The 72,089-nt window shown below is 40.3% G+C and overlaps 1 pseudogene and 5 gene segments (V, D, J or C); all 6 read right to left on the reverse strand.

The window, feature by feature from the left end:
- Positions 1-4,425: 4,425 nt before the first annotated feature.
- Positions 4,426-4,930, reverse strand: LOC100583150. The segment is given in 2 exon segments: positions 4,426-4,748; positions 4,873-4,930. Coding segments are annotated over 2 exon segments (378 nt in total).
- An 11,368-nt stretch (positions 4,931-16,298) lies between these two features.
- LOC100583480 lies at positions 16,299-26,270 on the reverse strand (the record flags this gene model as incomplete). The annotated part of the segment is given in 3 exon segments: positions 16,299-16,323; positions 25,494-25,812; positions 26,222-26,270. Coding segments are annotated over 3 exon segments (393 nt in total), but the record flags the coding sequence as incomplete, so codon positions are not given.
- Positions 26,271-35,053: 8,783 nt separating this feature from the next.
- Positions 35,054-35,549, reverse strand: LOC100583820. The segment is given in 2 exon segments: positions 35,054-35,370; positions 35,495-35,549. Coding segments are annotated over 2 exon segments (372 nt in total).
- A 3,894-nt stretch (positions 35,550-39,443) lies between these two features.
- On the reverse strand, positions 39,444-46,570 carry LOC100584148. The segment is given in 4 exon segments: positions 39,444-39,528; positions 42,207-42,332; positions 45,783-46,167; positions 46,522-46,570. Coding segments are annotated over 4 exon segments (645 nt in total).
- A 4,561-nt stretch (positions 46,571-51,131) lies between these two features.
- Positions 51,132-56,817, reverse strand: LOC101178858. The segment is given in 3 exon segments: positions 51,132-51,308; positions 56,066-56,385; positions 56,769-56,817. Coding segments are annotated over 3 exon segments (546 nt in total).
- Positions 56,818-71,689: 14,872 nt separating this feature from the next.
- Positions 71,690-72,089, reverse strand: part of LOC105738934 — a 4,214-nt pseudogene continuing 3,814 nt past the window's right edge. The window contains exon 3 of the transcript XR_004029030.1: positions 71,690-71,802. The product of XR_004029030.1 is annotated as an immunoglobulin kappa variable 1D-16-like (transcript). The remainder of the gene's footprint in view (positions 71,803-72,089) is intronic.

A 72,089-nucleotide genomic window follows, 5' to 3' on the forward strand; every position in this document is an offset into this window, starting at 1 on the left:
TCGTACATTCCCTTCATTTGGTTAGTGGACGTTTGTTGAAACCAGGCACTCAATGGTCAAACCATCTGTGCCCTCCAGTTGCTGACAGTCCTGCAGGAAGATGGACAAGAGGCCCAGTGCTGACAGTCACATGACTCTCACTGTACTTGAATGAGGGGACTGTGGGTGCAACTAGAAAATACGTTGATTCTTAGCCATTCCCACCTTGCCTTTCCATTCAAAACCCCAGCTGCAAGCTGTTTGTTTCCCTGCCTGGAAATGATGTTTTAGGCAGGTTCCTTAATTTCTCAGGTCTGTCTCAGATAATAAAAAGCCCTTTGTATGAGCCTCAGGAAAAAAAAAAAAAGTACTAGCTTTTCAACAATAATGGTTTGTAACAAACCACTCAAAATGCAGAGGCTTACAATAGTAGTATTTATTTTCATGTTTACAGATGTTCATATTAACAATAATTTAGCTGATCTAGGCAGGGCTCAGCTGTGTGGTTCTGCTATAGGTCCCTGAGCTTATCTCTAATATATGGATTTTTTTTTTTACTGGGGTCAAGATTGAAGGAGCAGTGATCAGCCTGTCAGGTAACAACATCCTGAGGTCAAGCTACATAAGCAAATTTAAGTCCAACAGCTCCAACACAAGTACGCAAAATGTGGGTTTCTTCTTTTGCTTTAGCAATTCCTCAAGGTTCTAAAACCTTTTCTCCAATTAAGTTTCAAGGTATGTGATCATGCCACTGACAAATAATTATGTTTTTCAAACTTCAGCATTAAAAAAGCAAATTTAATCTTAATTAAAATAAATTAAATTGCATAAAAAATAAAAATTAGATGTGTTTTCAACATGTGACTTTAATCGGATTTTCTTAAATTGACATGTTGGATAAAGACAACAAAAATTTAGCTGAAGTAAACATTCCCTAAAACATAGCTTCTTAAACTTTCAATAGATCATCTGTTATCTTATTAAAATACGGATTCCCATTTAGCTGATCTAAGGTGGTTTTGCTGTTTTGAATTGATAACATGCTCTGTGTTGCTAATGGGTTCTGGACAAATTTTGAGTAGCAAGGTTTTTATATTAAAGAAAAAGAATAAGAATGTTACATCTGTGTGTATATGCACACACAAACACACACACATATATATACAAACACATATAAACAAATGAACAAATATATATGTATGAACATATTTTATTTATGGAATGTGAACTTAATGATTTTCAATAAATCTATATTATACATATAAAATCCCTTTCTGATTATCTCTATATATATGCATACACACACAGACACACACATATACATACACAAACACCCACACATACATATTATATATATATAAAATATATATATAATATAATGTATACAATATATAGTATATATACATATACAGTATATATAATATATTGTATATAATATATAATATATAAGATATACAATATATAATATATAGTATATAATATATAATATATAGTATATTATATACAATATATAATATATAGTATATTATATACAACATATTATATATAGTATATTATATACAATATCTTATATATACAATATATAATATATAGTATATTATATACAATATATTATATATACAATATATAATATATAGTATATTATATACAATATATTATATATACAATATATAATATATTGTATATAATATACAATATATTATATATTGTATATATAATATATTGTATATAATATACAATATATTATATATACAATATATAATATATTGTATATAATATACAATATATTATATATAATGTATATATACATAAAATATAATATATAATATATGCATACATAAAATATAATATAATATATAGTATATTATATATAATGTATGTATACATAAAATATAATATAATATATAATATTATATATTATATAATATATATATATAATGTTTTCTTGTTTTTTCCTCAACTTTTACTTTAAGGTCCAGGATACATGTGCAGGTTTGTTACATAGGTAAACGTGTGCTGTGGTGCACACTCTGCACAGATCGTCCCATCACCTCAGTATTAAGCCCAGCATCGGTTAGCTATTCTTTCTGATATGCTCCCTCTCTTCCTCCTTCTCCTCTGTTAGTTTGCTGAGGATGGTGGCTTCCAGCTCTATCCATGTCCCTGCAAAGGACATGATCGCATTCCTTTTTATGGCTGTATAGTATTCCATGGTGTAATGTATCAGATTTTCTTTATCTATTGTATCATTGATGGGCATTTGAGTTGATTCCATGCCTTTGCTATTGTGAATACTGCTGTAGTGAACATATGCATGCATGTATCTTTACAGTAGAATGATTTATATTCCTTTGGGTATATACCCAGTAATGGGATTGCTGGGTCAAATGGTATTTCCAGTTCTAAATCTTTCAGGAATCGTCACACTGTCTTCCAGAATGGTTGAACTAATTTACATTCCCACTAAGAGTGTAGAAGTTCTCCTATTTCTCCACAACCTCACCAGCATCTGTTGTTTTTTGATTTTTTTTTTTTTAATCTGAGAAGAATATCGTTCTGTCACCCAGGCTGGAGTGCAGTGGCACCATCTCAACTCACTGCAACCTCCGTCTTCCAGGTTCAAGCGATTCTTGTGCCTCAGCCCCTCAAGGAACTGGGATTTCAGGCATCCACCACCACCTCTGGCTAATTTTTGCGTTTTTAGTAGAGATGAGGTTTCACCATATTGGCCAGGCTAGTCTTGAACTCCTGACCTCAAATGATCCACTTACCTCGGCTTCCCAAACTGCTGGGATTACAGGTGTAAGTCACCATGCCTAGCCTATTGTTTTTTGATTTTTTAATAATTGACATTCTCACAGGTGTGAGATAGTATCTCATTGTGTTTTTGATGTACATTTCTCCAATGATTAGTAATGTTGAGCTTTTTTTCATATGATTATTGGCCTCATGTATGTCTTCTTTTGAGAAGTGTCTGTTCATGTCCTTTGCCAACCTTTTAATAGGGCTGTTTATTTTTTCTTGTAAATTTGTTTAAGTTCCTTATAGACTCCAGATATTAGACCCTTGTCAGATGAAAAAATTGCAGAAAATTTTCTCCCATTCTTAATGTTGTCTGTTCACTCTGATGATAGTTTCTTTTGCTGTGCAGAGGCTGTTTAGTATAATTAGATCACATTTGTCAATTTTTGCTTTTGTTGCAATTGCTTTGGGCATTTTCGTCATGAAATCTCTACCTGTGTCTATGTCCTAAATGGTATTGCCTAGATTTTCTTCTAGGGTTTTTATAGTTTGGGGTTTTACACTTAAGTCTTTAATCCATCTTGAGTTCATTTTTGTATACAGTGTAAGGAAGGGGTCCAGTTTCAATTTTCTGCATATGGCTAGCCAGTTCTCCCACCATTCTCTATTAAATAGGGAGTACTTTTCTCATTGCTTGTTTTTGTCAAGGTTGTTGAAGATCAGATGGCTATAGGTCTCCAGCATTATTTGTGAGTTCCCTATTCTGTTCCATTTGTCTGTGTCTCTTTTTGTACCAGCACTATGCTGATTTGATTAATGTAGCCACGTAGTTCTATGTATCATATGACTAAATAAAATTTTCGTGCTGTGATTTCAAACTTACTCATAGTATATGGAAGTACATCCAAGTGTATTCTGAGGCCATTACTTCACCGACAAAATCCTGAGAGTCGAGATACGTGACCACACTAGGATGTCGGCTGTCACTTCCCCATCATCACTGTCATTCTGGAAGCACATTGGCCAGAAACCCGTTTCCTTCTCTGGTTTTTGGTAGAGTTGCCCAGTGAGGGGCCTGCCCTGAGATTGAGAAGTAAAAAGAGGAATATTCAATACTATCTATCAAGACCTGCAGCAAGACATTTGGACAGAGGTGAGGACTGCAGAAGCACCTGATGAAGTCCTCGAGGCAGCTGAGAGCATCTGCGCCCCCACCCATGGGCTTCTCAGAAAGGCCTGAGGACCACATGATTGGGAATTGTACCTTCTCTATCAGATGCCTTCTGGATTCTGGAAGAGAATTCCTCTTTTTTAGTATTTGCATCTTTGACTACTGTACTTGCAAGCCTTTAAAAGGCTGTAGTTTAGATTCTCACACCTTGTATTACAAAAAAAATCCTACTTGGAATACCTAGAGTGGCTCACTTTTGCTGCATGAATTCCAACTGATACCACAACTCAGACTCCTCAGGTGTAATCATTTCTTCTCAATGAAATCAGGAGAGGCATTGCCCTGTCTATGATACTGGGGATTAGGACAAGGAAAGACAGCTACGATGAAGTGAGCCTTCATGGCCCTTTTACAAAAACTCCCCAGTGACATTCAAAGTGTGACTGCAATTTGAGAAACACTCTCAGCAGGCAGAGGCATCAGAAGGGGCATCTGGGACAGCTGAGCTTCACACATCTGATCCCCTGGGTGATTTATGTTATGACTTGTAACACTGTGGGAGGGAGATTATCATACTGTAGACAGTAATATGTTGCAATATCTTCAGGCTGCAGGCTGCTGATGGTGAGAGCAAAATCTGTCCCAGATCCACTTCCACTGAACCTTGATGGGACCCCTGTTTCCAAACTGGATGCCCTATAGATCAGGAGCTTAGGGGCTTTCCCTGGTTTCTGCTGATACCAATTTAAATAGTTGCTAATGCCCTGACTTGCCCGGCAAGTGATGGTGACTCTGTCTCCTACAGATGCAGAGAGGGAGGATGGAGACTGCGTCATCTGGATGGCACATCTGATACCTGACATTGGAAACATAAACACAAATATTCATACTATTAGTCATATTATGGGAAGGCTCCCATCAAGAGCCAGGCTGTGCTGAGCACACTGGCTGAGTACATTCCTAGTGTTCTCCTTCCTTACCTGGGAGCCAGAGCAGCAGGAGCCCCAGGAGCTGAGCAGGGACCTTCATGTCCATGCTGTGTCCTGACTGTGACTGACTCCTGCACAGGGTGTGACCAGCCTATTAAGAAGACTTCAGGGCAGGGGGCTGTGCTCTGGGAACATGCAAATCAGCAGGGGATAGGGCAGGCTGGGCACAGCTGCAGGGCTGGCTCATCTCAGTAACTCAGCACAGGGGCAGTGCCCCCAGTGTCCCAGGTCAGACCAGGGCAGCACAGATTTGTCTGTAAATAAGTGTTTCTTCCTGGGGGCTGTTTTGTTACAAAGAACTTTTTTGAGTTAATTGTCAAAATTTGAAATATTCCTGAGGACTAGATGGAGTAATGTATTTTATTTGTGTATGGAGATTATTTTTTAAAAAATCCAATATGCACCCAAATGGAAGAAAGCACTTTGTGCTGTACTTACATTTCTGTTAGTGTGAAATTATTCTCTTTTGGGAAAGGAAATTAAATAGAAAATGTAACAAGATTGCAATCCCTGTCTACACGCTATGCCTTTCCCTTTCACTGTAACGCTGCTGACTTCCAATGGCCATCTATGCCCCTCACTGCTCTTTCTGAAGCTGGAGAAGGCAGCTCTGCCTGCATGCATAGCAGACCACAGGGGCTCGAATGAGCCTCTCTTTGGACAGTGTTATGGTTTTACTGTGTCCCTCAAAACCCATCTGTTGTTAACTTCATCTCAATGCAACAGAATTGGGAGGTGGGGCATAATGGGAAGCGTTGAAGTCATGAGAGCTCTGCCCTCATGAATGGATAAATGCCACTATAAACAGCGCTTGTGCTATGGAACTGAACTGGAGTCCACTCACTCAGCTCAATCAGATCAGATATTCACACCGAGTTTGCAGCAGGAGAAAGTAAGGGTTCGTTTGTTTGTTTGTTGTTTGTTTGTAGGGCGTCAGGTAAAGAGAATCAGGCAGTTAACACTCAAATCGTGGCATCACTGATGGCTTGCAGGTAAGGGTTTTTTAAGGCAGGAGTAAATTTCAGGAAAGCAGAAGTTACAGGTCAAATTGAAAATTAATACATGGAGGTCACATATTGGTTTTGGCCTAAAAGGGCAGGATATCTTGAAATAGGGGCTTACAGATCAAGAGTAGATTGCGAGATTTCTAATTTGCAATTGGTTAAGGAAGAAAAGCTTTGTTTAAACATTTGCGTTCAGCAGAAGAGAACATTAGCTCAGGTTTATGGATATGACTTTTGCCAGGTCCCTCTGTAAGATATTTAGAGCAAAGAAACATGGTCAGAACTCAGTCCCCAGTTCCCCATTTTGTGAGGTCTATGTGCTGGCAGATTCATTTGGAGGGGGTCTTGTTCTCTCAAAAACACCTCAGAGACACATATTAAAATGTCATCTTCAGTTTCTGTAGGGGAACCCACCATCCCGTGAGACCAGCTTATTTGGCTATTGTTTTAGGCTTTTATTACTTCCTTGCTTATCATGTTACTTACTTACTTCTTAAGGCTGGGTAGGTGCTTGGAATTTCCTTTGAAGAGACTCAAGGTTTTCTATTCTTTCCATGCTTGGGGTGTGGGGGTTGTAGAATCCTGAGAGTGAGTCCCTGCCCTTTCCCATTTGTGGGAGTAGGCTTTCTCTCTCTCTCTTTTCTGCTCTTCTGTCATGCTAGGACATGGACTTCCTCCCTTCTGGGGGACTCAGGATTCATAGTGCCATCTTGAAAGTAGATAAACCAAATCCTAATCCACCAGTTCCTTGATCTTAGACTTCCCATCCTCTAGAAATGTGAGAGAATAATTGTCTGCTTTTTATCAATTACAGTTTCAGGCATTCTGTTATACCAAGACACAACAGACTAAGAGAGACAACATCAGTAGATGATAACAGGAGTAGGAGTATACATACCCCGGCTCTCTCCCCTCAGATGGAATAGCACAGAGGCATTGTCCCTATGTTTCCACATGGGATAGAGCTTCAGTCATCCTAAGAGTTAGGTGGCTTTTGGGGGAGACTTTTGCCACCCATCTTCTATTTCCTGCTACACTTTCCTCCTTCCCTCCCAGTGTAAATAGGCTGCATGCACATAGTTTCTTCTTGCTGGTGAACCCAGTTCAAGATGGAACAAATCCCTACTCTTAGAAGAAGGTATCTCTGCTCTAAATTCTTATCACTTTTCCTTTCTTGGTGCACAAGAAAATCCAGCAAGCACTTAATTTTCCTTTACCAATCTCTCTTGGATTTGATTTATGCAGTTGATTTCTTTTGACTCACAAAACAAAAGGAGCCTTTAAAAATAGCTACACACAGCCAGGTGTGGTGGTTCATACCTGTAAGCTCAGCATTTTGAGAGGCTTAGATGGGCTGATTGCTTGAGCCCAGAAGTTCGAGACCAGCCTTGGCAACTTGGTAGCAAAACTCCATCTCTATGAGAAATACAAAAATTAGCCAGGCTTGGTGGCTAATTCCTGCAGTTCCATTTATCAGGAAGCTGAGGTGGGAAGATTGCTTGAGCTCAGGAGGTTGAGTCTGCAGTGAGCCGTGATTGCACTAATGCACTCTAGCCTGGTCCACAGAGTGAGATCCTGTCTCAAGAAACAAAACAATACAAAAATTCCACAACGCTACATACCATGAATTCCACACTGGAGGCAGTGGAATAAATAGGTCAGAGGGTTCCCAAGTCTCAATTTTTTTCCAGCTCTCTGACCTCATCAATCAGCCTTGTGATTTTTTTATTTTACTTTGAGAACAGTTGTGGAAAATCATAAGTGTTAACACAATAAATATTACCACACCCCAAAGACATTCACATCCTCATATCTGAAACCTATGAATGTTACCTTGTGTGTTGAAAGAAACTTAGCAAATGCGATTAGATTAAGGATTTTGAGGACAGGAGAGGATCCTGGATTATCTGGGTGAGAGAGCAGAATCACAAGATCCTATAATAGGGAGGGAGGAGGGCCACAGCGAGACAGCAGCTGGGACTATGGAAAGGGATGCATGAGTAACGGGGGATGAGGCTATAGAACAGACAATGTTGGGGCATCTTGAAGATGAAAAGCAGAAAATCAGATTTTCTTCCTTTGGAATCTCCAGAAGGAATGGAGCCCTACTGACTCCTTAATTTTAGCTCAGTGAGACTTCTGACCTTTAGAGCTATAGGATCATAAATTTGTGTTGTATCAATCCAGTATTGTTATAGTAATTTGTTTCATCAGCAATAGAAAACTAAGGCAAGAGGAAGAGATGGCTTCTATCTTTCTGAGTGCATGGCTGTCCTCTGATCTCCAAAATATTTCCACGTTGCTATCTTTTGTTGTCAATTTTGACAAAAGTTGGAGAACGCTATATTGTAATGGGAGGTAGCATCAGAATTCTTCTACGATAGAAAATCTCTGGGGTCAAATCCCTTGATTAGCTCTTGTACACTATGTGTATCTGAGAGCCTAGGGGTCAGCTCTCACAGTAGATGAGAAAGGCAGGGGTTATTCATTTTCATATTCAGAGGGCAAATTAAATTTGCATGACACAGTCTGAGAGGGAAGAATTGAGTCAGAGAGATTGGAAAAGAAAGAGGCATTTTGGAGGTCAAGGGAATCAAGATGTGTCCCAGCTCTGAAATGTAAAATAAAGTCATTTGCAGTTTGTAGAGGCTGAGAGATACTTGTGTTTTGATTAGAAAACTGCAGATAAAGCTAATTTAAGATTGAGGTGAGCACAGCATGAGTCAGAGGCAGCAGGGGGCTATGGATTCCACACTCTCATTATGGTTTCTTCTCCCTTTTTACAGGCCGTGGGCTCTTCTGTGAGATGAAAGTGGTCACATGGAAGGAACACACAAAGGACAGATAGATGTAGATTTAAATGCCAGCCCAGACCATGCTGACCATATGACTTTGGGCAAACCACCGACGAGCTCTGATAATTTATATACATTTATATATACTATGCATATATAATACATATATGCACTTTTCAACTGTGCAATGGAGCACTGTGTACAGCTGATGATTCGCTTTGAAATGTGTGTGTGTGATACAAATACATATATATCATATCATAGAATTAAGAGGCTATGTAATATGTTACTAGCCAGATGTTATTTAAAATCAGATTCTTCAATAGTTATTCTACAACTAACAGGTGCCTCACTGTAGGCAGTGGGGCTCCTTCTGCATTATTTTCACCATAAAATCTCCCACCAATATTTATGTGTAGCATTTGAAAGATAAGATTACAGTTGCCTATAACACCTTTAGTCTGGGTTTTCCCCGAGCCCATTTATGTTAGTGTCCACTCTTGGATTCCTAAGACTGTGGCCACAGGTCTGAGTTTTAAGTCCTTTCTTCCCACACTAGAGCCTTTCCTAGGACTTGCTCTGGCCTCCTCCATGCTGGAAATCTAGACCCAGCTACTCTCCTCAGAATCCAGCACTAATTGTCTGGAAGCTTTTCTTTGTAAACCCTCCAAATGCAATCTCTGCCATCCATCTTCTATTTCCTGCTTCACTTTCCTCCTTCCCTCCCAGTGTAAATAGGCTGCCTGCACATAGTTCCTTCTTGCTGGTGAACCCAGTTCAAGATAGTGAACAAATCCTTCAGGAACCCTTCAGCCAGGGTAAAAGTCTGAGAGACCAAAGCCATGGGGCAGGGCCTGGGATCCTAGGTCGACTTTCCTCAGTTCTGTCCTCACTGGTCCTGAGTGGCCAGGAACCTGCTAGTGCCAAAGAGGGAGGGTCATCAAATGTCTCCAGAGTCTTTACTCAGCCAGACTCTGTTATAGTTAGAAGAAAAAGAAGCACATGCTAAATAAATAAACATAAATTATTTGTATATGAATATATGTAATTGTAACACACTTTACAAATTAAATATATTTCTATGCTATTTCAGATGTAATTTGCATTAATACATTTATATATACTATGCATATGTAATACATATAATATGCACTTTTCATGTAAATAAATACAATATTAATTGTTATAAGGCATAATATGCACTTTTCATATATATAAATATAATATTAATTGTTGTTACAAGGCATGGTTTTAAACTTTGGTAAACTGAGCATGAACAAGAAAATCCAGCAATAGTGCCCCACCCCATGGCCCCTTCCCCACTACACAGTCCAATGGTCTGGAGGCTTGGGGGTCACTTCATTTCCTTTCTGGGTCAAGCCCTGACTCATAGATTGCTAAGGATGCTGAGGATTGCTGAGGATTGCTAAGATTGCTAAGGGTCTGGGGAACACAAAACAGCAGGTGCTGAGGAGGCAGGGAGTGGGCCTCGGCTCCTGGTAGAAAGATGTTTTGTGCCCAGAGCTCAGCGTGGACATTTTGTCCCCTGGGGGTCCCTGTAGGACAGAGCAGCACGTGTGGCTTATAGAATTAGGCTACACATGGCTTCTAAGAAAGGCTTACAGGCGTGGTCATGAGACAAAAGCACTCCACGGCTCGTTGGCAGCCTCCCCTCTAACTGGAGCCATATGGGATCTCTCTGCCCAGCTTCTATGGCACACACAGCTGCTGGAACTCTGTTCACAATGGACTATTTCTCCCCTATGCAAAACCTTCTGAATATTTGTTATTTTTATTATGTGTTATTCAAGGACGACAACTTGTTGACCATATTTCCAAAAGAGTTCATGGAGTGAAGTCAAAACTAGGGTGTCCACACTGTGACAGGATGTGAGAGAAACAAGGATCTCATCCCTGAAGACAAGGGCAGCTCATATGTGAGGTGAGGATAAATTGGCCTCATAAATTCAGAGCAGGATGTGGGAGAAAACACATTGACATTCTCTACTCTGTGATGCTCATCAGATGCTCAGGAGGTGCCCATATGGAAGGTGGGAAGCTAGTGGGAAGAGAAGGGGGTTTAAGATTTCAGAGCTGCCTCCCATTCTGCTCCACTGAGAAGGCCCCAGATCTTCAGCAGCACCCCAGGCAGAGCAGGAGCTGGGGCGAGGTTTGTGCACCAGTAATGACAGGAGGAGGGGGCATGTGCCCCTGAAGGCAGCTTGGATGCTGATAGTCAGAATAACATCTGTCCAAGCCCATGGCCCTTAACCAGGGCAGGCATGGTGTCCAGGGGATGGCAGGAGCTCAGAGCCAGGCCTGGGTTCTGTTGGAACTGGGCTAGGATGCTGTTCATACTCTGGTCAGCCCTGCTGGTGACAGTGACCCTCTCACTTGGGACCCCGGGATAGGGGCTGGATACAGGGTCCACACAATGTTGCCACTGGCATCTAAGTGGGGAACAAACATGAACATTCCCAAATATTAATACCAAAGGAGTAGTTCATTCAATTTGATTAAGTTTCAATCGGAAAGCAAAACAGGCTGAAAACAAGTAAATCTTTCTGCTTAATGCAAACGAACTGAGGATGAAGCCGGAGTCCTTCCTCCTCACCAGAGAGTCAGAACAGCAGCAGGAAGAGGAGCAAAGGCGGGCCCCATGTCCACGAGGGCTTCCTGATACTGCTCCTGCTCAGGGAGGGTAGGTAGGGTGGAGTGTCTGCAGGGATTGTGACACCAAAATCCCTGCAGATGTGGGGATGTGGCTGGATGGCTTAAACCACAGAAATGTATTTCTAACAGTTTAGGAGCCTGGAAAGGCAAAGCTCAAGGTCCAGAAAGGTTTTCTTGCTGGTGAGGACTCTCTCTTTAATTTGCAGATTTACCTTCTGGCCATGTCCCCACATGACCATCCCTCAGGGTGCGCAGGGAGGGTGGGGGAGGGAGAAAGCTCTATGGTGTCTCTCTTTATAAGGACAGTAATCTCGTGGTGTCAGGATCCCGCCCTGATCACCTCTTTAACCCTAGTTACCTCCTAACAGGCTTTCTCTCCATCTGCAGCCATATTGGAGGTAAGAGATTCCAAACAGGAATTTGTGAAACATAGTTCGGTCCGTAAGAGGAGGGCTTTGGGGACAAAGCCAAGGCAGTAGGGAGGGGCAAGATGAGGCTTCCAGTCTCAGAACACAGGGGATTTTCCCATCACTAAGCACGCTGGCAGCTCCTCCCAGGTGAACCATGTCACACAGGAGATGCCAGTCACGCCTTAGGGCCTCCCTGTCCATAAGGGGACATGATCACTTTTACTTCCTCATTGCTTCTAAGAGCAGGCTGCTATCTTTTGTTTATTATGGTGTTTGTCTGCCATCTATTGGCCAGTTTCTAACATAGCATCTTACAGGATTTTAGATACTAGGGTCCAATGAGTGTTGACTATGGATGAAATCTTTTCATAGGTATTCATGCAGTTGATCCTATGACATCCATCAATAGGACAGATTTTGTAGAAAACACGAAATGGCTCCTCCTCTCAATAAGCCAGTCATCTAGTTGAGGAAAAACGGTATGCAGGAAAAATATTTGTCACAAAACAATTAGGGTGGCTAGATTCTGGGATCCATGTGACATGCCAAAGATGTGGTTTTGGAAAAAAGAGGGCTGTAAAGGACCCTGTAGGGCATAATGGCAGGGACTGGGGTGAGAAGCTGAAGTCCCCTGGTTTGGATCTGTCAACCCAGCCTCATTCCTCCCGTCCCAGAAACACTTCCAGAGCAGCTCTGAGAACCACAGTAGCTTTCTGAGCTGAGGAAGCATCCGGGGACACCTGATCTTCTAAAAGAACAACTGCTGAGGTTTGTGCTCTCAGCTATAGCACTGTGAGTAATCAGATGTTGTCATTTACATCTGTGCTAAGCAAAGTCATTTTCTAAGATGATGAAAATGTCTGTATTTATGAAGTGCAATAGGCTAGTCATTAGTCATATGTGACTGCTGAGCACATGAAATGTACCTGATGTAACTGAGAAGCTACATTTCTAATTTTAAGTGTTTCTAATTAACACATTTGTGGCTATCGCTGCTAGTGTTTCCCACGTGGAACAGCACAGTTGTAGACAGTAATAACCAGTAATGTCATTGGGACACCCAAGCTTCTAACTGTTAAGCAAAGGTGTGTCCCCGGACCACTGTATCAATTTGGGGTGGACCATGGCCAAGGTAAACAGAGCACATGGGTGGATCTCTGGAACCTTCCCTGGATGCTTCCAGGCTGGTGATGGAAACTGTCCCTCTTGGAGACACTGATTGGGAAGCTGGAGACTGGGGCCTACATAGTTGCCTATGGAATCTGAGGTGGAAACAAAACACAGATCTTCCCCCGTTAATGATGTCCCTCTCCATAGGCTTCCCAGCAGAGTCCTGCTGGCTGATCAACTGGGAGGTGAATGCTGGGCTCCCTGAGCAATGGCGTCAATCTGAGCCATTGTCCCATGGGACATATGAACCCTGTCACGTGGAGCCCCCATAGCTGAAACCAGGGAACTAGAACTCAGAGGGCCAGAGCCCCATGTCCAGTGTCCAGTGCTGCCCCTGCCTATGGTGATCCCAACTCAAAGGCAGAGACCGACCCAGTGATAAGGGCTTGAGTGGCAGGGAAGGGCTTTGGGGAGCCTGCAAACTGTCAACAAAGGAAAGACCTGGGCTTCCAACTTCTGAACCAGGGAACATTCTATGCCATGGGTGTGACCGTGTGACCCAGACCAAGGTGTATGATGTAAGATATTACAGTAAATTTTATCTTTACGGGAATAAAAATCACAGAAGGCATCTGATTATTTTAGCACTTGTCGACTTTTTCAATGCACACTGGTCCCTGCCCTTCCCATAATGATCCCGTGGTCTTTGCTGTTTCTGTGGTCACCTGGCTGCCTCCTCACCACTCAGATGAATCTTCAGTACGACCTTGGGGCCTCCCCTGATCAGCACAAATATATGGCCTCAGCCTCCAGATACCACATACCATTCCTCATTTTTACACAATTTGTCAGCTACAGAAATTATTCTATGCACTTTTATTATGTGGTTATTCTTCCTTCATGGCTCTTTCCCCTACTGAATATCAGCACTTGGGACCCAAAATTGTCTTATTTACTCATGTGCACCTAATCTTCACTTGGTGGCTTTTACTTATTCCTGAAAATGCTGACATTAAGTGAAAATTTATTAAATGAAAAACTATGTTTGTTCTACTCTATTGGAAAAAAATATGGTGCATTTCCCTTAACTAAAGACATTTAACTACTTTTACAGTTGAAAAAGATCTACTGGACATGGAAAAACATATCTGTAGGAGTAACAAGCAAGTTCAGTAGCAGATCCACTACCACTGAACCTCGAGCACCCCGACATGGACTGGGAAGCATAACTGGTGAGAAGCTTTGGGGCCTGACCTTCTTTCTACTGATTCCAGTGTAAATAGTTGCTAATGCCCTGACTCACCCAGCAGGTGATGGTGACTGTGTCCCCTGGAGTCAGACAGGAAGGCTAGAGACTAGGTCAGCACAACCTCACACCTGGAGGCTGAAAACACACAGCAAGCATTAGCGCAGCAGAGCTCTATGTATATGGGAATCACCACTAATCTAGTAAGACAACAGGAAAGAATATGGATTTAAAATGTGGATTTAAAGAGCAAGCCAAAATTCACACAGTGCAGGGTTCCCAGTGAAAGAAATTATGGATTGAAATGATATCCCTGTCTAGCTTTGTGGAAATATTTTTACCGAGATCCCAGAGCAGCAGAAACCCAAGGAGTTGTGATGGCAACAATATCTTGCTGCCTTTACTTGTCAGTTTTTCTCATGCCACATTCCAGAGAAAGAATCTCTTATAACATACAGAATCACTTCAAATGTAAGAAGAACAATATATGCAATTATGGGCATGTCCTTATATAGGTTTAAATACCCAGACATCACTGTTGTCAGAAGAGCGCCCTCACCGCCCCTTCCGTGAATGTGAGAGGTGCCCTCAGCTGGCACCTGCAGATGAGCGATGCTGAGGCTCCCACAGGCCTTGACCAGACCCATGGCCCAGCTGCAGAGTGAAGGCAGAGTCTATCACAGTCTCTGGGAGGCTCTGCAGTCATCTGGGGTGAACAGCAGCTCACATCCTCAGTCTCGGCCCAGGGCTATGTTAACTCTCCTGCTCTCTGTCACAATGAGAACTGAAGAAACCTTGATCCTGTGGACACTTCACAAAGTATCACTATATAACACTATATTGATGTCATCATCTTGATTAGATATGATGAGCTGGACATTGTAAGGACTCTGGATTTCTTGTGAAAACATGTGCTCTAGAGGGTGAAAGGCAATCCCCCAAATTTCAAAAGCCTGTCACAGTGGGGAAGATGTAGGCTTTAGAAAAGGAGTGTGAGTCATCCTCTTCAAGGCAAGGACAAATAATTGCACTTTACATCTCCTACCACTGAGAATGCAGCACAGTGTTGGCAAGGCCTCACTAGAGTGTTGACACAACAAATTCCATGCTTGGGTCAACTAAATCACCCCATTTATTAAACTAACTTGGAAGGCTATCTCTTTGGAGTGGGCTCAGAGGAGGGAAAGGTTTTGATGCAGATTTTGGGTTTTGATACAAGTGGCTCTGTCACTTGAGCCAAATGATCCAGCACATTGCTTGGTGCCAGATGCATCTGCATTAGATAGGGGCACTTTGTGAACTCTCTTGCAAGCTTCAAAAAAAAAAAAAAAAGCCACAGCAGAAGACTCTAGGGTTCTAGAGCAAGACCATGAAATGCCCAGAAAACAAGCAAACAAACAAAAATCCCAAAAAATTCACTGTTCAAAATGAAACTTCCATAATGTCACAGGGTCCTGATGGACGTGCCTATGAGGAATTAAGTAGTTGTGTGACTAAGCTGGACCTTATAAACTGGGAATGTTATTCTCACCAATTTTTAAGGTCAGGTAAGTTTCAGCACCCCTCAATATTAGGATGGAGATGTTACTTTGGGGACTGAATTTAAGTAGATTCAGAGGGAATGCTTCATTTCCATGGACACGTGCTCCAGTTCCCTGCATCACTTCCTTCACTCACCCTAACACCTCTGCATCAGCTCACTCCTATAACATCATGGGTTTTCCCAATCAGCTAGACAAGGGAGTACAAAACAAACAAACAAAAACAATAAGAACAAGCTAGGCTTCTTCTTGAATTTATTACCACCATATATTTGTGGAAGTAATGTGGACTGTGCTCACACTATGGCCACAATCATAGGTGGCTCAGAAATATTCCTTGAGTTAGCCTGTACTTGAGCAGAGCACATGTTCATCAAATTATGTGGATAAAGAAGTGTCTTGAGTCAAGAATACACATGGATTCCTGAATAGCTGCTTGGCCAAGGTCCTGGAAAAGAAGCTTGGAAAATCAGAGACAAGAAACTCTAGAGAAATGGCATGGAGATGCACTCATGTGAGGAAAAAGTATGGCGGAGAATTTAATTTATTATGTCAATACAGCAGAGAATATTGATACAGATAAGACACCAAGGAATCATCCATACTGGAAGACTCATCTACCACTATGCAGATGAACTGTATCCAGCCTTGTCTCTTAACTTCCTCAGTATTTGCATAATAGATTCCTAAACAAAGTAGCCATATAGACCTGGGGGGGACTATGCACTTACACAATGATATGAGCCATGCCTTACCACTCCCATCTCCACCTGCACTGATCCTACTATTGCCACTTCTGGGTATCTGACTTCTCAGCAGTTGAGACAAGTGTCTTCAACAAGTGAGTGATAATTTGGGATATCAGATCACTGTCCCCCGGAGGTGGCTGTGATGCGTCTTCACCTGGATTCTTTTGTATTCTAGATCTATGTTTGCTTTTCCTGCCCACAGATAATTAGCTATTCCAGTCCTCAGAGAGTGTACATTTTACTGATATGGGAGTCTTTCCAAATAAGAAGTCTTTATTTTGAGGGGAAAGGGAAATTATAGACACCTGAGTAAGGCATCCATTGGTTCTACCAAATACATTATCCAAAGATGTCCACGTGGGTATAACATTCTGCAAACTTTAGATGATCTCCTTCAAGCAATGATGAATCTTTGAACAGATGACCATGATAACATGAATGAATGTTCCAGGAAGCAAATGGACAAAAGTAGGAGCAACTTCTCCAATCATCATTCACAGGAACACAGTTGGGGGATACGTGTTTCCAGTCATGCCATTCTAGACCTTGCTCACCACAGGTCCTGATACCCAGGGGCGGATGCTTCTAGTTGGGAACACTAGAGGAGATCCTAAAGCTATGGTAATGCAGGGTTCCTCAAGCAAGTACAGAAAAGGCAACCAAATAATTACCTATTTTAACAAAGTTAAATAGTAAAGCTAACATGTAGTGATAGTTTTCTGCTACTTCTTTGGTGAAAGGAGAATGTCTGGGAGTACATCTGGACTGAGGGACAGTGAAGAACACATGTCATAATCAGACGGTGACTGTCCACATGTTAATATAAAGTAAAATTGGGAATAATTAAAAGGAAGTAAGAAAGGGAAAACATCTTTAAGTAAATCCAGTACTAATGGGTGGCCAAGTCACAGCTCCAGCTCTGCCAGAAGGAGTGCTTATTTATAAGCAGGAGACTCCAGGGCTCAATAAATGCATGCTACTTTTTTTTTTTCAGTTGTGTGTTCTATGATATACTTCCCTCAGCCACATCTTTCATGTGTGCTCATTTTTGTTTGTAGATCTGGAAACTACAAATCACTGTTTTCACGGTAACCATAGCCACATTAAAATTATTGCTGCCTGCTCTTATCCTAGTTCAGTTGATTAAAAATATTTGACTGAAATCCGGGAAGTAGAATAGCAAATCGTTTATCTGATTAAATCTCTGCCTCTTTGCAGTCCAGCAGGCATGGCAGTGATATAAACAGGGAGCTTGTTAGACTTTCAAAATTTCGAGCTGGCACCATAACACAATATCCAAAATGTCCAGATATCAATCAAAAAGCACTCCTCATACCCCAAACTCGGAAAATCTCAACATGAGTGGGAAAAGTCAATCAGTAAATAGTAACCTCTACATAATAGGTGTGTAAAAATTATCTTGAAAGGATTTTAAAGCAGCCATTATAAAAATGCATCACGGAACAATTGCAAACATGCTTGAAAAATATTAAATAATAGAAAGCATCGGGAAGAAAATACAAAATGTAACCAAGGAAAAATTGAAATTTTAGAAATAAAAATAAGAAAACAAATCAACAGAAAAGACTAGCCAGAATAAAACCCCAGAGTGCAGATATAAAATATAAAGAATAAAATTAAATAGTTAAATTATGAAATTTGAAAAGAGACAGAGATTGGTGAATCTAAAAGAAGAGTCCCAACTATATGTTGTCTATAAGACACTCACATCAAATATAACAGTACAAGTAAGTTGAATACAAGAGAAAGAAAAAGTATATACCATACTAAGATTAATAAAAAGAAATCAGAGGTCATTAATATCAATATCAGATATATAGACTACAGAGCCAAAGAAAATGACCAGGGACAGAAAGGTATATTACATGAAGATAAAAGAGTTCTACAAGGAAACAAAGCAACTTTAAATGTGTATACACCAAACAACAGAACAACAAAGAGCATGTGGCAAAAACAAACAAACAAATAAACAAAAATTATACTTGGAGACTTCAATCCTTCTTCTCAACAACTGATAGGACAACTAGACAGAAATTGGTGAGGATAAAGACACATTCAACAACACTGTCAACCCACAGGATCAAACAGACAATTATAGAACACTCCAAACAACAATAGCGGAATTCAAATTTTTCCAATTGCCCACAGAACATGTACCAAGATAGGCTGATTCCTGCCCACAAAACACTTCAACACATTTAAAATAATTAAAATTATAATAAGTGTGTACTTTGACTGCAGAGAAATCAAACTAGAAGTCAATCTTGAAAATATAATCAGACAATTTCCAAACACTTGGAAGGTAAACAATATAGTTTTTTTTTTCCAAAGAACTAGCTTTTAGTTTGCCTCGTGTTCACTATTCCTTTTCTGTTTTTAATTTTATAATTTTTGTTCTAATTTTTATTATTTATTTTCTTTAGGTTTTAAACCTTTTGTTTTAAATCACTTCTGTTTCTGTAGTTTCATAAGGTGAAAGTTGAGATTATTGATTTTATGCTTTTAGTTGTACACACACACATGTTCATGTATATATATACAAATACATATGTATGTGCATGCCTGTATTAGTCTGTTTTGAATTAGTATAAAGGAATACCTGAAATTGGGCAATTTATAAAGAAAAGAGGTTTATGTGGCTCATGGTTGTGCAAGCTGAACTAACAAGGCACCAGCATCTGTTCAGCTTCTGGTGGGGCCTCTGGAAGCTTTTAATCATTGCAGAAAAGGAAGGGGAGCAAGAGCGTCACATGGTGAGAGAGAGAGCAAGAGAGTGAGGAAGAGGTGCCAGGCTCTTTAAAACAACCAGCTCTAGAGTCACCTAATATAGTGAGAACTCCCTCATTGCCTTGGGAAGGACTCCAAGCCATTCATGAGAGATCCGCCTGCATAACACAAACATCGCCCTCAGGACGTACGTCCAACAGAAGGGACATTTCAGCCTGAGGTTTGGAGGGGACAAACATCCAAATTATAACAATATGCACATGCATATATGCATTTGTTTTACCATAAATTTCCCTCTAAGCACTGGTGAACACCTGCATGTATTTTTTCCTCATACCCCAAACTCTACTCACCTGCAAACACGTCCACTTAATCTGCATGTTTATTGTCCTCTCAATCTAGAAATGAGCAACATTCACAAACTCCTCTTATATTACCCCTAATTTAGAAGGCCCCAAATCCATTTTGCATCAGTAAATCACAATGGAATAGCATATGGTAAAAACCTCCAGGTCACTCCTGATCCCTCTCTTTCCTTCTCTTCTCACATCCGGGAGGCTCATTGTCATTACTTCCAAAATAGGGTACCATCTTCTTATGGTTTCAACAATCTACACTAACCGAAGACTTCTCCAGGATTCACTTTACCCAGTGGACTGTATTCGTTGCTCCTCACAGCCCAACTACAATCATCAATCTTTTAAAAAATAAATACTATCATGAGAATGCTCTATTTTTAAAGTATCCCATAGTGTCCTACTATACTTAGAATTTGCTCCCCCAAATAAACCAAGGCCTATTTTATTTCTCACTTGTCATGTTTTATGATCTTTAGGACACTGAGATAAAACAGTTCTCACCTGCTTCCTTTCTTGCTGTGTCTGCAAACCCTAAGATCACAATGGGAAGAAGCCTGAGCCCATCTACTGACATCACTGCTCTTAGGTCCATTATTTACTCTTAACATGTGTGTTAATTTTCATGGTCTTGTAACAAATTACCACAAATTTATCAGCTTAAGACTACAACCATTTATAATCTCCCAGTTTCTGAGTCAGGAGTCTGCACATGGCTTAGTTGTTTCTGTCCTTAAGGTCTTTTATTTATTTGTCTGTTTATTTTTATTTCAATGGAGTTTTGGGGAGCAGCTGGTGTTTGGGTGTTTGGTTATATGAATGAGATCTTTAGTGGTGATTTCTGAGATTTTGTCACACTCATAACTGGAGTAATGTACCCTGTACCCAGTGTATAGTCTTTTATCTCTTGCCAGCCCCTTCACATTCCCCTGAGTCCCCAAAATCCAATGTATCATTCTTACACCTTTGTGTCCTCATAGCTTAGCTCCCACGTATCAGTGAGAACATATGACACTTGGTTTTCCATTCCTGAGTTACTTCACTTAGAATAATAGCCTCCAGTTCCATCCAAGTTGTGCAAATGACATTATTTCATTCCTTTTTATGGCTGAGTAGTATTCTACAGTATACATACACATATATACTGGTATATATGTACATATGTATATATACAGAGGTATATATGTACATAGGTATATATGTATATATAGGTATATATGTATATTGTATGTATATATATGTATATTGTATGTGTATATATGTATATATACATATATGTATATATATATATGGCATTTGAGCTGGTCTCATATTTTTGCAATTGCAAATTGTGCTGCTATAAACATGCATGTGCAAGTATCGTTTTTGTATAATAACTTCTTTTCCTCTGGGTAGATACCAGGTAGGGGGATTGCTGGATCAGATAGGTCTACTTTTAGTTCACTAAGGAATCACCACACTGTTTTCCATAGTGCTTATACTAGTTACCTTCCCACCAACAGTGTAAAAGCATTCCCATTTCACCGCATTCACCTCAACATCTATTACTTTTTGCTTTTCTGATTATGGCCATTCTTGCAGGAGTGAAGTGGTATTGCATTGTAGTTTTGATATGCATTTCCCTGATAATTAGTGTTGTTGAGTTTTTTCCATATGTTTGTTGACCATTTGTATGTCTTCTTTTGAGAATTGTCTATTCTTGTCCTTAGCCCACTTGTTGATGGGACTGTTTGTTTTTTCTCGCTGATTTGTTTGATTTCTTTGTAGATTCTGGATATTAGTCCTTTGTTGGTTGTATAGATCGTGAAGATTTTCTCCCCCTCTGTGGGTTGGCTGTTAACTCTGCTGATTATTTCTTTTGCTGTGCAGAAGCTTTTTAGTTTAAGTCCCATCTATTCATCTTTGTTTTTGTTGCATTTGCTTTGGGGTTTCTGGTCATGAAGTCTTTACCCAAGCCGATGTCTAGAAGGGTTTTTCCAATGTTGTCTCCTTGAATCTTTATTATTTCAGGTCTTAGATTTAAGTCTTTAATCCATCTTGAATTGATTTTTGTATAAGGTGAGAGATGATCCAAACAGGTCCTAGGATTGGTAAATGAATTCAGCAAAGTTTCAGGGTACAAAATTAACGTACACAAATCAGTAGCTCTGCTATATACCAATAGCGACCAAGCTGAGAGTCAAATCAAGAACTCAACCCCTTTCATGATAGCTCCAAAAAAGAAAAATACTTAGGAAAATACCTAAGGATGTGAAAGATCTCTACAAGGAAAACTACAAGAAATTGCTGAAAGAAATCATAGATGACACAAACAAATGGAAACATGTCCCATGCTCATAGATAGGTAGAATCAATATTGTGAAAATGGCCATACTGCCAAAAGTAATCTATAAATTCAATGCAATTGCCATAGGACTACCACCATAGTTCTTCACAGAACTAGAAAATAAACTGTCCTAAAATTCAAATGGAATCAAAAAAGAAGCCCAAATAACCAAGGCAAGACTAAGCCAAAAGAACAAATCTGGAGGCATCACCTTACCCAACTTCAAACTATACTACAAGGCCATAGTCACCCAAAGAGCATGGTACCGCTATAAAAATAGACACATAAACCAATGGAACAGAATGGAGAACCCATAAATAAAGTTAAATACATATAGAACACTAATCTTTGACAAAGCCAACAAAAACATGAAGTGGGGAAAGGACACTATTCAACAAATTGTGCTGGGATAATTGGCAAGTCACAGGTAGAAGAATGTCCATAAGGTTTCACAAGACTTTACCACAGTGTAGACTGCATTCTCACCTGAGACTCACCTGAGAACACACGCACTTTAAAGCTCTTTCAGATTGTTGCAGAACTAATTCCCTTGCATCTTTATGACCTAGGGCTTCAACTTTTTATTGGATCCTGGCTGAAGGCTGCTCTCAGGTCCTAGAGGCTGTAGGCAATTCCCTGCCATGAGATTTTCCCATAAGCAATGCACACATGGCTGTTTGCTGCTCGAGGAAAGCAGAGAGTGTCTCTCTTCAGTCTGCTAGGACAGAGGCTTATATAATATAATACAATCATTGGAAATACATCTCGTCACTCCTGCCGTACTATATTGGTTAGAAGTGAGTTTTAGATTCTGCCTGCTCTCTGTGGGAGTAGATTATACAAGGCTGTGACTCATCAGGGAGAGGGTCATGCTAGGGTGTTCCAGCATCTTCAGCTTTCTCAAGTATCAGAGTACTGATACTGGGTGAGAAATCTGTCCCACATCCACTGACACTGAGTAGACCTGGGACGCCAGGGCACACCTGGGAAGCATCCTTTATAAGAGATGTTTTAGGCTGACTCCTCTTCTGTTAGTGCAGTATAACATTAACAAAATATCTTAATTTGTCCTATTATGTTTATCCCAACATGTCTTTGAGGTTCCTTGACTGCAGGTAGCATAAGCCAATTCTGTCCAAATATATTCAAAATTTATATTTAATAATAGAAAAACAGATTATGAAATAGTCTGAAAACAAGACTCAGAGCAATAGTGTCAATACTCAACAGCTTCGGCCTAATTCTAGACTAGCTGAGACCATTTGCATGAGTGATAGAAGAGGTACTGGATGCCAGACACTGCTGTGAGCACTATTGGCCTGCTGCCTCTAGAAATGTGCACAGGGCCAAGGCTGCAACCATAGGTCTCAAAATATAGGTATAATATAGCATTTTTTTGTTTGTTAATTCAAATGCTTATTACTTCTACCATTACATAATACCACAATTGATAAAAATATTATTACAGCACTCTTTAAATGTGGTGTATCATTTAAAGCATACAGTTCTATGTATTTATTACTGGAATATAAAATCATATGTAGTATCAAGTATTGTAAACTCTGACATAGTTACCATAATTTTTTCAGATGTTTTCCTTCATTTTCAACATAGACGTGATCATGTCATGTGCATTTTATTGATTGTTCTCAACATAAATTTCTTCTAATAATAACAACAAAGTTGTCATTCTCCCATTTTAACTTAATTTAAAATTTAAAAGCAAAAGGAATAAGGCAGTGGTTCTTAGAAGAGAAACAAAAGCAATTCAACAAAAGCAGAAAAACAAATAATAAATTTTAAAAATCATGTTTATAATGACAACATAGTACTATAGACAAAATGAACCAAATTACCTAAAATTTCATGGGAGAAATGCACCATTTTAGGTCAATGCGTGTTTTTCTCTCATTGAGTTATTTTATGAAACTTGCCAACTCTTGAGTGTGAGTGGAGATTCCGACTTGGCCCAAGCAGAGGGACTCTATGAGGAAGGAGAATCCACATAAGTTTGGCAGTTCTTGGAGCTGCTTTAACAGAGTAGGCAAGAGCTGAGTTCCTATCACCAGGCTGGATTTCATTTTGAGACATTTGCTGAGGTCTGGGTTAGGAAGAGTCACTGGAGGCTCGATGAGAAAGGTAGAGTGAAAGCTCCCACATTCTCCTGAGTTTCCTTTATAATCCTTCACCGATTATACTTCATGCAGGTCTAAAATATAGGCCTTAGGCTCCTATCATGAATCTCCTACTGATCTTCCCGGCCATAGCTCAGCCCTGGTTAGCATCTTAACTATTTTGATATAAGGTATTTCCTGAACGATCATTCTCTCTCGTTTCATCCCCAGATATAGGACATAGGTGAAATCAATTTTTGGAAGCTCACCTATGTCTTGCTGGGTTGACTAGGAAGGTGTGACATGACTTAACCTTAGGTCCTAAGGTGACATGACCTAACCTCACTTTTGCACAGGACTGTGTTTAGCCCTTGTCCTTAGATCGTAAGGTGACATGACCTAACCTCACTAACCTTAGGTCCTAAGGTGACATGACCTAACCTCATTTTGCACAGGAAAGTCTGTAACCCTTGAGTCACTAAATTCCTAGAGCCCCCTCAAGAAGTACTGCCTCCCTATGAGCTTGCAGTGACATCAGGGCACAGCCTTGAAGGGCAGGCATGGGTCTATTCGACACTGTGATTCTTTCCAAGTAATACTTACAACTTTCCATCTGGGTTAGTAGCTCAACTCCAACTCCACCAGCATAGGGACCCCAGCAAACATGAGCAACAGAGCTGGGTTTTCACCAACAGTTGACCTCTGCCACATGTCCTTCATGCTTGCCTTCACTGCTGCTGCCCAAAATGTTAATATTCTTATTTTGTACTAGGCAAAAATTTGCCATGCATTATCTAATTTTTTTTTCAAAATTCTGTTGGGTATGGCATAAAACATGTATGCTGTCTAATTCTTCCAAACTTGAATATTTATTTTTAAAACCCTTGATTTGTAATGCAAAATCCTCACCTCTTATTTCAACCTGCTGTGCCTGAGACTCATCAAACACATTGGACACATGACTTTTGTTTTTAAGTGGATTTTAAAAAGTCAGCCTAGTAGCCCAAAACCAGGAATGTACACGGTTTTCCATGGGTAATTCCTGAAACCGTGCCCCTTTGCTGGAGAGAGACATAGGCTAAGAAAATGCAGAAGTGTGAAGGCGCGGGGGGGAAGAAGAGAAACAGTTTTATGTTACTAAACAAACCCAGCTGTGTCTATAACCAGTAACTATTCAACCAAAATAATATCCAAAAAACATATCACTTTTAGGTTGACATGAACCAGCCTTAATTATAAAGTTGTTACACTGAATGGTTTTAATTGAAAAACAGATATAGGAAAGGCTAGGAGGATTTAGATGGCCTTTCATTCAGCTTTCTCCATCATCATGTCTGCTTGTTCAGTGGGCACTTGGACTCCACCATTCTCCTGTAGGTTTGGCCTGAGGTGTAGCCCCCGGACACATGGGGGCAGTTTCCTGAAATTCATCTCCCTGAGTTCTCCATTGTCTTGCTCTCTATGGTGCCTGCTCCCTTGACAAACAACACATGTGGGAAGCTGGGCCACCCAGCAGGGAGGTTTGTGTTCGGGGCTGTACCACTGTGGGGAAACTTTTGTACTTTGCATGCAGTAATAAACGCCAACATCCTCAGCCTCCACCCTGCTGATTTTCAGTGTGAAATCTGTGCCTGACCCACTGCCACTGAACCTGTCTGGGATCTCAGAGGCTCTGTTGGAAACCTTATAAATCAGGAGCTGTGGAGACTGGCCTGGCTTCTGCAGGTACCAATGCAAATAGGTGTTTCCATTACTATGCAGGAGGCTCTGACTAGACCTGCAGGAGATGGAGGCCGGCTCTCCAGGAGTGACAGGCAAGGAGAGTGGAGTCTGGGTCATCACAACGTCCCCACTGGATCCTGAAGTAATGGGAGAGAAGTGCAAGTTTATAAGCAAACGTTAAGAGGCATTTGCATTATTTGTTTTCTGTTACATTTTTCATGATCAATCATTATTTTTGTGAGTGCATTTTTGGTTTGTATCCCAAAAACATCCAATTTCCACAAAGAATCAAGATTTTTGAGGCAAAAGGGAGTCAGTTGAATCCTCTCACACCATCCACCTCTTTCTGTGTCAGAGTCTTCTTCAGATCGCAGGCCCTTGCTCCTTCTAGAATCTTTCTCACTGTCACAAATTTAAACATCATATGCCCCATCCTGGAGGACAAGACACATCTAACACGTGGACAGAACACGCATGAAAGGCAGCAGGGCCCCAAGAGCTCACCCTCCCACTCCATTCTCCTCCCCGTCTCCCTTCTGTCCTTACCAGGGACCCAGAGCATCAACAGCCCCAGGAGCTGAGCAGGGAGCCTCATTGTGAGAAGGTGAACTGAGGAGTCCTGATTAGTCCAGGCAAGGCTAGAGCTCAGCTTTTATCTCAGACTCACAAGGGAAGGTCCTCCCTAGGGGACAGTATGCAAATTGCCTGGTGGGTGCATTGGGGTGGAAAGAGCCAAGGGGAGTGCGGAGGGGCTCTGTTATGAGCAAAGTGACATAAAATATCTTCTGCATTTGAAGGACCATAATAAAGACCATAATAATACACAATAATAAATATAATATAATAAATAAATAATAAATAATAATAAATAATAAAGGACCATAATAAAGCTGATATCTCCTGAGTGGCAGAAATGACATGTTTAAATGTTTCCTTTCATTTTCTCTAATAGATTTTTATTTTTTCTTACTTTCTCAGACACATTTTACACTTTTCTTCAATAGGTTGAGTTTTATTAATATTTGATTATTCTTTTTAACGTTAATTTAAGAGTCTGGTTTCTGTCTTTTTTTCTTTAATGGAGATAAAACACATAGAGTAAAACTCATCAAACTTAAAAGTGCAACTGACTAAAGTTTATATATATTCACTCTCCAGATGAAACCCTAGAAATTTCCAAATTCTCCTGATGCTTCCCTCACGCACCATCTTAGTTATTTCCCCTTCTATCCCGATCAAGGTAATTGGCATTCTAACATTCTGGTGTCTATCACAATAGATTGGGTTTTTCTGGGCTGGAAATTCACATGAATTGAAGGAAGAGCATTTTTTGGTTTGCTTTCATTTTTGTTTGTTGTCTAACTTCTTTCTTGCTGCTTTTTTTTTTTTTTTTTTTTTTTGTAGGGGGTGGCTTCTATCCTGCTTCTGGGCTTGAATTGCTGACTGCTTTTATTTCCTGAAGTTGTGAAGAATTTCCTCTTGAATATCTTCTAAGAAATATCTGCTGTTTATTTTTAGTTTTCTTTTCTTTCTTTTTTTTCTTTTCTTTTTGAGATAGAGTCTCACTCTTTTACCCAGGCCAGAGTGCAATGCCACCATCTCTGCTTACTGCAACCTCCACCTCTCAAGTACAAGCAATTCTCCTGCTGCAGCCTCCTAAGTAGCTGGGATTACAGGCACACACCACCATGCCCAGCTAATTTTTGTATGTTTAGTAGAGACTGGGTTTTACCATGTTGATCAGGCTGGTCTCGAACTCCTGACCTCATGATCCGCCCACCTTGGCCTCCCAAAGTGCTGGGATTACAGGCGTGAGCCACCACGCCTGGCCTTTTCTTTTATTGTTGAAGGATATTTTCACTGGAAATAGAATTCTTGGCTGCCGTTTTTTCCCCTAGAATTTAATTATCTTCTATACTCCCTGGGTTATAATAAAACATTAGTCAATGGTTTTATTATTTTTTCCATGAGTTTTTAGATTGAGTCAGTTTTTTTCTTGATGCATTAAGTTTTCCTCTTTGTCTTTCAACATTTTAACTATAATGTGTTTAGTTATGAATCTCATAGTGTTTATTCTAGCAGGTATTACTGAATTTCTTTAATCTGCACATTAATGCATTTCATTACTTTTGAAAAGTTGTTGCAGTCATTTCTTCAAATATTTTTTCAGGTACTTTTTCTCTTTTGTTTTATTCTCTCAATATTGATCACACTTCTCTTTTTCTTTGAACGTTTGTTTTTAATTTAAAACTGCACATTCTAGATCATGTGTTTCTGGATTCTATTTTATTGTCCTGAGCATTGTTAAATTTATTTTAATAACTTGCCTGGACCTACACTGAAGAATCTACTGCTAGCTCCCCCACCCCCCACCGTGATGTTTGATCACTGATATCTCTGTTAATTTTTCATTCTTATTTGTAATATTAACTTGGATTTATAAAAGCTGCCTATGTGTTTGCTTAGCAGTCACCGATGATTTGGGCAGAAGTTTTGCTCAAATATCTGGAACTCAAATCTACCTTCTGCCAATGCATCTGTGTGTGGCCTGAAAAGTGCATGCAAGATGCAATCAGTTCTTACCTCCCTCTGCATTTACTTACCACTGTGCCTCCTTCAATCTTTGTTATTCATATTTGCAGCTTTTAAGTCACCAGGAATGTGTGCAGAGATTATCTCAGCAATTCTATAACTCTCTTACACCAGAAATGGACCAGTAACTTTCAGCTGGGGTCCCACTGGCCCCAACCAGGGCCCTCACCTTAAACTAACAAAGCTGTGGGCTTGCTCAGTCCATTTCCTGCATAGTTCATCGCAGTTAGCCGGAAACACTAAAGGATCTTGTTCCACACTTGTCCACTCTCTTTGATGGCAAGCTGCTGGTTTCGGCAGCCATCCTCATGTTGGAAAAACTCCAGTTCTGCAATTCACGTTGACTAAGCTGGAGTGAAAGGAAGCTGTTCAAGGCAAAAGGTCTCAGACATTTCCTGTCCTTACCCAAAGCACTACACTTTCTTATAAAGATATACATTTAAAAATTTTTTTAAGCTTTGCCATTTTCCAGAGTGCTGAAATAGTATTGATAATTTTTAGCTTTATACTTATATTTGGGTTTGTTGTTTATTTTTGCTGAGGCTTTAATAAACTCTTTGTGACACCATAAACAGAGATGTCTTCTAAACTGAATTTAGATGAATATAATAGCCACATTGAAAGAGAATGGAGATATGTACAAAAATAAGTAATTTTGAAGTTGAGAATTTGAACTCTATGCCCTCAGTTTAAAGAGAAACCAAGCTCTTAACAAATAGGAAACTCTAATTCCTAGACTTCACATTCTCAGATGAATACACAATCAATTTGTAAGATGCCTTATATACATTATAGGATTGAGCGTATAAATAAATATACTCTACATAAAGAGAGCCAAGTTTGTCTTTAACAGACGTAAGAAACACAAATAGGGAAAGGTGGAAAATATGATGACTCTTGTGAAATTACTTAATTAGAATCCATATTTTTCTTATTTTTATTTATATATTTTAATTTTGAAATGCTTTTAAACTTAAAATTTAAATCATATAGTAAAGATTGTTTCCATATACTCTTCCTCTAGCTTCTTCTAATGTCAGCATCAAGCATAACTATGGTGTGCGTACCAATACCAGAAAATTAACTGGTACACTGTTATTAGTTAATATAATACTAATACTAATAAAATACTAATTATACTGTTATTAGTTAAGTAATTTGCAATCTCCTTCAGATTTCACTGATTTTTCCAGTGGTGCCCTTTTTACATTCCAGGATAAAATCCAAGATAGTATATTACAGTCAGTTATTGTGTCCTTACTATTTATCAAACTGTGACAACTTTTTAAAATTTTGTTTGTCTTTCATGATCTTGAAACTTTTGAAGTGTACTGGCCAGTTATTTTGGGGAATATCCCTTAATTTGGGTTTATTTGAAGTCTTCTATTGATTAGATTCACTTTTTTTATTTTCAGCAAAAGTATTACGGATGGGATATGTCTTCAATATATATCAGGAGTTATATAATGTCCACATGTCCTATTATTGGTGGTGATAAATGAATACAGCCAATGAAATCTGTTTTGGAAGGAAGTCTTGGACAAAGCTAACTGAGACAGCTGCTTCTACTACTCTTTTTATTTGGTCATTTGCGGACTTTCTGAGAAATAATTTATTCGTTATGTTTTCTAGGCTTTAATCCTTTTAAAGCTTACTGCACAATGGAGAATATTAAAGAAATAAATTAATATTGGCTTTAATAAATGAATAAAGAAATGTTAGCTCTTAAATGACCAAGATATCTATCAAGGCCATTTACCACTAAAATGTTAACAGTCTGAAGAAAAAAAAGAGAAATGGATTTATTAAAACGTGATAGTATCCACAAAAGAACAGCTGTTCCTGAGTCAACTATTTGGATAAACAAATAGAATTTTCTATCATTTGGAATATTGTAGGAACTAAATGGACAGCTGCAGCATGCACTGTGCTACTTCTACTGAGAAGATTCAGATACCATTGGTGTTGTATTAGGATGTACACAGTTCAGACACTATGTCTGGAAATATGAGATTATGACCCCTCAGTTAAAGAATGTATGGCTACATATGTGTGGCTACAATCATTTCTAGAAATATGTACTTTTCCAAATTTTTTTTTTATCTTAAGAGTCAATGGAATTATACCTTTGAATGGTAATGAAGCAAAAATATTATATGGAACTGGAAACTTTTGAGTATATACAGAGAGGATATCAGAGAAAGCTAACCGTACTTTACTGGGTGCAGTTAATCTGACTGGAAGTTTTGGAGGAAAAGGCTGAAAAGGAATGTGTTTTGAAGAAGTACGATGTGGTTTAAAAAAATCAAATACTTACAACTTGAACACTCTTGCCAGAGAAAGCAGATGACTTTACAAAGAGGTGAAGTGATGTATCAATTTTCCAAATCACCCTCATACATATGCTTTTGCTTTGCCCTTTTTACCTTTTCATTGGGTAAAATTTCGATAGTGAATGGTGAGAAGGAATGCATTGGACAGATTTGGGTGAGCATAATTAAAGGCTGAGCAATTTAGCATAGATCAAGACCAAATCATTAGAATTTTAAAATTTGTGAGCCGGTCAATGAATAAAACCCATCCAAGAATCTAATGCTGCTTGTAGACGAAACATACTTGGATTAGATTTAAAATTATGTCCCATAACTCTAGGCTAAGTTGGTCTAGTGGTGATAATGATGATTATTTTAACGCTAAATATAATAATTATAACAAAATTAATAGCAGCATATATTGTGTGTTGGATACGTTCTAAATGTTTTACATTGTTTAAATTGTAAAAAGATCCATAAGGTAGATCATAGTATTGTCACAGTTTCACAGATATGCAAACTGAGGGAGGGAGGTTAAGCAACTTTCCCAGTGTCATACACTCTGTAAGCGTTAAAGCCATGTCCTCATCTAAAAGAGTTTAACTTCAAGGTCTGCCAAGATAATGTCTGGACTATTGGATGCATATTGTCTGACTGTAATTCCAGAATGGATGCAGACTTCAGTGGTACTTGGAGTAGCATTAATAAAACTACGTCCTTGAGACCTAGAAAATGATTTGGAAAGCAAAACACATTAACTGCTTGAAGAAAAGAAGCAGATTTATAGAAAATGAAGTTCAGGAGTGTGAATAGAGGCTCCCAAAACTGTTAAGGCAAAGAGGGCCTGGTTTTGGGTTGATAGAAGTGTTTTACAGAATCAAGGGGCCTGTTAATGAGAAGATCACCCAAGGAATTGTCCCCTGCATGGACAGCATCATCGTCTGTCTTCAGGGAAATGGTATTGGTGCCCTGAGGGGTCAGAGTCTGGGCCCTGCTCTTCTGTACAATTGTGGTCTTCCTCGCACCCGCAGTGCTGGAGTTACTTGAGTGTTGCTCTTTGAGGCAGATTCAGGACCCTCGGGAAAGATCCCTAAGCAGTAAGGAAAAGGAGTGCTTGGAAGATAAAGTTCTGATCAACTCTTCATTTTAACCTAAGCCCATCATCTACCAAGGGAGACAGCTAGAGACATTTGGGACAGAAACAGAGAAATGGGACCACAGGTTTCTATTTTGTTCCTGGCACAAGACAAAAGTCTTCTGCCAAATGCCATTCACTGTATCTAGATGATTGGAACAGGAGGACACAGCAATACAATTCTGTGACCAAGGATAGAAATTCTACACTCAGGCTGAGATAACAGCCTTTTCTGACCCGACCACCTGGGTAAAAGATGACCAACATAATATTTACATATCCAATCATATAGATAGATGTATTTTATCAAATATGATGGTATAAATATGAACATTTAGAAACCATTTAGAAAGATATTGAGAAGAAATTAAACTAAATATTTGAATTACAAAAGTAAAATTTGTCTCACTTGTGGAAAAAGTGTTCATATGTATATATTACCTAAAACTCAGTGGCTAATAACACTGGGCATTTATTTTCCTCTTCATAGATGTTCATGAGAACAATTATCTGGCTAATCAAGAAAGGGCTTAGCAGGGTGGTTCTGCTGCAGGGCATTGAGCTTGTCTCCAGCCTTTGGATTGTGTTTGATCTGGGAACAAGGCAGAGCCTATCCAAGGTACAACATTCCTATGGCAGGTAGCAAAAGTAAACAAAATTTTCAAACAAAGCTGAACAGGCAAATGTAAGTCTAATGATCAGTAACACAAGTGCACACAATTCTAATTTATTGTTTCACTTTGCTAACTCTTAAAGTTTCTAAAGCTGTTTCCTGTACTTAATTAGTAAGTTATTTGCATCTTTAATGGAGAAATAATTATGTTTTCCAACTTTTAGAATATTAAAAATACTTTCAAATGTAATTTTGCATTAGTTACAAATAAAGCTGAGTATTTGTTCTTGTTGTTGTTGTTTGAGACAGAGTCTTGCACTGTCACCCAGGCTGGAGTGCAGTGGAATGATCTAGGCTAACTGCAACCTCTGCCTCCAGTGTTCAAACGATTCTCATTCCTCAGCATCCTGAGTAGCAGAGGTTATGGGCATGCACCACCATGCCCGGCTAATTTTTGTATTTTTAGTAGAGATGGGGTTTTACCATGTTGGCCAGGCTGGTATCAAACTCCTGACCTCAAGTGATCTGCCCGCCTCGGCCTCCCACAGTGCTAGGATTACAGGCATGAGCCACCGCACCTGGCCTAGATGTGTTTTTAACATGTGGCTTTAATGTAAATGGTCTTATTGTGAGGAAATACATTTGTAAATGTCTTCTAAAACACAGCTTCTTAAAACTCCTGCATATTACCTATATGCTTATTAAAATGCAGACTGTTATGCAATATGTCTAAGATTCATCTGCTATTTTGCATTTGTAACATGCTTACAGTGATGCTGATGATAAAGTTAGAGAAGACAGACAATGGTGCTGTCCATGCAGGCAGGTGACAATTCCTTGAGTGATCCTCTTATGGACACACCACTTTTTTCTGTACAACACTTTCATCAACCCAAAGTCAGGCTCTCTTCTCCTCAACAGTTTTGAGAACCTCTATTCACACTGCTGAACCTCATGTCTGGCTGGCAACTGGACAAATTTTGAGTAGCAAAGTGCTTTCATGCTAAGGAAACAATATATCCTATGCGTGTATAAGTATTCTTGTTTGTTTAGCCAGAAAAGGTTTTTTCATTTGTCAAATGATTTCTATGTATTGTAAGCTATGTTCTTATTTTTCTGTTTACTTTATGACTGAATGAAGTATTCTTGCAATGATTCCAGACTTGCTAATATTATGTGGAAGCACAAGAAAATGTATCCTGAAGCCAAGCCATAGCTGGAAAATTCTGAGATTTGGGAACATATTGACCTCATTTGGCTGTCAGCTCCCAATTCTCCATATTCACTGTCATTTCTAGAAGTACATTTCCCAAAACCCCTTTATCTCTCTATGGTTTCTCGTATAGTTACTCAGAGGAGCCCACCCATCATATTTGAAAGTAAGAAGACGGTGATTGAACACTGACACCTTCAGGCAGGCATGCAGACTGAGGTGAGGACTGGAGAGTCACCTGGAGTGATGCTCCATCAACCTGTAGCACCAGCACCCTTGTATCTGAACTTCCTAGACACAGCAGAAGACCTCATGGTTAGACAGCCCATGCGTTTAGGAACAAATGAACTCTGGCTTCTGGCAGACCAACAGAGATTTCCCTGTTTCTAGTGTCAGCTTCCTGACTACCATATCTCTTGGCTTGTATTTTCAAATCTAATTCTGTCGAGATAGTTATTATTAATAAGTCAAAAAAAACAACAGATGCTAGCGAGGCTACAGAGAAAATGTAATGCTTATACATTTCCTTTTGGGTGGTGTATAAATTAGTTCAGCCACTGTGGAAAACAATTTGGCAATTTCTCAAAGAACTTAAATCAGAACTACCATTCAACTGAGCAATCCCATTTTTTGGGATCCTTCTGTGTATACATAGCAAAAGGAATATAAATCATTCTACCATAAAGACATATGCACATGTATGTTAACTGCAGCACTATTCACAATACTGAAGACATGCTATCAGACTAAGTGCTCATCAATGGTATATTGGATAAAGAAAATGTGAACATACATACCATGGAATACTATGCAGCCATTAAAAAAGAATGATATAATGTCTTTCGCAGCAACATGGATGGAGCTGGAGACCATTATCCTAAGTGAACAAATGCTGGAACAGAAAACCAAACACCATGTGTTCTCACTTATAAGTGGGAGCAAAACATTGAATACATAGGGACACAAACAAGGGGACCAATGAACATCAGAGCCTGCTGGAGGGTGGATGGGGAAAGGAGAATAATGACTGAAAAACTACCTATTAGGTGCTATGCTTACTATCTGGGTGACAGAACAAAATATACACTAAACCCCCACAATACACAATTTATCTATAGTACCAACCCGTGCATGTACCCCGAAAAAAAATATTATAAATAATAAATTATATGACTTTGCAAGTTAAAAAATAAAACAATTTCTTCTTGAAATCATAGTTTCTCTTGAGTAGTTTCTCTTGTGATGTATGACCTGGACAGATGCAATAATTGAGATTCCTCAGGTATCATAATTGCTGTTCTTTATTAAATCAGGAAGGACGGTGTCATGTCTGTGCTGCAAGGACTGAGGAAGAAAAAATAGAGTTAGAATGCAGAGGAGCCTTCCTGGCCCTTTCTACCAAAACCTGCAAACCCTGGCTTAACTGGAAAAAAGCTGTCAGCAGAGGAAGGTACCAGAAGGAGCAGCTGGGGCAGCTGATCCTGACACTTCTGTTTCCCTTGGTGATTTATGTTCAGGCTTGTAATACTGTGGGAGGGAAAATATCATACTGTTGACAGTAATATGTTGTGCTATCTTCAGGCTGCAGGCTGCTGACGGTGAGAGTATAATCTGTCCCAGATCCACTTTCACTGAACCTTGATGGGACCCCTGTTTGCAAATTGGATGCCCCATAGATCAGATGCTTAGGGGCTTTCCCTGGTTTCTGCTGATACCAGGCTATCCAGTTGCTAATACCCTGACTGGTTCTGCAAGTGATGGTGACTCTGTCTCCTACAGATGCAGACAGGGAGGATGGAGACTGGGTCATCTGGATGGCACATCTGGCACCTGAGCTTGGAAACATAAACACAAATATTCATACTATTAGTCATATAATAGGAAGGCGTCCATCAAGAGCCAGGCTGTACTGAGCACACTGGTTGAGTAAATTCCTAGTGTTCTCCTTCCTTACCTGGGAGCCAGAGCAGCAGGAGCCCCAGGAGCTGAGCGGGGACCCTCATGTCCATGCTATGTCCTGACTGGGACTGACTCTTGCACAGGGTGTGACCAGCCTATTGAGAAGACTTCAGGGCAGGGGGCTGTGCTCTGGGAACATGCAAATCAGCAGGGGATGGGGCAGGTTGGGCACAGCTGCAGGGCTGGCTCATCTTAGTAACTCAGCACAGGGGCAGTGTCCCCAGGGTCCCAGGGTAGACCAGGGCAGCACAGATTTGCGTGAAGGGAAAGTATTTCTCTCTAGAGGGCCTATAGTTACAAAAGAGATTTTTGAGGCAATTGCCAACATTTAAAATGAACCTAAGGACTAGATCGAATAATGTATTGTTTGGTTGTATTGGAAGTATGTAGCAGACTGTCATTGTTTGTAGGGAATGCATAATAAAGTCTTAGAGGCTGGCAGTATCTGGTTTTCACATTACTCTCAAATCAATTCAGTAGATGTAAAAATCCTTTGTCCTGTACTAACATTTCTGTCAATGTGAAATTCTTTCCTTTTTTGAAATGAAAAGAAAGATTTTATCAGTATCATTTTAATCTATTGAAAAGCATTTTGTAATGTCCTTAAGCCACTGTTAGTACCAGCGTAAGGTCAAGCAATTCACTGCCAATGCACAAAGACGATACCATAATTCCTTATTACATGCATCACTCACAGACACACCAATATCCAAAGCTATAGGCCTCTTTAATATTTATGGGCTAAATGGGCTGCACTTTATTCTTAGTTTGTGGATCTCCATATACTACCCCCTTTTCTGCCACTGGGTATTATTTTCCGTAGTTCATCAGCATAACAGGTTGGTCAGTGATGCCAGATTTGATTACTTTAATAAAAATCTGTTTCTTCCTCCAAGTAGAGGAGCTTGGATTAGGATAAGCCTAAGACCCTGGAACAGTCTAGCCTCCTATGATCACTTGTCTCCAGAGTAAGAAGACCAAGAACACATGCCCTATGCAATGCTCTGAGCTGCACTCCCCACCACCACGTTTCTGGGAACTCGGGAGCAGTTCTGTTGGAGCATGGCTTTCTGGAGAGCAGGTGAAAGGGAAGCCCTGGGGAAAGGCCAGGTCAGTGAATCCTCTCTCCTAAGTGATGGCAGCTGCTACTTAGTGCATGTCCCTGCTGTGCACCCTTAATGCTACTTTCCTCTTTTACTTTTTAGCCATGGGTGGGGATATCATTCTGACCCAGTGACAGTCTACCTGTCTCATATCTAGGGAAGACAGTTTCCATCTCCTGCCAAGCCACTGCCCGTATACATAGAGATATTTCCTGAATCCAGATAAAACTCAGATGCATATTTGAAGCCTATACCTTACATAGATCACATGGATTACACTAGCTCTCCAGCAATGGTCCCTAACAGAAATGGAAACTCAAAAATGACAGATAAAGAATTCAAAGCATGGATTTCAAGGAAGCTCAGTGAGATCAAAGAGGAGGGTGAAAATCAACACAAAAAAATTTCCAGAAAACAAAGGAAGAGAAAAACATCTGAAAATGAAATCAACCAGAGGTACCGGAATTGAAACACTTAAGAAATTTAAGCATACAACTGAAAGCTTTATCAATAGATTAGACCAATCAGAAGAAAGAATTTCAGAATTGTTTGAAGACTGGTCACTTGAACTAAGCAGTCAGACAAAAATAAGAAAAATAATAATAATTTTTAAAAAATGAACTAAGTATCAGAGAAATATGGGACTATGTAAAGCAGCCAAACTTACTAAGTATTGGCATTTCTGAGAAAAAAAGGAGAAAATGAAAACAATCTGAAAAACATATTTGAGAGAATAATTCAAGAAAATGGCCCAGCAGTGGCTCACGCCTGTAATCCTAGCACATTGGGAGGCCAAGGCGGGTGGATCACCTGAGTTCAGAAGTTTGAGGCATCCTAGCCAACATGGTGAAACCCCATCTCTACTAAAAATACAAAAATTAGCTGGGCGTGGTGGTGCATGCCTGTAATCCCAGCTACTTGGGAGGCTGAGGCAGGAGAATCGCTTAAACCCAGGAGGCAGAGGTGGCAGTGAGCTGAGACCAGGCCACTGTACTCCAGCCTAGGCGACAGATAAGACTCCATCTCAATAATAATAATAATTCAAGAAAATTTCCTGGATCTTCCTAGAGAGGTAGATATCCAGATATAAGAAATCCAGAGAATAACTGCCAGTTACTATACAAAATGAATATCACCAAGGCATATAGTCACCAGACTGTCCAAGTCAATGCTAATGAAAAAATCTTAAAGACACCTAGAGAAAAGATCAGGTAACAATTGCAAACAAACAAAAAAAAAGACAAATGGGACCTAATTAAACTACAGGGCCTCTTCTGTGCAGAAAAGAAAAAATAGAAAGAAAACCTATCAGCAGAGTAAACAGAAAAATTATAGAATGAAAAAAATATTTGCAAACTACACATCCTGCAAAAATCTATTAGCTAGAATCTTAAAGAAAGCTTAAACAATTAAGCAAGCAAAAAATAAATACGCCTTTTAAAAAGTGGGCAAAGGAAATGAACAGACACTTCTCAAAAAATAGACGAGCAACCAACAAACATATGAAAAAGTGGCAGCATCACTATTTATTAGAGAAATGTAAATCAAAACCACTATGAGATACTGACTCATACCAGTAAGAATGGCTATGACTAAAAAGTAAAAAAAAAACAAAACCAAAAAATGAAAAAACAAACAAACAAAAAAAAACAGATGCTGGCAAGGTTGTAAAGAGAAATAAACACTTACAGACTGTTGGTATAAATGTAAATTAGATCAGCCACTGTGGAAAGCAGTTTGGATATTTCTCAAATAACTTAAAACACAATTACCATTCAATCCAGCAATCCTATTACAAGGAATATACCCAAAGGAAAATAAATTATTCTATCAAAAAGACATACGCACTTGTAGGTTCACTGCTGCACTATTCACAACAGCAAAGACATGGAATCAACCTAGATCGCCGTGAATTGTGGAGTGGATAAATAAAATACAGTATGTATATGCCAAGGATTACTACACAGTCAGAACAATAATGAAATCATGTCCTTTGCAGCAACATGAATGAAGTTGGAGGCCATTTTCTAAAGCGAAGTAACATAGGAACAGAAAACCAAATACCACATGTTCTCACTTAGAAGTGGGAGCTAAACATTGAGTACACATAAAGATGGGAAAGATAGACACTGGGGAATACTAGTGGGGGAGGGAGGGAAGGAGGGAGTGAAGATTGAAAAATGATTTGCTGTGTATTCTGCTCACTACTCACTACCTGGGTGAAGGGATAATTTTTACCCCAAATCTCAGTATCACACAATATACCCACATAACAAAACTGCACGGGTAATCTCTGATACTCGTGATTTTTCATTAGCATTGACTTGGACAGTCTGGTGACTATATGCCTTGGTGATATTCATTTTGTATAGTACCTGGCAGTTATTCTCTGGATTTCTTATATCTGGATAAATAAATCTTATATCTGGATAAATAAATAAAAGTTGAAGAACAACAAATTTGTTGACAGTATTGTGCATGTTTAAAACTAAAGGGAATTATTCACATTTCTCCAAAGAGATTTTTCCATTAACTCTAAGTACAACCAAGTAATATTGTTTCTTCTAGCTTCTCTTTGTGTTTTGCATATCCCCTTTCTTGCACTGCCACAGAGGCCTAAATAAAATAAAATAAAAGGATCAGCTGAAGAATCTATCTCCAGCTGAAAGGAACTTCACTTCTCCACTAGAAAACAGGACTTCCTCAAACTTGCCTATTGCATCCGGAGAAAATACTACAAAGAAGCATTCACTAGAAAGGTTTCCTTCTTCTGGCCCTGGGAAGGATCCAGATATGACCTGGGGAGAGATCTGAAATGAGAGAATCTGGTGATTCTGAGCTTTATGTCTGAATGGGTTGATTACAAAATTGAATCACCACCTGGAATGGCTGGTAAATTTGGTGCTCCTTCTTGGTGTCAGGGATCCTGTCAGTACAGGAAAGAAGGAAATATCCCACGGATAGGCCTGCTGGTTCATAAGGACTGGGAAGATGCCCCTTTTCTGAGTCCCCTAAAAATGCCTGGCGGTGTGTATGCCTCTTGTTCTACTTCACATAATTATAACTAACTGCTTGTGTTCCTTCTTCCTCCTTCCTCCTCATCCCTCTCCCAGAGAGCTGAGACTGTGCTATCTTGTTCTTCATTCCTCAGGTAACTTGGGTGCCCCCATAGCATGGTGGGAGCTCAATAATTTAATGAATGGGGAAAAGGTGTGCAGAGGTCATTTCTGCTGATTATCTGGTCCTCAGGTCTTTGAAGTGGAACATGAGGAGCCTCTGAGTGTCAGGTGAATGTCATCAAGATTCTCAATTTTTTCTCCTTTCCAAAAGCATATTTGAACAGAAATCAATTCACCTCCTCATTGGTGGTGCAGTGGGAAGATGATGGAGAAAGATGACCTTCAATAACAGCTTGGAGATCTCCATTATCCAAAAAAGGACTTCATGTGTTTCCCTTTCTCTCCCAGTTCCCATTGGCTTCCTTCTCAGCTTGGCTTCTGCCTCTCTTGCCATCCAGGTGTGCCTCCAGCTCCCGCACCTCAGGCAGCCTAAGTGTTCTCAAGCTCAACAAGCTCAGTGCCCAGTCTTTTTTTCAGATGCGGAACACAGGATAGTGAGGATAACCAGGTTGAGTTGGTTCCAGTGTGCAAGTGTTGAAAGAGACAAGTCTGTGTCCTAGAGCCGTCTAAAGCTCTTGAAAAGGCAGCTATTCCTCCTGGACAATTTCCCAGGACCAAAGCGATCCCGAGCTCCGCTCACTTCTAGTTTGGTGGCCTTGCAGGCCAAAGCCATTTTGAATGGAAAGAGGAATTCTGACCATTTCTGGAGTGACAATGGCACCCACAAGTGCTCTGCATTTTCAGGCTGCATTCAAGTTTCTCAAATGTCCATCTTGAGGACAAAAAGATATCACTAAGGTGACCTGCATGACCCTTCTGTGGGATGGCGTAGCCGCTATGTAAATTTCAAAGCACTTAAGGGAAGGCCATGTTAAAATATCTGGTCTCATTGGAGCCTCTTTACTTTGGGTTTGGGGGCTATTTCCAATAGAAACAAGATACAAACACACTGAAGAATTAACAGAGCCTATCATTTTACCTTTAGCCAAGTGGGGTCCTTAGGGTTTCAAAATATTGCTACCCATAAGCCTCCCCAGGTTTTAAAAATTATGCACCTCCCCACATATTTTTGGCAAATTAATTTTAACCTAAATTAAGCAAATGCTTTTCTTTGTGTTATAATTATTGACCTTTAAAAAGTGAAACTGACGCATCAGTCCTGAATATATCAAAGATCATAAATTCTGAATATTTTAATGCAGTTATTATTTATGAAAAATAAATATATGAACAAGCAAAACAAAAACACGAAGGAGGGGAAATTTGCAACACCATTTTGGTGTTGAGGAGATGCATACAAACCCCAGACACTAAGTCTTCTCCAAATTTTATGTCTGTTTTGTCTGTTTCTTAACCACAATTCTGTTTTTATGATCCTGGAGGAAGATAGAATTAAGAAGCACAAGGGGCTGTTTCATAGGACATCAAAAAAAAAAATGGAGATGGAGACATGAACAGAGCAGAATTTATAAACTCTTCCAAGTGCTTTGGGTTTCTCTAGCCATAGACATAGCAGGTTGAAGATGTCAGGGAAGCCCGTTGCTTATTACAGCTCCTGCCTTTCATGCCTCAGACTCCCACAAACACACACACACGTATGATACTACATTTCTTTTCCTAAAGATGAGGTCTATGGGCCAATCCAGGCCCCTTTCCTTAAGTATCTTTTCTGGATAAATTAAAATTGTTTTAGAAGAAATTCAAAGAAACTACAGCAATGGATTAAGCAAAGATAAGTTATCCAAAAGGTGGAGCATTTAGCATTGATGCAGCATCTTGGTAACAGCAGAAATTATCCAGGTTCTTTCTGCATTTCTGGTTTGGAATTTCATCATTTGAGATTTTCAGTCTTGAGCTTAATGCCTCATGATCTAAAAATGGCTGCAGTGACTCTAAGAATTATGTCCACTCATATCTGTTGCAGGAAAAAATGCTCTTCACCTTTCTCTCATTATGAGATGTCATAATCCTTCTAAGAAGCCCTGCCCACCCTTCACTCTCCTTAAAGCTCATTGTGGAGGTGATCTCATGTGCCCTTAATCCCTGGTCTTGTCCTATGCTAGGAGAACTAGTTGTCCTTTTCTTACACAGCAGAACAGAGCTAGTGTCCTATACATCAAAGGAGGAGCAAATAGCTGCTATGTAAGGGCCAACAGCTTTGCCACATGTAAATTTCACTGTGTGTCTAAGTTAAATTATATGGAGAGGAGAGATCATAAGGGCTTTTATACCTGGTGGGAGTTGGAACAAGCCAGGCCATGAGGATGACAAGAAAGTCACATTTCTAATCTTCCAGCTGACAATGTTAGATTTCACAGCTGTGGAAATGTGTCCTGTGCATTTAGGGCCAGGGAAGGCATTCAGGTACCAGAATAGGAGAAAAGAGATTTAGAATAGCATCCTGAATCCAGGACTAAGGTCAAGCTTGCATTGTCCAAGAGCTGCCTGGCTCTGGCCCTGGGCTGTGGAAGAAGCAGCTGCTCACCTGAACCCTGCTTCCAGTTTCAGAGCACAGAGAACAGAGTGGGTTTCCTCACACCTCAGCACACTGACAGCTCCTCCTACGTGCTCCAAGTCACACATGAGACCCCATTTCAACCTTGGGGACTCCCTATTGACAATAGGACACTGTCACCCTTACATTCCCGTATTTCTAAAAATCATGGTGCTGTTTCTTTTGTGGAACTTTTTTGCCATCTAGTGCCAGGCTTCAACATAGCAACCTCTCAGGTTTTTTTTTATTTTGTGATAATAAAAATAAACAGTGTATCACAAATAATAAATAAAACTTAATACATTAAATTGTACAAAAATAAGGCTAATCAAAGAGCTTAAAAGGTATCTGAGGGAATAAAAAGACATATTTCTTTCAAAGAAGAAGAGTTAGAATCATAGAGCACTGGTTTCCTTTTTTTTACAAATAACTTTTTAGCAGTAATTATCAAATGGTAAATAGCAATTTCAAATAGGCTGCCACAAATATAATTTGATAGTCAAAAAATTATTTTCAAGAATCATGTAAATACATTTTCAGATGAAAACAAGCAAACAAATGTGGGTTTACCAGCAGATCCACTAAATGGAAAATTTCTCAGTTGTGTGCTTAAGGCAAAATAACATTTGTCACTAATGAAAAGGATGAGTTTTGTTTAATCTTTAAGGAGAAAACATTTCTCTTCACTCAGTTCCAGCTCATGCTGCTGAGGAATGGGCATGGGGGCAGTGACTGTGAGGAAGGAGGGAAGCTGTGTGCTGAGGGTGGTCATGCCTCCTGACCACCTGAGTGACCTCATAGAGCAGAGCCACCGACACTACCAAGGCCACCTGCCTGCCTCTGCACTGACATGGCACAGACAGAAAAACCTAGTCACATTTGGTCTACCACATGTTGAAGATTCTTTGTAACAGCCAATTTCATTATCCTCTGATTCCCCTTGTATCCCCTTTCAGTTATTGGAATCATTTATTTTTGACCATTTTGTTTTGAGACTGTAGCCCCTTGAAATGTCAGAAATATGTAGGTTATATATTTGTTTGTTTTTAAAACATGTTATTTAATATCTCACCACTTTAAGTGGGTATAAGCCATATCCCCTGATTCACATTAAACTCAGAAACTCAAGGTCAATGTCAATCACGTAGATGCTGTCAATTACACGAGAGCTAAAGACGACTATAGCATTGCTTAGCTTGTGCTCTTGCTACTTACACTTTTTCTCTCCCTGCATTATGCAATAACTTCTAAGTTTCATAATGCATGTATTAATTAGTTGTTTAAATAACACGCTGAGCGTGTTATGTTTCTTAATTTGAGGGCTCCGGTCTCCTTGATTTCTATATAAATTTTGCCAGAAATCTTTTAAACCTAACAGAAATGACACATTGGAATTTAAGTTACCCTATCCATGGAATCCATGATCTTGGAATATGCAATCATCTAAAGTATATTGTATACTTTTAGCCTGAAGAAACAACTTCTTGTTCTATTGCTTCAATCACTCTTTGTGTCTTCCACACATTGTTATGACATGTAACAGATATCACTCGCTGTTCAGTGTGATATAATTTTAAAGCACTATTTTAAGGGAAATTTATGAAAAGTTTAAATTTTCTGTGCATTTATAACTAAAATGTAATAAGATTCATATTCATTTTGAGGAAATGATGGTTCATGTAAAAATAATGTGTTTTTGTATTGTATGAAACTTTTTCTTATGAAAACATAGAATAAAATTCGTCATATCTAAAATAGTGCTTAGTTTAAATACTTTAAAAATTCTTAAAATTTGTGAGGAAAGAAATCTTTCATATAATTCTGCATTTCTCTTTTTTTACTTTTCTCAACTTTTATTCTAGTTTCAGGAAGTACATGTGCAGGATTGTTACACGGGGAAATTGAGTGTCACTGGGGTTTGGTTTACAAATGATTTCATCACCCATATAGTGAGTAGAGTACCCAATAGGTAATTTTTTGACTCTCCTCCTCCTCCTATCCTCCCTCTTCTAGTAGGCCCAAGTGTTTTTTGTTCCCATCTTTATGCCTATGTGTACTCAGTGTTTAGCTCCCACTTGTAAGTGAGAACATGTGGTATTTGGTTTTATGTTCCTGTGTTAATTTGCTTAGAGTAATGGCCTCCAGCTGCATCCATGTTGATGAAAAGGATATTATTTCATATTTTTTATGGCAGTGTACCACATTTTCTTTATCCAATCCTTTGTTGATGGGCATCTAGGTTGCATGTCTTTGCTATTGTGAATAGCGTTGCAATGAACATATGAGTGCCTGTGTCTTTTTGGTGGGCAATTTATATTCGGTGGTCCACTTGATGGTGCAGCCACCGTTTTCTTTTTCAGTGTCTTTTTTTTTTTTGAGACGGAGTCTCGCTGTCGCCCAGACTGTAGTGCAATGGCGCGATCTCAGCTCACTGCAAGCTCCACCTCCCGGGTTCACACCATTCTCCTGCCTCAGCCTCCCGAGTAGCTGGGACTACAGGTGCCTGCCACTACGCCCGGCTAATTTTTTGTATTTTTAGTAGAGACGGGGTTTCACCGTGTTAGCCAGGATGGTCTCGATCTCCTGACCTTGTGATCCACCCGCCTCGGCCTCCCAAAGTGCTGGGATTACAGGTGTGAGCCACCGTGCCCGGCCTTCAGTGTCATTTTTAATAGCTTCTCTACTGTAGATCATTGCAGATAGTCCTGAAAGTAACGAGTGCCCACACTTGAAAGGCTTTTCAGTAATTGAATAAGATGACAGGCCTGAGATCCTACAACTCACATCAAGGAAATACAACAGCGGCCTAATTACTGATATATTGTATTCATTCTGCATTTCTCTTGTAGTAAATGAAGTAAACTTTATGTTCTCCATCTTTCAGTTTATGCTTTTTATTTTCAGAGTTCACTTTTGCAATTGCAAGAACTTCCTTTTCGCTGGGCAAAAGGTAATTGAATCAAATTTAAGATGTTTGGCATTAGGATTTTATATATGCAATGGATCTACAAAGTCTATGAATGGTCAACCAAACATATTCACTGATTATTCTTAGCCATTCTCTCCTGAGGACAGCTTGCATAGAATGCGATCTTGAACATGTTAATGAAAAGGGCAGTTTAGTTAAGTGATAAAGGAGATAGTATGTTCGGAAAGTGAGAAAATAATACTTTTCCCATGTTAGCAAGTATTAACTTGAATAAACTCACTTTCAAACTGTTTATTTCCAACATGTATTCCACTTGAGTTAGCACTAATTTGCTTCCATTGTCTGCTTGTTCTGCCAACTAAATGTACTTGACACATGTGGGCAAGACAGGGAGGGTGAGGATGAGCTTTCATTCACTCTCCCTTCATCAGAGCTGTTTGCTTCCAGGTCACTTGAACCATCTGAATACTTCTACTGCTGATGCAATCCCCAGGCTGTGACAGCTGATGGAGCGCTAGCGGGTGAGACTGAGGCTCAGCTGTGGCTCTCATGGGCCAGGGTCCTCAGCAGCAAGCTCTGCCCTGAGTTCTCCAACAGCCTCCTCTCTGCAGACTCAGAGACCCTGCTGAGCTGCTCACCAGACAAGCAGTGCATGTGGGCAGGTGGGCCATCCAAAGAGGGAGGTTTCTGCTAAGGGCTGTATCACTGTGGGAGGAGCTTGTAGATCTTGCATGCAGTAATAAACCCCAACATCCTCAGCCTCCACTCTGCTGATTTTCAGTGTGAAATCTGTGCCTGATCCACTGCCACTAAACCTGTCTGGCACTCCAGAGAACCGGTTGGAAACTCTATAGATCAGGAGCTGTGGAGACTGCCCTGGCTTCTGCAGGTACCAATACAAATAGGTGTTTCCATCACTATACCGGAGGCTCTGACTAGACCTGCAGGAGATGGAGGCCGGCTCTCCAGGGGTGATGGACAGGGAGAGTGGAGTCTGGGTCATCACAATATCCCCACTGGATCCTAAAACAATGAGAAAGAAGTGCAAGATTAGGTACAAATATTATGAGCAACTTTCATGAATTCTCTGCTATTAATTTGTGATTAATCTTTTTTCAAATTTTTATTCATATCATAAATAATAGGCTTTCTAAAATATATTAAAATAAGCACAAGGAACTTTTTTATTTTCTAAGATCTTAGAGCACTGGTCATTGTTCTTTTGAGATGATTTCTAATTATTCATAGGAAAAGTATAAATTCCCTTCCCTGAAAGTTAGAACATATTATATGGTTAAAATAAGCATGGGAGACTGTGGGGCTCCCAGAGCTCACCCTCTCACCCCATTCTCCTCCCTTCTCTCCTTCTGTCCTTACCAGGGACCCAGAGCATTAACAGCCCCAAGAGCTGAGCAGGGAACCTCATCTTGAGAAGGTGAACTGAGCAGTTCTGATCCGTCACTGCAAAGTTAGAGCTAAGCTTTTATCTGACTGCAAGGGAAGGTTCTCCCCAGGAAACAATATGCAAATCCCCTGGTAGGTGTAGTGATGTGGAAAAAGCCAGTGGCTGGGGCAGGTCTTCCTTTGTGAGCAATGTGATATAAAATGTGCCTTGGAGAAAAACAAACAGAGCTAAAGTCCATTTTGCCTGTAGTCGTGGAAAGAGGATCTAACTGTGAAATTTGGATCTGGAACAAAGACACATAGGGTGTGACACTCTGAGAGAGCACCAAGATCATGACAGTGTAAAAATGTGTATTTAGGATGAATCTCTGGGAGGTGAAGGCCATCCTGCTTGGCTCACTCCCAGCTTGTGTAGAGAAGGAAAGGGCCCTATCCCCACAAGCAGTGCAGGGCAGTGTGCTTGCACATAAAAAGGGAGACTTCCGCTAGCTCAAGAGGTATCTAGTATCTGCTGTTACCAGGATAACTGTTCAAGAACGTTAGATGCAAGTGTTAGAATCTGCCTTCCCCTGGAACCTTGTGATTTATCTACATAAGAGTGCTCTGTGGAAGGCCTTTACCTGGAGAATGCTATGTGTCTCTTGCATTTAGAAAGCATATAGTGCAACTTAAGTAAGAGGAAAGAATTTCATGCCTCAGGCAGTGAATAAAAAATTGATGGTGACCAATTATAGCAATCTGGTATATGTCTCATCATCATTATCTCACATATGTGAGATTAACTAGAGGGATTTATTAAGAGAAGAATTTCCTAGGATAATGATACAGAACAAATGAGAAATAACTTTGCATATGGTTTTTTGAATGCTGTGCAGGGAAACTCTTCCCACACAGTCTCCCTGGTCATGAGGAATCGGGTGCTGTCAGGGCTTCCAGGTTCTTGTCAACTCTGAGTAAGTCCTGAGTCTCCCCCAGCCTGGATGTGGTGCAGCCATAGCCCTGAGTCCATGGTTCAAATGGAGATGCTCTGTGTAAGAAGAGCAAGAACTGGATCCACAGTTTTATGTCTTAGCATAAAATTTACGTATGACTGCCGTCTTCCTGAGCTTCCATGCGAAAATGATCACAGCTCAGTAATGCGAATCTACCACACTGCTGATCATCAGATAGGGAAACAACTGAACTATTCTTCATTTTTCAGAGATGTGCTTAACATTTTGTTGAACTGCTCCTGAAAGGTGTTACCTACATCAAATCCCTTCACAAGGATAGACATTGTTTGGAAAAAAAAGTGGGGGCAGGTAAACAATTTAAAAATTACTTTGTATTACTATGTAGTCTTAGGTAATTTAACAAAAAGTCATATTGCCAAAGAACACAAACAAACAAATGCCTTTCTAGGTAAGATTCCAAAAGAAATCTTGGTCTGAATATCTTCTGAGAAATGTACCGAATAATATTTATGTACAAGGTTGAAAAAGATAATTGAGTAAAAATGATACTGACCTTTACATGGTGAACTCCATGCTAACAATCTGGGTCAATGATATCAAACTGTAGCTAAGAGGCAGAATTAGAATAAATGTCTCGTATATAACTATTTAATTTTTAACCCTTTTTTCACATTTTATTAACTTGGGTATTTGACTTTTTTTATTATCATGTTGACCAATTCTAATCTGGTTCCTAGTCTTACAAATATCAGACTCCTAATTAATCACAACAGTGAAAAGAGTCAGAAACAGCAGAAGTGGAAAGGAAAAAAATACAAAATGTAACGCCCCTAATACAATAGTCCATCTTATTGCTGGTTTTGAAGGATTACTCCGAAAAGGTGTTCAATGAAGAACAAGTTCTATTTATTATTTAATATAAATATTCGATTTATGGGAAAATGAATAACAATAAAAATTTGTCATGTTCTGTTTTACACAAAGTCTGTTCTTCAAAATGCTATTTTTACAAAGCATTCTTTAGGATGCTTGAATTTAAGACAGTATTGCAATTTTCGATGAAAATGATATGTCACTAAAAAGTCTATCATTGTGATTCGTTATTTTATTACACAATCTATTGCCTTACATATCTGTAAACTGTAAAATGTTGTAAACACTCTTTTTTAGTATAAAGGGGCTTTGAAATTACCCTATATTAACTTGAAGAATAATATTCCTAATTCAGAACAGAAATTTATCTCTCTGTATGTTAACACATTATCCCCAGGCTTATTCAATAAGAGAGTAAGCTGGTTGCTCCACAGTGGACACAGATTTGAAGGTGTAAGAACAGCCTCCATTCAGACCTAGCAGGAGAGCAGGCCTCTGTCTCTAATCTGGACCATGGTCACCTGAATGAGGAAGGGGTGATACAGGTGGGGCTTATTGTAGTTGCATCCCATTTGCCTGTTGCTGTTTTTTTAGGGCCCATAAAATCGGAATCAGAGAGTATTATTTTTTAGACTTGGCAAGACAGTCTTCGAAGTCGAATTGTTGTGTCCATTATTCTGGAGTTAGTGTTCGTGGGGTGGAAAGTGTCCTGTTTCAGGCGGATTTGGCTAGTTTGGGTTCTGGTCAAGAAAAAGAAGTCCGCAGGGGGGCAGTAGCACACGCGACTTTTATCGGGTGAAGTTCTGATGGGTTTGCAGGGAAAAGTCCCTCACGGCAGGAGTCTGAGCAGAGGCTAAGGTGCCAGGGCTTCTTCTCAGAAGGTGGAGACGAGGATTTACTGGAGAAGGGGCTTTTGTGTCTAGGGGATGTCACACAGCTGCACAGTGGGGACTCTGGGTTACAGAGCTCCCAGGGCAGAAGTGGATGGGAGTTTTCCTAACCGGGGGAGTATCAATTACTTTCATATGTAGGTGAGGTTTTCTGAGATGCATAGTGTAAATAGTCTCTGAATGGCTAAAAAGCTAATTGTTTGGGCTTTTTTTGAAATGACTGGATGGAAAATTTGTATTTGGCACAGGCCATATAGAAACAAGCCTGCAGTTTAGAAACAAACAGCTTAGGGGTCAGGGCACCCAGGCCATGTTTGGCTCATTTATTCGTCACTGAGAATTTGTATCAATACACCAAGAAGAAAAAAGAAAATACGTTTTTAATTTTTAATTCCAGTTAGATAGCTTACCTGTGGAAAAAATGAGAACATAATTTGAGAATTCTCACATTTATAGCTTCTTCTTTCCTATTAAATAGTTTCAAGAATCAACAAAATATTCATGTGAATTTTGAACAAGGAAATTTAAGATACTCAAGAAAAATCAGAGATCAAATTAAACCACTTAAACTGATTTCTGAAATCAACTGAAATTCTCGTTTAGCCTCTTTTTTTCATCTCCTGTTAATAAAAAATCAAAAGTTCGGAACAGGAAACAGTAGCTGAATTAATAATTTAGTGCCATTCCATGTCTTAATAATCATAACAATAGCATAGTATCTGCATCAACAACTGGAAATGTTGATTCTCTGCCTTGTAGAAGCAGGAGCTTCGTATCACAGTAGTGAACTTCACTGTTTCTGGGCCTTTCTCATCCAGGAGCCAAGGATCACTCAAATTTCACACCTTCAATTAAGCATCAACTGCTTTCACATTTCAGTACCGCTACAAATTGCTCCTTCTGAAATACCTCCTGATAAAGAGAATGAAGAATCAGTAATAAAATAAGAAAAATAAAATAAATTCTGACCTCCTACAAGCATCCCGGGGATGAAATTATAAAGCTTAATAGATTACTAGAGGCATGATCACTTCTGAGAAACTTACACAACCAGATTTTGCTCATATTTAATATTCTTACCCTCGTAAGTTAGTAACTTTCTCAACCCAGAAAATGACTTTCTTTGTTTTCTGGAATCCTAGAAGACCTAGGTAGAATTTAAAATAGAATATGACAGTTTTTATTTTCTTAGTTTTCTGGAATCCTAGAAGACCTAGCTGGAGTTTAAGAAAGAATATGACAATTTCTATTAATATCTTATCCTGGTAAATATAATTGTTCAAAAGTCGTCTATTTTGGTTGGTGCAAAAGTAATCACAGTTTTGACCATCAAAAGTAATGATAAAACCTGCAATTACTTTTGCAGCAATCAAAATAAATAACTTTTAAGTCAAAATAAAAGGAGGAGCCCATTGATTCTGTAGAAAATTAAAGCAAATAGTTGCTAGCCAATTATAGTCCTGAGTATGCCCTTAAGCAAGAGCTAAGTCTTTTGTTTCTGGCTTAATGCTAAAGGCATTAAATTTAAGTAAAAGTAATTTATCTTGAGGTCAAACTAAACTCATAGTATTGGTCATTACAGTTCAACTGACTCAGAATTTCTAGAGGAAAACAAAAAAAGATAATGAGAAACCTATTATAAAATTTGCCACGTGTTAACATTCGCAGAGTGAGAGAGATTCACAATTTGCATAACCACAATCGTCACAGTCAAATCTTTAATTTGAGAGGAAAATTTAGAAAACATTTTTGACTAGAACTTGGAACAAGATGAACATATCTATAAAGAATTCGACCTGAGTGCCCTAGTGGTTTCTTGACAGAAGAAGCAGATGAAAGTAGGAGCCTGCCCAGTTTTCTGTTGGTATCAGACTTGGGAGCTGCTAACAATCTGACTGGCCCTGCGGGTAGGTTTGTCTTTTTCCCCTGGAGACGAAGACAGGGATGCTGGGTTCTGCATGGTCACGACTTCTCCAGTGGTCTCTGAGATTGAAAATAAACCAGCAATGCCACCGATGTAATCAAGATCATACCCATTGTCTTCCTGGCAAAGACAGGGCCATTGATCTACATGGAGCTTCAGCTATTGTCCTTCCTTGCTGAGCAGAGATGCCAGGCCACAGGACCCAACAATGCAGAGAATTTTCACTGACATGCAGAACCGTCCCGTGGTCCCCTCACCTGAAAGCCAGAATAGCAGAGAAGCTGAACTGGGGCTTCTATAGTTGCCTCTGGATCCTAACTGAACTGATCTTCCCCAGAGCTCTGACTCAGGCATTGATATGGGCTCTGGACAGCAGGGCGCCTGGGAGGGTCATGCAAAGTAGCTAGAGTGGGTGCTGGGCTTCTAGCTGCAGAAACCACCTGCCTCCTCCTCTCTGCACTAAACAGTCTGTGCCCAGGTGGACAGGCCAGAAAAGGTTCTTGGCTCATCCCTAAGTGCACCATTCAACACATAGTAAGTCTTCAACACTTCAATAAAGGGCAATTGGTAGTGTAGATGGTGTTTCTGTTGTTGCTGTTTTTGTTATTATTACTTTCTTGTATATGTTTGTTTTCCCCTAGTTCTCTGCCTTTAAAAATCCCTCTTCTCCAGAATAGATTCAAAGATTATGCTGTGGATAAATTCCTTTGCAGGCCTGATCTAGAAATGTCATTTTGGAATTAATTCAAGGTTTGCAGATTTCTGTTGTCAAGAAATGAAGCTTTTAAGGGACTAATTTCCCATGCAGAACTCTTAAGCCCTGCAAAATATTCCTGGAAACAGACCCTGCACCTCTGAACAAACTACAGGCGATAGCACAGTTGGTGGAACCACCAAGCTTCACTACAAAACTGGACTGGCAAGAAGAATCATGAGAGAAACCATATACTCCCGCTGGCCCCCCTGTAATCAACTTGACCCCAGTTGTTAGTCTGGTCCCTGATGTGTGGTACAATGTTAGGGGCTCAAGAGGGGTCATTCTTCTTGGAGAGTTGGATGCTTATAAGTGCCAGTACTCATGTGAGCTTCCTTAGATGAAAATCACACTGTTAGGCCCATGCGTGGATCTCACTGGGAAAGCTGAGAAGGTGACTGACTCAAGTCCAAGTGTTGGATCATCTTAATTATTGGGAACCTCCTGCTCAGTAGTGGCCTTTAGATGGGCATTAACTTGGAAAACCATTGTTTTTGACCTTGGCCCATTTTGAAAGATTCTGTCATAGCTTTTCTAAGATAATTTTGTCTCCAATTCTTTAGCTATGTTCTTTCTAAAGCCTGCAAAGCTGTCAAAACCAGCAGTCAATGTCACTGAATTGCCAGTTGCATTTTGCAAAATGGCCACGAGATGTAACCCTTGAATTTTACCCAATGTGAGTTCCATTCCTCCAAGATATCCTTGACCTGGCAGTGGAATGACATCAGTCAAGTCCAAATCTCACATATATCAAGGCCAAATTGTGTCTCCCAATGCAGAAATAATTTAGAAACAGAGGAAAACACCCGGATTAACCTGGAATTGTAATCTTATTTAGACGTGAATACATATTAATATAAGTAGGTTCAGCCAACAACATATCAAATACTGTCTACACACCTCTATGTATATTATAAACACGTGCACATTTCCATAAGAGATGTAAAATTTACTATTATTGCTCAAATATTCACTGGGGCACTGCAAATATCAAGGGATGTCATGAGAGTTCACCAGATGATACACCATGAAATACACACACACACACACACACACAAGCACGCATATTAGAGAGATATATACGTGGATATATTAGGGAAGACCTAGTGCCTCTTTTATGCATCCTTGAATAAGTCAGAATGAAGATGTCATGTAAGATATCACTAGTCAGTTGTCATTTTCAATTAAAAATTATCAACACTTATTCTGCAACTAACAGATACCTCTCTATACACTGTGAAATCCCATGTAAATTTTTCCCACTGTAAAATCTCCCACTAATCCATTTATATCTAGCATTAGCAAGTTGAACAAGGAGACTGCAAACCATCATACTACCTTTAGTATGGATTTTCTTTTCTTTTTTTTTTTTTTTTTAATTTAGATGGAGTCTCGCTCTGTTGCCCAGGCTGGAGTGCAGTGGCACGATCTCAGCTCACTGCAAACTCCTCCTGCCTCAGCTTACTGAGTAGCTAGGACTACGGGCACATGCCACCATGCCAAGCTATTTTTTTTTTTTTTGTATTTTTAGTAGAGGCAAGATTTCACCATGTTGGTCAGGCTGGTCTCAAACTCCTGACCTCAAATGATCTGCCTGCCTCGGCCTCCCAAAGTGCTGGGATTCCAGGCATGAGCCACCACGCCTGGTGAAGTATGGATTTTCTAAATCCCATTTGTATTACAGTCACATTTGTATTAGGGTCCTTCGACTGCTATAACAAGTTACCAAAAATGTGATAGCGTAAAACAGAAATGTAATCACTCATAGTTTTAGAGGCCAGAAGTCCAGAATGTTTCACCAGGCCAAGATCATGGAGTAATCAAGGCTGGTCCTCCAGAGGCTCTAGGAGAGAGTCTGTTCTTGCCTCTTCCAGCTTCTGGTGGCTGCAGCTTTCTTTGACTATGGCCACATCACTTCAGTTTCTGTGTCTGTGATCACAGTGCCTTCTCCTCTTCAGTCTGTGTTAAATCTATTTCCACCTTACTCTTCCAAGGACACTTGTGATTGCATTTAGAGCTCAGTTGGTTAATGCACGACAATCTCTTCATTTGAAGACCCTTAATTTACAACTGCGAAGACACTTTTCCCACATAGGGTACATTTATAAGCTCCATAGAATAGAACCTGAGGATTATTCTCAATACTAATCTCTCAGTGTTGGTCTTGTACACACATCACAAGCGTGATCTCTCTCTCTCCTGCCAACCTTTTCTCCCCCTCTTTCGCATGATCATAAATTGCTTTGCTTCTTTAAGTGAATCCAGCACCACCAATGTCCAAGTTCAGAGTTCAGAGGGACACACACAGGATGGCCTTGCTCAGGTTTTGCTTAGAGACTGGCTCTGCCCCCCATTATCATGCAGAAGGAAGGACACAGCCATAGACAGCCCTTGGCCATCTGGGAGAAGCTGTCTCTACAGAGGACAGTCATGGGCTAAGACCCTCCAGACCTGTGATTGTCTTCAGGGGCCTGTGGTCCCCAGCCCTCCGAGAGGATGTGGGTGGCCCCTGACTCCAGTAGGATCCACCAGGATCCTTATCAGAACATCTCACTCACAGAAGGCAGTGAGTCACATAACAACACAGAGGGACTCTGCAGAGCCAGCTGGATTGGGCACTCTGGAGAGGCACTGGCACCTGTGCTAGACAGAGCCTGGCTCCTCATGTAGCTTCCTGAGCATGTGGACTTGGATCTCTCAGTACCACTTTACAAGCCTATTACTTGATCTGAATGTAATCAGTGTGATTCATTAAGTTCGCATCTTAGTAGCTAGGAGTCAAATGAAAAAAAAAAGTGATATTTTTATTGCTAAGATGATGACAAAGAAACAAGAAAATAACAAGAAAGCAAAGGACCAAAACACTAGATTGAAGGATTTGGGTAAGAGGATTAGACTCTCAGTAGTGAGCACCTGGGCCATTTCCACTCAGGAGAGGACAATTAGGAAAGGGAAATGTGCAGCAGAGGCAAAATCTGGGTTACTAAAAAAAAAATCTAACAGGAAACGAGGAGTCTCCTTCCTAAGCACCAGCAGGCAGAGGGAAAGTGTCAACAAAAATAAATAATGATGAAAAAAATAATTTTGATTATTATTGCATGTACAGCACACCGCACTGGGAACCTTGAAACTAACAGAAGTGGAGCCAAGGATACTAGATCCCAAATTTTTCCCAAATCTGTCCCCTTCCCCGACTTTCACCCCCACTGCCTCATCCCCATGCATCCTCCATGATCTTCCACCTGGACCTCCCTCATCATCTCCCAAAAGATTATCCAGCTTCTCTTTTGTCTCATGTTCCTTCATAAATGTTCTGCACTCTTGGGTTCCTAAGGCTGTGGCCAAAGGTCTGAGTTCTAAATCCTTTCTTTCTACTCCCACAGCCTTTCCCATGACTCACTCTGGCCTCCTCTAAGTTTGGAATTCAGAATCTCCCTCCTGCTACCCTCCCCAGAATCCAGCACTTAACTGCCTAAAGCTTTTCTTTGTAAACCCCCCAAAATGTAACCTCTGACAGGGAGCCGGTGAAATCGCTTCTTTGCAGCAAAAATGGAAAAGAAGGAGGGGAAACCTGCAAACATCATTTTGTTGTTGAGGAGATGCACACAATCCCTAGATTTTATGCCTTCTCCAGTTTTTTTTTTTTTTATCGTTTCTTAACCACAATTCTATTTTTTATGATTTAGTGTGAGTGGTAAAGTGAAACAGAAAGTAAAGAATGTGGGAAAATACCAATTTCCCAATAATTCCAAGTATTATCACCAAGTATTAATTTGTGTAAAATAAACCCCAAGCTGGTCATTTTCCACATGTATTCCACTTGTGTTGTCACTAAGCTGCATCTATGTTCTGGCTGTTATGCTGACTGAATGTACTTGGCAAATGTGGTCAAGACAGGCAGGGTGAGGATGAACCTGGCAACTGATGGAGCTTTGACCATGTGGGACTGAGGTGCTGCTGAGACTCTCATGGGCCAGAGTCCTAAACAGCAAACTCTGCCCCTGAGTTCACCAACAGCCTCCTCTCTGCATACTCAGAGTCCCTGCTGAGCTACTCCCCAGACAAGCAGTGCAAGTGAGCAGCTGGGACACCCCAGCAGGGAGGTTTCTGTATTGGTCTGTACCACCGTGGGAGGAAGCTGTATACCTTGCATGCAGTAATAAACCCCAACATCCTCAGCCTCCACCCTGCTGATTTTCAGTGTGAAATCAGTGCCTGACCCACTGCCACTGAACCTGTCTGGGACCCCAGAGGCTCTGTTGGAAACCCTATAAATCAGGAGCTGTGGAGACGGGCCTGGCTTCTGCAGGTACCAATACAAATAGGTGTTTCCATTACTATGCAGGAGGCTCTGACTAGACTTGCAGGAGATGGAGGCTGGCTCTCCAAGGGTGATGGGCAGGGGGAGTGGAGTCTGGGTCATCACAATATCTGCACTGGATCCTGAAATAATTAGAAAAAAAGAACAAGGTTATGTATAAACCTTATGTATAATTTTCATAATTTTCATTTGTTGTTTACCTCAGGCTACATAATTTTTAAAATTTTGATTCATATTCCAATAATATCCCATTTCAAATGGAACTTAAGGGATGCAATGCACAAGGGGGTCTCCAGAAGTCCCCACACCATCCCCTCTTTCTCCACAGAGTCTTTGGTCCTTCTGGAACCTTCCTCACTCTCACAAATCTAAACCTCACATGCTCCATCCCAGTAGATAAGATGTGCACATCTAACACAGGAACAGAACACACATGGGAAGCAGTGGGGCCCCCAGAGCTCACCCTCCCATTCCATTCTCCTCCCTTATCTCCTTCTGCCCTTACCAGGGAGGCAGAGCATTAGCAGCCCCAGGAGCTGAACAGGGAGCCTCATTGTGAGAAGGTGAAGAGAAAAGTCCTGATCAGTGAAGGCAAGGTTAGAGCTGAGCTTTTATCTCAGACTCACAAGGGAAGGTCCTCCCTAGGGGATGATATGCAAATCACCTGGTGGGTGCAGTCGGGTGGAAAGAGCCAAAGGGAGGGTGGGAGCCATTTTGTGAACAAAATGACTTAAATATCTTCTCTGTTTGAAGGGAAACCAGTAGACATAAAATCTATGTTGCCTATGTGGGAGAAATTTAAGTGTTTCCTTCTGTCTTCTCCATAAGATTTCTTGTTTCTTAACACTTTCTCAGGCACATTTTATACTTCTCTTTAATAAGGCTGAGTTTTCATAAATATTTGATTATTCTTACTTTTTTGTTTATAGTTATTTGAGAGTCCAGATTTGGCCTTTTTATTATTATTTTTTAATCGAGATAAACACACACAGAGTAAAGGACAGAAATGTTAAACATGCAATCAAAGTTTTACACATATTCTCCTCCCAGATAAAACTGTGGAATATTTCAAAATCTCCAGATTCTTTCCTCATCCACCTTCCCAGGCAACAGCTGCTCCCCCAGTCCCCACCAAGGTAACTGGTATTGTGACATCCACCACAGTGGTTTAATTTTCCCTGGACTAAACCTCATAAATTGAAGTAAAGCCTTTTCTTGCACTATGTCTGGCTTCTTCTTGTTTCTTTCCTATTTTTGAGAATTTCCTTCCTTCTTGTGAATTCAAGTTACCATCTACTGTAATTTCCTGGGATTCTGAAGTATTTCCTTTTGAATTTCTTATAGAGCATGTCTGCAAGTAATAGTCTATCTTCATCTTTTTTAATCAGGATATGCTTTTACTTTACCTTTACTTTTGAAGAATACTTTCACTGGATATTGAATCCTTGGTTGAATTTTGTTTTTTGTTTGTTTGTTTGTTTGTTTGTTTTCCCCAGCATTTAAATGTCGTTCCACCGTCTAGCTTCCTTTTGTCCTGATGAAAAGTCTAAAAACAAATTCACACATATACAGTCACCCAATTAACAATAAAAAGGGCTACAATAATTCTCTTCTCTCTCTCTCTCTCTTTTTTTTTTTTTTTGAGTTGGAGTTTCGTTCTTGTTGTCCAGGCTGGAGTGCAATGGTGCGATCTCAGCTCACTGCAACCTCTGCCTACCAGGTTCAAGTGATTCTTCTGCCTCAGGCTCCTGAGTAGCTGGGATTACAGGCATCTGCCATCATTCTGGGATAATTTTTTTGCATTTTTAGTAGGGATGGAGTTTCACCATGTTGGCCAGGCTGATCTCTAACTCCTGACCTCAGGTGATCCGCACGCCTTGGCCTCCCAAAGTGCTGGGATCTTCTACAGGCATGAGTCACTGTGCCCAACCCAAGCTACAGTAATTCTCTTAATGCCTTTATACTGAAAAAAAAAATCTTAGACTGAATAATTTATAAAAACTAGACATTTATTTTCTCATGGTTCTGCAGGCTGGAAGTTCAAGATCAACGCACTGGCAATTTTGGCGTCTGATGAGGGTTGCTCCTTTTTCCAAGAGGGCGTCTTGTGGCTGCATCCTCATATCATGGAGATAGAATGGAAAGAAGGGACAAATGCTGTGTGAAGCCATTTTTTTTTTTTTTTTTTTTTTTGAGATGGAGTCTCGCTCTGTCTCCCAGGCTGGAGTGCAGTGGCGCAATCTCGGCTCACTGTAAGCTCCGCCTCCTGGGTTCACACTATTCTCCTGCCTCAGCCTCTCTGAGTAGCTGGGACTACAGATGCCCACCACCATGCCCGGCTAATTTTTTTTTGTATTTTTAGTAGAGATGGGGTTTCACCATGGCCTCGATCTCCTGACCCTGTGATCTGCCCACCTCGGCCTCCCAAAGTGCTGTGATTACAAGCGTGAGCCACCACGCCTGGCCGTGTGAAGCCATTTTTATTGGGTGTTAATCCCATTCAGGATAGTGGAGCCCTCATGACCTAATTATCTCTCAAAGATTCTACTTTCTAATACTGTTGCATTAGGTTGCGTTAGGAATTAAGTTTCAACATTCATTTTGGAGGTGACACAGACATTCAAATCATAGCAGTAACACAGTAAAAAAGATAAATAATAAATGAATTGTATTGGATCAATTCATTATCCAAATTACATCAAATGAAACTCAACCTCTACATTTTACCTCTACATTAATATAATTGTTAATTCTAAATAAATCATGAACTGAAATATGAAAGACAAAAGAATAAAGCTTTTAGAATATAGCACAGAAAATAACTTCATGACCACAGCTGCAGGAAAAAATTTCTTAAAGAGGACACATACAGGGCCAGGCATGGTGGCTTATGCCTATAATCCCAGCACTTTGGGAGGCCGAGGCAGTTAGATCACAAGGTCAGGAGTTCGAGACCAGCCTAGCCAACATGGTGAAACCCTGTCTCTACTAAAAATACAAAAATTAGCTGGGCATGGTGCGGTTGCCTATAATACCAGCTACTTGGGAGGCTGAGGCAGGAGAATCACTTGAAACAGGAAGGCAGAGGTTGCAGTGAGCTGAGATAGTGCAACTGCACTCCAGCCTAGGTCAAAGAGTGAAACTTCATCTCAAAAAAAAAAAAAAAAAAAAAGAGAGGACACATATAGCATACAGCACAAAAGAAAACATTAATAAATTAGATCTTATTCATATGATTTCCTTTTACAAAGTTTTAAACAAATAAACTAAAAGTATTATTTGATGAATATATGCTGAAGAAATTATTTATATCGAGAAAAGTCAAATTATAAAGAATATAGGATTCAGAATTGTTATTAACTTGGTGAGAGGAAATAGGCATATGAAATTTTCTAGAAAATCTTAAATCAGAGATAAGTCATTGCCCTAATTTGCATTTTGTGTGGTAGAGTCACAGGAGCTTATTATGTCACTATAAATTACCAAATGAAGGAATGAATAAGTATGTGAGTAGCTAAATGAATAAGAAAAGCTATGAATGGGCCAATGATGAAAGTGCATCATGGACTAGATATTGCAAATAACATAATAGCATTGTTTATTATTGTTATTGTAATCAATAAACACAGTTGAATTCCATTAAAAATATAAGAATAAAGGAAAAAGAATAGAAAAGAGAGAAAAAGGAAACAAGCAAAATTTCATGCAGATTACAGAAAAAATTTCTGCAAAGTGATTTACATAATCAATAGAATGAAGAAAAAATATCAGGATCCAGATGAAAATGAAAATGGAACACATACCTAATGTATAGGCATCATCTTATCAACTTTGCTGATTTATGGGCTAAATAAAACTCTAAATGCACCATATTAAAAACAACTAATATTCAAGACTGCAATTGATCAAACCAGTACTATAGAAGAAAAATTGGAGGAATGGTCCCTGTTCACAAAGTAAAAGTATAATGAAATGAAATAATTTTTACATAGGGTGAAAGAGATAGAAAAACAGAATTTAAAGCCAAACCTACGAATTAAACACCTTTCTATGAAACAAGCTAGAGTCATTAGAGCAAAAGTAACAAGGAGAAACTTAATTTAAAATAATATTCCTGTATCTGCTACATATACGTGAGTGTAGATTTAATGGACTCAGAATGCTATGCAAAAATTTTTGAAATTAGAAAACAAACAAATTTTTTGTGTGTGTGTGACAGAGTTTTGCTCTGTTGCCCAGGCTGGAGTGCAGTGGCACAATCTCGGTTCACTGCAACCTCCACCTCCCGGGTTCAAGCTATTCTCCTGCCTCAGCTTCCCCAGTAGCTGGGACTACAGCGCCCGCCATCACACCTAGCTAATTTTTGTATTTTAATAGAGACTGGGTTTCACCATGCTGGTCAGGCTGGTCTCGAACTCCCCATCCCAGGCAATCTGCCCACCTCGGCCTCCTAAAGTGCTGGGATTACAGGCATGAGCCACCACACCCGGCCATCAAACAAACGATTTTTAAAAGTTAAAAAATTATTGTCAAATAAAAATCCAAAAGATCTAAGGAAATTCTGTCAGAAATAAAAATCAGCACTTTATTATTGATAAAGGACTTACAAGTGCCCTTTTGTTACTTGTTTTCTTGTTGTTTTGTGGTCTTTTCCTTCTTTCTTTCTGTTCTGTCTTCCTTTTTGTGAAGGCAATTTTCTCTGATGTTAATTTCTTGATTTTTATTTATTATATATCTGTTGTAATATGTATCTGCTGTATGTTCTAATTTCTTGTTATTTATTTATTTAATTATTTTATTTATTTTTATTGTATATCTGTTTTAGTTTTTTTGAGCTGAGGTAAACATGTGGCTTGCAAATAGCAACTTCTAACCCATTTTTTTAATGATGGCATCTTAAAACTGATTGCAAAAACAAATCAACAATTAAGTAAAGAGAAAAGGAATAAAACATTTTAACTTCATCCCTCCCCTACTTTTTAGCTTTTTGTTGTTACTATTTATACTGTGTTACACTAAGTCTGGAAAAGTTGTTTTAATTTTTATTATTTTTGGTAGGTTTTTTTTTTATTCTTTCTACTTAAGATGAGTAGTTTACACACCACAATTACAGTGTTTATAATATTCTGTGTTTGTGTACTTACTATTACCAAAGAGCTTTGCACCTTCTGATGATACTTTATTGCTCTTTAATGTCTTTTTTTTTCATATCAAAGAACTCCATTAACATTTCTTGTAGGACAGGTCTAGTGTTAAAAATCTCTCGAAACCATCATTCTCAGTAAACTATCGCAAGAACAAAAAAACCAAACACCGCATGTTCTCACTCATAGGTGGGAATTGAACAATGAGAACTCATGGACACAGGAAGGGGAACATCACACTCTGGGGACTGTTGTGGGGTGGGCGGGGGAGGGGGGAGGGACAGCATTAGGAGATATACCTAATGCTAAATGACGAGTTAATGGGTGCAGCAAACCAACACGGCACATGGATACATATGTAACAAACCTGCACATTGTGCACATGTACCCTAAAACCTAAAGTATAATAATAAAAATAAATAAATAAATAAATAAAATAAAAAAATAAAAATCTCTCAGCTTTTGTTTGTCTGGAAAAGTCTTTATTTCTCCTTCATATTTGAAGGAAATTTTTGCTGGATATACTATTCTGGATAAAAGTATATCTAGATTTACTTTTGTATATGTTTGTTTGTCTGTTTGCTTGTTTTTCTTCAGTACTTTGAATATGTCATGCCACTCTCCCCTGGCCTGTAAGGTTTCCACTGAGAAGTCTGCTGCCAGTTGTATTGGAGCTACTTTTTACATTATTTGTTGAGTTTGTCTTGCTACTTTTAGGATCCTTACTTTATCCTTGACCTTTGGAGTTTGATTATTACTAAATATCTTGACATAGTCTTATTTGGTTTAAATTTGCTTGGTGGTCTGCAGTCTTCTTATACTTGAATATTGGTATCTCTCTTGAGGTTTTGAAAGTTCTCGTTATTATCCCTTTCAATAAACTTTCTACTTTTATCTGTTTCTCTACATCCTCTTTACAGCCAATAACTCTTAGATTTTCCCCTGGAGGTTATTTTCTAGATTTTGTAAGTATGTTTCATTCCTTTTTATTCTTTTTTCTTTTGTCTCCTATTTCTATGTTCAAGTAGCTTGTCTTCAAGCTCACTAATTCTTTTTTCTGCTTTATCATGTCTGCTATTGGGAGACTATGATGCATTTTTAGTATGTCCATTAAGTTTTTCAGCTCCACGATTTCTGCTTAATTATTTTTAATTATTTCAATCTCTTTCTTAAATTTTTCTGGTAGAATTCTGGATGCTTTCTCTGTTTTATTTGAATTTCATTGAGCTTCCTCAAAACAGCTGTTTCAAATTCTCTGTTTGAAAGTTCACATATTTTTGTCACTCTTGGATTGATCACTGTTTGTTTGGTTAGGTCACGTTTTCATGCATGGTCTTGATGCTTATAAAGGTGTTTATCAATGTCTGGGCTTTGAAGAGTGAAGTACTTATTTTAGTCTTTGAATTCTGGGCTTCCTTCTACTAATCCTTCTTGTGAAGGTTTGTCAAGTATTCAAAGGGAATTGAGTGTTGTGATTAAAGGCTTAGGTCACTGCAGCCATATCTGCATTAAGGAGCACCCCAAACCCCGTAATTCTGTGACTCTTTCAGACTCATAGTGGTACCATCTTGACGGTCATGGGTAAGATCCAGAATAATTGCCTGGATTACCAGGCAGAGAGTTTTGTTCTCTTCCCTTACTTTTTTCCAAACAGAGTCTCTCTCCCTGTGCTGAGCTGTCTGAAGCTGAAGGAGGGGGTAACACAAGCACCTCTATGGCCACCACCACTGGGGCTGTGCTGGGTTAGACCAGAAGCCAGCACAACACTGGGTCTTACCCAAGACTGGGAGTGACCACTACCTAGCTACAACTGATGTTTACTCAAGGCCCAAGGACCCTACAATCAAGAGGTAATAAATCCAGCCAGTTTTGCGTCTTCCCATACAGGGTGGTGAATTCTTCCTGGCCCTAGGCAGGTCCAGAAATGCTATCCAGGAGCCAAGTCCTGGAGTCAATAACCCTGGAAATCTACCTGGTGCTCTAATCCACTGCAGCTGAGCTGGCACCCAAGTCATAAGACTAAGTCTTTCCCATTCTTCCCTCTCTTTTCCTCCAGCAGAAGTACTCTTTCCCCATGGCCTCTATCACTCCAAGCCTGCAGTAAGTACTGCCTGACTACCCCTGATGACTATTCAGGGCCCAAAGCCTCTTCAGTCAGCAGATGATGAATCTTGCCAGGACTAGGTCCTTCCCTTCGATGCAGTAGGTTCTCTTCTGGCCTAGGGTGTGTCTAGAATTGCTATCCATTTGCTAAGGCCTTGTATATGGCCCTCAGGACTCTGCCTCATACCCTGTTCTACTACAGCTGAGCTGGTATCCAAGTTGCAAGACAAAGTCCTCTTTATTCTGCCCTCTCCTCCCCTCAAGCAGATGGAAGAAGTCTCTTGTGAACTGTGCTGTCTGGGGTTGGGGGAAGGATGATGCAAGCACTCCCCTGGCCACCCTGGATGTTATCTTCCTAGGTCAGGTGCACCCCAAGTTCACTGGCTCCAAAACACCCACAGCACCAGGACTTGCCCGGGAATTGCAGTTGCTATGGCTTGGGACTCCAGAGACCTTTAGTTCACAGTGGCAGGGCTAACCAGAACTCAGGTTCCAACCACTGGGATGGACGGATGTCCCCTGGCTAGGGCTGGTCTAAATGCTCCCTTCACGAGCATTGGCTGCATTCTGCCCCATGGTGCTGTCCGCTGTGACAGAGCAGCACTGAGTTTCAATGCAAAGTCCCACAATCAGCATGTTGTCCCTCTCCCAGGCGTACAGGTTCTCTCTCTGCACCATGAGGCTGCTGCTAGGAGATAGGGGAAGAGTGGTTTAGGTAATTAAAGATTGTCTTTCCTACCTGCTTCAAATGGTAATATTTTAATTTTTATTATTTGCAATTATTTAGGATACAAATTGATTTATTTACATATTGTTCTTGAATCTAATCAGTTTCTATTTGTTTTATTAATTTCAACACTTAAGTCTTACTCAATTCTTACTTCATTAACAAAATGCCATAGACTAGGTAATTTGTAAAGAACAGAAATTTATTTCTCACAGTTCTGGAAGCTGGGAAGTCCAAAACCAATACAAAAATACATTCATTTTATGCTACTACCCTCAAAATTTTAATTCATTTCAGGATCAACTTTAAGTTCTAAGTCCAAAGTCTCATCTAAATGTCATCTAAATCAGATACAAGTGAAACTCAAGGTTGAGTTTATCTGAGGCAATTACTCCTCCAGCTGTGAGCCTGTGAAATAAGACAAGGTATTTGCTTCCAAAATACAATAGTGTGACAAGAATAGGATAGATATTTTGATTCTGAAGAGGGAAATAAGCAAGAAGAAAGGGGTTACAAGTCCAAGTATGTTCAAAACTCGACAAGGCAAACATTAACTCTTGATAATTGCCTTTGATTCCATGCCCTGCTTTCTGTATATCCTGGTATGTGGGTTGAACCTCTGATGGTCCTGACAGCCCCACCCACAGCTTTACTTGGTGCAACTCACACAGCAGTTCTCATGCATTGGAGTCATATGCCTGCAGCTCTTCCAGTTAGGAGATGCACGTTGGTGGCTCTACCATCCTAGGTTCTTAGGGTCAGCCCTAAATGTATGTCTAGGAGCAATGTCTAGAAGAGGTGTGTTTTCCAGGCTGTCCCTAAGAACTCAAGATAGCCATCTTTCCTATGAGCCCTGAAGCTTCCTCATTATTTGTAAAACCTATTATAGGGCAACACTCAATGAGGTCCAGCACTGTGAGTGTGATGATCATCATAGCTGCACAGATGAGCAGGCCCCGGGCTCAGACCCTTCAGTGTGTGTAATTTCATTCCCTGCAAACAGATGACGAAGCTGTCCAGCAGGCCAGGAACAATTCCTTGGGTGATGCCCTATTTTCTATGCCACCCCATCCTGCACAAAACATCCATTCAGACTCATGCCTTTCCCACTTTAACAATTTTGGAAACCTCTGCTCATGTTTTTGATCTAAACAATAATTCAATTTGGGGTTTCCTTGTGTTCCTTAGAATTGTGAGCATTTGGTGGTAAGCAATGGTTCACTGGACAGCCTGAGAAGCTCTTTGGGTTACATTTCATCTCAGTTCATTAATAGACATTGTAGAAATTTGTTTTCTCTCTTATCTAAGTACCTATGTAATATATTCAATTTTGCATCCTGCCTGACCAAACCTAAATATTTATTATCTGACTCCTGAGATAATCTGATAAATACTATCTTTTAATTAAAGAGTCAATAAATTTACTATAATAGTGATTAATGTTATTATATATCATATTCTACATAAAATTTGACAAATTATAACACAGTAATTATTATATGCTTTTGAGAAATACTACCAAATTATAACTCGAGACAAAGTACAAAAATAAAGCTCTGAGAATTATGATTTTTGTTTTATTTTCTGAAGGCTGAGGATGAAACACGAATAAAAGAAAAGAGAACATTGTGAATAAAACAAGCTGTTTAATCCACTACTTAAAATTCTTCCACACTTCTAATATGCAAAATTCTGGGAAGACTGCTCCACACCGGGCACCTACTTTGTTCCAGGTGCTCCTATTATATTGGGATACAGCAATACAAAAAATAGACAAAGGCCTCTGACCCTAGGGAGCTTAAATTCTGCCAGAAGGAGTCAGGCTATAAAGTGTAAAATCATAAGGAAATAAATTATACAATATGTCAGAATGAAAAAGTGCTTCCAACAGAAACGTGGAGCAGGGTGCCCTATGAGTACATTCAGTGAAGCTCTGGGCTGACTTGGGAGTGAGGGACTGAGTCCAATGGGGGTCTAAAAGAAAATCATAGCTGCCCAAGGGAGGAATGAGAACAGAGCTCCAATGGCAGCACTGTGTGAGGCTTATTTGGGGGCAGAGCTAGGAGGCCAGAGAGGCTCCAGCCCAGTGAGTCAGAGGACAGAGCCAAAAAAGAAGTTGGAGAAGTAACAAGGAGGGTGCTGGGCAGATGGGGCCTGCTAAGCATTGGAAGGACTTGGGCCTTTACTCTGTGTGATGTGGATTCTTGTGGAAGATTCTGAGCCAGGAGAAGCCTGATTGATCTATTTGAAAGATCACTCTGGCAGCTGGATTGAGAAAAGACTGCAGGTGGGCAAAGGGGAGAACCTGGGTGATCTGTTAGTAGAGCCTGGACATGGCCATGGCCCAGGGAGAAGATGATAGAGGCTATATCAGGGTGGGGCTGTAGGGGTAGAGGAGGGAGGAGGGGAGATATTTGGGCTACATTTGGGGTCTAAAATCATTAGCTCCATTTTTGTTTGCTACAAGGTGTCCAGTGCAATGTGTTGAAAATTCATTAATACTATAAATACTCTTGATTTTTTTATTCATTAAGAATTTTTCCTCTACCTTCTCATGCTCCAGAAAATATGCTTCTTATATCAAGACTTCTTAGCTTAATTAATAGTACATAGTAATCATTCATTGCCATTGCACCCATTCTTTGTTTTTGTTAAGTTTATAATTCAAGACGTTTAAGATGATTAGAGAAACACTGCCACAAGACCCTCCCATGGAGAGTAGAGTCTATTTTCTCATGTCTTGGATCTAGGCTGGGCTCCAGCCTTGCTTTGGCCAGTAGAATGTGGTGAAAGCAACTCTGTGACCAAGAGCCCAGGCCTTGCAACGTCCACCTCTCCTCTTGGAGCATAAACTGATCTAGCCCCCTGGAGAATGAGCAGTCACATAGAGGAGACTCAGGTTCCAGCCAACAACCAGCACCAACTGCTGAATGTAGACAAAGCTGTCAGTGGCATAACAACGAGTTAGGGGAGGGTGGCCAATGGAAATGGTCATTTCTGTAGGAAGAAGTGTTTTTATCTGATGTCGTTCAGAATTGCCAGTGCATGTTGGTAACAAGAAGCAGTTTTATTATTCATTTAATAATTCCTACAGACAATTTATTCTGAAATGACTGAAGCTGAGGTGAAGTGCTCCCATAACCCCTCCCAAGGGCAAGTCACTAAAAGGAAAAATCAAGGCTCACCAATGGTTAGACAGGTGGGTGAAGCCAACAGGAATCGCCCACCCCCCTAAACTAGCTGACTGCTGCTGAATGAGGGAGCCCAGGCCAAGCAACAGAGAAACTTCCCAGCCAACTCTTAGAATCACAAGAGATAATATATTTTTGTATTCACTTCTTTATGTTTTAGGGCACTATTTTATGCTGCAATGGATAATGAAAACATCAATAAAGCAGTCTATATATAGCACCTGTCTAGAAAACGTTGCCTCACTCCCCTTCGCCTCTTCTCCTTTGCACATCTTGTTTAAACGTGAGGAAATAACTCTTCCACCTGGCCCTGCTTCAACAAGTCAGAAATCACTGACTCTTACAACATAGATATCTACAGTGTGGACCCTTCAGACTTCTCAGAGTGTGTCCCTTTGTGTCTTTGTACTAAGGCTGAATTTTGTGTAGTGTGTCAGAATGTGAAAAGTGCTTCCTATAAACGCATGGAGCAGGTTGCTCTACGAATGCATTCAGAAAGATCATTGAGACAGGAAGCTATGGGCTGACTTGCGAGCAACGGAGTGAGCCTAGCAGTCCAAGGCTCCAAGGACAGGACTATGAGAGGCTTGTTAGAAGCAGAGCCAGAAGACTAGGGAGGCTGCAATCAGAAATAATAATTTTGTTTGGGGACCTGACATGCTGCTGGCAGTAAACTGCGCTTCCCCCCCCGGCCACCCTGCCATGGTTTTGGCTTCCACTCCATGGATGGTGAGGGAGAAGTAAAAGCCAGAGCCACTTCCCCAGAAACTGGAAGGGGTTCTAGTGGCCCAAACAGAAGCCCCCCAAATGAACCACCTGGGAGGCTTATGGGGTCTCTGTTGGTACCAAGGCATGGAGGTACTTCATCTGCGCTGCTTCTTTAGATGATGGAGACAGAATCACCTTGAGATGTTGCCAGAATCTCTGGAGTTTGAGCCAGGACATTCTGCCCCCTTCGTCCTGCAAGGACATCCCATCCAGGCAGCACAATGCATTACTATTCTCAAAGGATTAGAAGCAACTTGCTCTTTCCCTTAGAAGACCCATGCCATGCTTAAACTGGACAGATGTTAGTACCCCTGGACCTTCCCACTTTTTCCTGTATACAAAAAATCCAGGTAAAACTGGCTGCCAGTGTGTCCTCAGGACCAGGGCAGCTATGAAAGGGGACACAGTCTGGTGCAGCCCTGCCGTGAGGGGTAAATGAGCAGGTCCATTCTTCACAGCCTGAGCAGGGCCCAAGAGAGCCTCTCAGGAGATGTGGACAAGGAATGAGAGCAGGGGCAGAGGCTCCACGGTCCTCAGGGAGGCTGGGAACAGGTTCAGGACTGTGGGCACCTCTGCCTCCTGGTTAGACCTGGAATCTGCGCCCCAGTTCCCTAATGAGAGTTAAGGCATATCACCTCTCCATGACAGTGGAGCCTTGGGAAATTACGGTGTAATTTCCAAAGCACGTTTAAGCTCATTATCCGCGTGTCAAGGGCTAAAGCCCCTGCTCATGATCTACAGGGGGAAGTGCACTCATCCTGAAAGCCCATCACCAGGAGGCAGAGGAGCAGGGTCAGGAGGCACATCTTGGAGTGTCCAGGGATCGGCTGCTTATAGACTCAAGACCAAAGGGAGTGGGGTTGAGCAGGTAGTTCCTATCAGGGCTGTTCTAGAAGCAGGACCCGCACACGTTTCCATGCAGGTGATTTGACCTGATGACCTAAACCAGAGCCCCGCTCTAGGGTGCTCACTCCAGCTGCAGCTGCCAGGAAGTGGTGGAAGTGGTGGGAGTGCCCAGGGACCCATGGTGGCTGAGGTTGGAATAAGCAGGGCCAGTGATGCTGCCCCATTCACAGAGCTCCTCTCCAGATGCTGGGACAGAAGTCACCCCAGAGACAGCCAGATGTCTGCAGAGAGATTACTGGACATTCTATCCTTACAAAGATGGAGCTTGTTCTGTTTTATGCTCTCAAGTAGATGCCAAGTTAACAGCTGCTAAGGGCTCAGACCAGGCAGTCAGAGATCCCAGGAGCACCCAGCTCTCCTGTGTTCACAGGGAGTCTCTGGGCACAGCTGGCCTGCTCTGTCATAGGAATCTGTTAAAAGACAGTTCAACCATTGTGGAAGACAGTGTGGCGATTCCTCAAGGATCTAGAACCAGAAATACCATTTGACCCAGCCATCCCATTACTGAGTATATACCCAAAGGATTATAAATCATGCTACTATAAAGACACATTCTCTCCCTGTGTGTATTTCCTGTAGCTGCTCTAACAAATCTCCACATCCTTGCTGGCTTCAAACAGCATCAGTTTATTCCTTTACAGTCCTGGAAGGGAGAAATCTCACACAGGTCTCACTGGGATAAATGAAGGTCTCACTGGGCTAAAATTAAGCTTCCCTATGGATGCTATGGGAAAGAACTTTTTCTCTGGCCTTTTCCAGCTTTCAGAAGCTGCTGTCTTTCCAGGCTCCTGGCCTTTCTCTTACATCACTCAGTGTCTTCGCCTCCTTGCCAAATCTCTTCCCCAAATCTGATCCTCCTGCCCTGCCTCAGTTTTGTAAGGACACTGGTGATTACATGTGCCCCATCTAGATAATCTTCTCATCTCAAGATCTTTAACTTAATCACATCTGCCAAGTTTCTTTTGCCATATAAGGCAACATTCATGGGTTCCACAGATTAGGCATGAGCATCTTTTTTTTTTTTTTTTTTGAGGGGAGATGGGAGTGCTTTACTCACACTACCAACCATTCTTATTGGCCCCAAACTGTCCTTCCCTAAACAAGAATCCAAAATCACATGGCTGGGAGAAGGATAGAATGTGGGCAACCAACAACTTTATAAAGCAAGAGAGCTGGAGAGATCTGAGTCAGGGCCCTCTGGTCTGGGGTTTCCCTGGGCTGGAGGATTCTGCTGCTGCTGCTGCTGCTGCTGCTACTGCTGCTGCTCCAATGTGGACCTCACATGTGTAGCTATTTGTTAGAGACTCTTCTGATTTTGTGACCCAGAAGAAAAGAATTGCTACTTAATTGCAATCTAAGAGAGATTGGTAAAGGAAAATTAAATGTTTCCTTAACTTTCTGAATTTCTCTACTTGTAAAAAAGGAAATGCCTAGAATTTAGATAAAGATACCTCTACACATGAGAATTTGCCTATTGTCTTAAGATGGGTCTTACAATGACAGGAATTCCCATGCTGACAACATATTTACAAAGCACAAAAAACCTTGGGAGAGAAGGGGGAAAGTGAGGCAGGGAAGACATGACCAGTGAAAAGCTCATCAACAAGCAGCTGCCAATGAGGACCACTAAAGCTCACGCCAATGTGAAAACACAAGAACCTCTGGGCTATTCTACCTGAGAGGTGAGGGATCTGGGGTATGTATACACCTCCTTTAGTCACCATAGATTGAGGGCTGTTCTAGGGGATGCTCATCCCAGGCCCTGATGTCTACCATGCATGAAGTCAGAGGTGCCTTCTGTAGTTTCAGGGAGAGCAGCGAGGGACAGATATCACCATGAGAAGTCAGCAGAAATGCAGAAAAGGATTAGGACAACTACTGCTACAGCCACTCAGAAAAGATGTGCATGTTAAATCTGGAGAGTCCATGTGGGCTACATCTCTCTGGAATGCAAAAAGTTGCCCTAGAAAATCAGGCTGCATGACAGGCAGCAGGGATTTTGTGCACACACTGCATCACCATTGCTTGGCTACCCATAGTCATGCATTCAGTTATAATCCCTGTAGTCCCCAAGCTCCAGGGCACTGATACTGAAGGCATAGCGGGTTCCAGTTCCCCTGCCACTATATGGGCTGGGATGCCTAGGACCAAGGTAGTGACAGGAGATGTAAGGGGTTCAAGTCTTTGTCCAAGTTTTTTACTGATCCAAGATATTTCTCCATGTACATTGTTGCTGGCTTAGCAGGAGACAAAAACTGTCTCTCCTGAACATACCGACAAACAAGCAGACTACTGGGTCGGGATGATATCCCCATTCATATCTTATTGTGGAATCAAACTCATGTCCCCCTAATTTGTGCTCCTGTCCTAGGCTGGGAGAAACTTTCTGTCCTCCCCATGCACAGCAAGACAGAGTTGGTGCCCAAGAAACCAAAGGAGGAAGATGGCTCTTAGGCAGGAGGCCAAAGCCTTGTCACATTTAAATTTCACCTTGTGTCTAAGTTAACCTGGATGGAGCAGAAAGATCCCAACATTCTCTGAATCTGGTGGGGTTGGAACAAGCCAGGCCCTGAGGATGACAATGAAGTCAAATTTCTAATTTTCCAGATGACAATGTTAGCTTCAGCAGCTGCGGAAATGTGGCCCGGGAATTTAAGGCCAGGACATACTTCCAAGTACTGGAGTAAATGAAGGAGAGATCTGCAATAGGGACATGGGGGAGCAGTGGTTATGGAAGAAGGGGGAAAGCTGTATGCTAAGGTTGGTAGTGCCACCTGCCCACCTGAGTGCAGCCCTCCCTGTGCTGGTTGCATCCCCATTTCAGTCTCATGCAGACCCCTCTCTTTACATGACTGCAGGTGTTATTTCTGCCCCCATCCACCCTGTGGCTTTCTGTCATGAGTACATATCTTCTTACACTTGAACCCTCTGGTATTGATGATATCAACAACGATGTGATAACACCTAACAGAATGCAAACATTCCCT

The sequence above is a fragment of the Nomascus leucogenys genome, unplaced genomic scaffold, assembly GCF_006542625.1.
Source record: "Nomascus leucogenys isolate Asia unplaced genomic scaffold, Asia_NLE_v1 Super-Scaffold_526, whole genome shotgun sequence".
In the NCBI taxonomy this organism is placed as follows: Eukaryota; Metazoa; Chordata; class Mammalia; order Primates; family Hylobatidae; genus Nomascus; species Nomascus leucogenys.